This window comes from Cibotium barometz, chromosome 42 (genome assembly GCF_041138505.1).
Source record: "Cibotium barometz isolate CiBa-2024 chromosome 42, ASM4113850v1, whole genome shotgun sequence".
NCBI lineage: Eukaryota > Viridiplantae > Streptophyta > Polypodiopsida > Cyatheales > Cibotiaceae > Cibotium > Cibotium barometz.
Window position 1 is genome coordinate 48,518,638 of NC_141087.1, and position 72,089 is coordinate 48,590,726.

The following is a 72,089-nucleotide window of genomic DNA, read 5'->3' on the forward strand; positions in this document are numbered from 1 at the left end:
CAAGATTAGTGCATCTTGTCAGAAGAAATGCAAGATTATGGTAACAGTTTGATGATTTGATATGATCTAAAATGGTTTGGATAGTTCTTGATCAAGAAAGTCATTAACAATAGCTTATAACTACTAATCTTATGATTAATGACTAATCTTTATAGATTTTGGCAAAATTAAAATGATTTACATCAATCTACAACGGTAACAAGAGATTAAGCTATTGATCAAGCTCTACCAGATTGGTTAACAATCGCAACAACTTGACTAGAGTTCCTTAATCTTTGATTAAGGCTTAACAACACCCAAACAATATTTGTATTTGTACAACCCTGTTAGGAGTTAAACCCAACCCTTCTAGTGCAAGCACCAATGCACAACCGCCGGTGCTTGGGGTTCCATACCTGCATACATAGTCAATAACAATTTGGAGAGGAAAAAGGAAGGAAGGCTTTGTTGTTTTAGGTTATAGCAACCCCAGTTGAAGCTTCCATAGCTCAACACATTGTTTACAATCACTTTTTACCCCTCTCAAGAAGCAATATATACATGCCATTGTTGTGCATTAGGGTCATCAAGAAGTAGTACATGCAAGCTATAAAAGAAAAGAAGAAATCAAAGGAGCATGGAACACCTCTTGGTATGACCCCTCTTTAACAAGTCAACAGGCAAGCAAGGTAGATTAGCTAAGAAAACTACATGGCTAAACACTTCAATCCAATATTTGGAATCTGTTTAAGACTTCCAAAGGACCCCCATCCATTTCTTGGCGTGAGACATGTAATATTTGATGTAGGTTGGGCTAGCTTGTAGATTAAATGGTCTCATTTTACTCATCAAAAGCTGAATCTATAGCTGGACACTCAACATCCACATCTTTCTCTTGTGTTAAAGGCAAATCATCAAAAGCTTCTACAACAAAAAAATCTAGATACAACACTTGGCTCTTAAGCAAGAACCACCTCTCATACATCGTTCAAGATCATCAGCAAGCATCATATAAATAGCTTTCACACACAACAAACATCTAAATGAGAAAACGTTGTGCTTAGAGCAAGGTGGTGGTAAGATCAGAAGCTTCAACAAAAGGAGCCACCACGCTTGTGAGATGTGCACCATCATTGAGCTTAAGAGCTCTAGGATGTTTTGCTAGCCATAGCTCTCCTTTAGAGAGTAGTTGCATCAGCGTGGGAAGAAGAAGAATGCGCAGTGGAGGCCACCATAGAGACATTGTTGGAAGCACGAGTTGTCAATTGTTCCATAGCTTCTGATCTAGAAGTATCACATGCAACCATCAAAACATTGATTTTGCACCACATCAACCAGTATCCCACACCTTTGCAAGAATGGACATCACGTAGGATATCAATTGGGTGTAAGAATGTGAGTCAATGCTAATTCTTCCACAGCTATCTTCACAGTAGAATCACAATAGAGGAGATTATTGTAAAGGATCCTAGTTTCATTTCTGATCTTGATTAGTGCTTAAGCATTTTGGGGATAAGACGCTAGGGGGCAATCTCAAAAGTATCTAAGGAGTTGGAAGAAGCTGCAACAACCAAAAAAATGAACAGAGGAGTTTCATTGAGGCTTTTTGAGAAGCTGTTTCTAGACTGGAGCCGTGGCTATTTGTAACTGGTGAAAGCTGTGTAGCAACCAGAAAATGAACAGAGGAGGAGAGTGAACATGCACTGACACTTTGTTCTTTGCTTTTCTTCTGAAAGCATCACTGAGCTGTGTAAAAGCTCCGAGCAAGCAGCATGCAAAGCATTGGCATCTTTGTGCGTTACAGCTTTTAACCCATTGGAGATACTAATAGACGACATCTTTGAGTGTTGTAGCTCTCTGCCCACTGGAGATAACAATGGCCAAGCACGAAGGTCAACTAAGCACATCACCAAGCATAGCCATCATGGAGGTTGAGGAGCTCTAGGCATTAGAGGTTTGTGCATTAGCCAAGAGAGAAACACCAAGAGGCAACATGGAGAGAAAGAGGAGATACTATTATTTAAAAAAACCTTAGGGTTTCTTTACCTCTTACATTCCCGGTTCATTTGCACTTAGTTTGCCTCCCATTCACATCTATCTCCTTGGGCCATCCCACATTATCTAACCATTGCAGGTTGACTTTATTGCTCAATTCTAGTGTATGATTGGGCTACATTGTGTGTACATAGGGGTGTTCACATACATTTCTCACACATGTGATTTACATTTCATGCACTTTGGTGTATGCGATTGGTTGATTCTAGTGTATGCGATTGGTTGATTCTAGTGTACCATTGGGTTACATTGTGTGTACATAGGGGTGTTCACATACATTGCTCACACATGTGATTTACATTTCGAGCACTTTGGTGTATGTGCCCCACATCCCAGAGGCATCTCATGTTACGGGTAGTTTAGGTGTTTCAGTTGATTGTGTGCAGGTGTTCATGCACGAGACATTCACATGCTTGGAGTTTGTTCGTACATGAGTGCATTCTTGTGGATTGTTTACATGTCTTGTGTGTTTTTAATGAGGTTTGTTTACACACTTTGAGTGTGTTGGGTGAGATTCACATGTGTTGCGTTTTGTGGTGGTTTGGATGATTTTGGCTTTGGTTTGGCATGCCTTTACACATGGCACCCTTGCATTCGGACATGGAGGCATCTTGGAGTTGTCTTATGGCATCCACGACATCCATATAGGTGGACATGGACGCATCCTGTAATTGCTTTAGGATGTGGATGCCGTTGCCATGCATATTCACCCCCACAGGCATGACCTATGTGGAGTTTCGAGATGGTTTGATGATGCATGGTCATGATTTTGGTGATACAAGTTGCTACATGGCAGATGTATGATGATCATGATGCTCTTTCATGAGAGGCATTTCACGAGTAAAATGAGGTGGGAGGTTTGGATCATTTGAGGACACATATTGGGCATGCTTACACATATACCGCTCTCGCAGTGGAGTCATATGGGTTTTGACAGCTTTTACGACTCCTCTACAACATTTATTAGCCATTGTCCCATTGATTTCCATTCTCCTAGACCGATTGATTCACTGTATTATGATGTGGATGATGATGATGATGTATCACACACACACACACACATGATGAAATTGATACACGTGCACATGGTGATACTTATACACATGATATCGGTATATGTGCACATGGTGATACACACGCACATGATTTCGTTACACATGGTGATGATGTTAATACATGCACGTGATGATGATGCATGTGGTATTGATATGTGTGCGCTAGATCATGTGAACGTGATCTCAAAGGTAGGCGTAGCATCGAGAACATCAAGCATCGTAGATAATGATATGCCTAGTATGTCTACCTACTTTGGTAGCATTTGTTCGTATATAGTTCATGTGTTTGGAGTGTGTTTGAGCAGTTATGCATAGTGCATGAGGGTAGTGACGACTTCATTGAGGGGAGACTTCAAATGAGAGGCACGATTATACACATGGATCACATGGATCTTGATAGGTTTTCATTTGGCTTAGGCATTCTCATAGATCTAGTGATTATGGAGGCATACTATACTTGTGATGATACATTAATTTTTATTATAGGCCTTGACTTGGATTATAAGGCATTATTTTGTGATGCTCATGGATGTTTATGCATTGATATGGATATAGTTTATTGGGCATTCACTTTTGGTTCTATCGGAGATCATCTTGAGAGCTATTATGAGACTAATATGAAATACTAAAAGGTAAGACGAGGAAAGATTATTTATATGTAAAAGGTTTGCATATAAATAAGGTTCGGGGGATTTCAAATAGGAAATACCTAAGCAATGGTTAATAGGCATTAAAGTTAAAGTAAATGGTGCACAATGGAAGCCCAAGGGACACAGAAGAGGGCGCCCCTTCTAGGGGTAGTTGAAGAGACATTTGGCTAATGAAAAGACAATGTTAGCCATGAAAGATCAAGGAGATGAAGTTGGAAGGTCATGTACCACTTAGGCTTATATAACCATGAGTTTAGGGTCCATTTGGGATGTGTTTGGGTGGAGAATCAAAGTACTACTCTTACAAATCCTCAAGCTTATAATGCAAGGAGCATTACATTGGTATCAGAGCCAAGTTCTTTCTCTTCCATGTTTTCATTAAGCTACTCATTACTAAGTCTAATCTCTACTCCTTAATCTCTTTTCTATTCATTTCCATAAGCTAATCCCTATATTTCTCAAATCTTCTCCATACAAAATACCACTTGTCTAATAAATTGGGCATAACTCTTGCCTAAGAAATTGGGCATACTTTTGAGTTCTACATGGAGCAAGTGGAGTACAAGACAACCTTGAAGGATCATTGAAGCAAATATCAACAAGGAGGAATCAATGAAGCAAATATCAACAAGGAGGAATCAATGGAATTTTTATTCACATCATTAGGGACAATTCATAACTACCCAACCGATTCTTTGTTTTGTAAGAAATTTTTGATAAGGTCATTGTGTTGCAATTATTATTTTTGCTTTGTAAGAAATTTTCCATTTTGCTTAGTGTTAGAGTAAATAGCTTCTCAAGGTGGGAAGAATGAAAATGGAAAGAAGGGGGAAAACCTAATGTTCTCTTTCCATATGAAGAGGATATTATAAAACCAAATGAAATAGATATACATAATTTTAGAATTTAATGATTATGAGGATATGAAAATGAAGGAGGTGAAAGAAAAAATCTCTAAAATAGAAAACAAACATGAGAAAATGATGGGTCTTCTTAGCTCCTTGATAGGAGGGAAAGAATTAGGGGTAAAAGAAATATCTAAAAGTAACATTGGTGAGGGAAGGGAAAAAAATTTATTAGAAGGATTGAATGAAACCATAATTGAAGAGGGTCCCAAAACAAGAGACCAGGGTATGGTATTCAAAGATTTAAAGGCACACACTTTTAGTGGAGAAGAGAAGGAGATAAATAAAGATGCGGTCCATATGTTTCTACAAAAATGCCAAGATTTTCATCTTTTAAGAAATGCGCATGATCATAATCATCCCATTGAAGCTAGCCTATCCTTATTACAAAAGGCAAAGCTTATAAGTGGTGGATGAGTTTAGCGGAAGCTAGGCAAGTACGCGATTCTTGGGATTCATTCAAGGAATTATTCTTAAAGGAATATCTTCCTGAAAATGAAGAAGATCGAAATTGAAAGAAGTGGAGTAATTATTCTATGAAACAAAAGAATTTAAATCTCACTCAATATATAGCTTGCTATAGAGAAATTGTCTTAAAACTTGAGGGCTTAAATAATTTTCAAAAAGTAAGAGGCTTCATTAGAGGCCCAAAAAGGGAGTACAACAAGGAAGTTTGCTCCAAAGAGCCAAAAAAACTTAGACGAGGCTATAAGATTTGCAAAAAAAAAAAAAAACCATGTGTAACGGTGATCACAAAGAGAAAGATTAAAAAAATTCATATAAAAAATTGGCTCTCAAAAAAGAAAGGGTTTTTTCTTTAAACAGAAGAACCTTAAAAAAAGCAAAAATCCAATCCTAGTAAGTTTCTAAAAAAGCAAGATTTTGAGACAATGATTAAAGAAAAACCTTGTTTCTCTTGTCTTGAGCCGAGACATGTGATAAAAAGCATTATCCTAAGTTCCAAGGACAAGAACTTACTAGGAATGGTAATGATAAACCTAAAGGAAAAGCAGTGAACACTATTCAAGTGTTGACACTTAAGGATTATCCTAAATATAAATCAATCAAGGTTTGTCATTCTAATGAAAAGCACTATTGTATGGTGGAAAAATCTATGTGGGAATCAGCATTTGGACCACATGATTTGGTTCGAGTGTATGGAAATATTAAGGATAAAAAAGTTAGAATCCTCATAGATGATACAGCCACACACAACTTTTAAATTACAACTTGGTGAAGAAACTTAAGTTGCCTCGAGTCCGAAGTTCTCATGAGTATATAGTATCGTTAAAACCAATGGCTATGATGAAAGATGGGTGGGATACTTTGGTAAACCAAGCTGGGATAAAGATTCAAGAGTATGAAGCACTTTTGGATTTTCAAGTGATGCATTTGTCGACTTCAAATATAATTATTGGGAGAGAATGGTTATTTCCATTGGGGAAAACACTTTCGAGAAGCTATTTCCATAATACACTAACATTTGAGCATAAAGGAAATTTTATTACATTGCAAGGAAAGCACAATGTACCATCTTCTCCTTTGATATGTAATACTAAGCTCCAAAAGATAATGAAATAGAACAAATGTTTTTGTGTTATGCAATGTCTCAATTTAAAAACCATTGTGAAAAGTTTGATTCAAGTATTTGTGAAGTAGGCAATTCTTCTTTGAACAATTTATTAGAAGAATTTAAAGATGTTTTTTCGAAAACATTGCCAAAAGGTTTACCTCTAGATAGAGGGATAAATTATCCCATAGAAGTTTTAATAGGATTCAAAGCCAATTAGTAAGCCACCTTATAGAGTAAGTTTAACTAAAAGACAAGAAGTTGAAAACAGTTGGCTGAATATTTAGAACAAGGCTTTATTAGGCCAAGTAAGTCTTCCTCGGCCTCAACAATATTATTGGTGAAGAAAAAAGATGGATCTATGGGCTTGTGCATAGGTTATCGTGGCTACACAACTAAAGAAAAGATTTCCTGAGTTTGTTTTTGAGGATGAAAACTTTTCTTTCAAGGGAAAAAAAATGTTATGAGATTGACAGGAAATACTAAAAGGTAAAACTAGGAAAGATTATTTATATGTAAAAGGTTTGCATATAAATAAGGTTCAGGGGATATCAAATAGGAAATACCCAAGCAATGGTTAATAGGCATTAAAGTTAAAGTAAAATGGGAAGTAAATGGTACACCCAAGGGACACAGAGGGTGCCCCCTTCTAGGGGTTGTTGAAAAGACATTTGGCTAATGAAAAGGCAATGTTACCCAATGAAAGGTCAAGGGGCTGAAGTTGAAAGGTCATGCACCACTTAGGCTCTTATAACCATGAGTTTAGGGTCCATTTGGGACGTGGTCAGGTGGAGAATCAAAGTACTAGTCTTACAAGTCCTCACGCTTATAATGCAAGGAGCATTACAAGAGTCTTGTGCTTATTGAATGTAAGAGACTAATGTAGCTAGGGTTTACATCTTGGTAGCTATGGTGGGTTGAATATGAAAGCCATGGCTAGCTGTGTGTGGTGTAGAGGGAGAGAGAGTAAAATAATGGAAAAAATGAAGACCAATAGATGCACGACTCAATGAAGATTGAATTAATGTTTTCAAAAGCTCCATCAAATACTGCTTTTATAGACTTTTAGCCTTATATTTTGACTAAATCAAATCTAGACCAATTCTCCCTAAGGAAACTTCCTACAAAGTTATACACACTTTTGCACAATATCAAATCCAATTCTAAAAGGTTGTTCACACCCAAAAACACACAAATATGCTACTTCACTCATAAGGAGTGTTCACACGTTATGGCTACAAATTTGCCTTTTGACATTGGAGCCCATAGAATGATAAATAGTAGGAGAACATGTGTTGTCTCCAACTTTGATAAGGCATCACAGCATATTCATCTTCGACCTTGGTGGATATCTAGACCATGATCAGTGATATATCTTGCTGATTTCTATTGGATTCGGCCATCTTTGGTGACCATCTTTCGATGCTGGGTTAGTGTTACTTCGTATTCGATCTAGGTGACCATTGCACAATCGTGACTTGGGGTGATACGACTTACCCTTTTGATCTAGGTGGTGGCACGAGTTCTATGGTTATGATTAGGCATCTCCTTTGTTTTACATTCGATCTGGGAGGATGCATTTTTAGCCTCGTCATCAATGTTGCTCTACATTCCTTTCCATTTGATCCGGGAGGAATCATACACCTTGGTGACGACATTGACATTGGTGTCATGGGTATGATTTTTGGCTTTTGTATATATCCTTTGTATATGTCTCTTTTTTTGCATGACCACCCTTCAATTTTGAGGATAAAATCATTGTAGGAGGGGATGGTTTATAATGAAAAAATTTTATATGCACATGCACATGTATGGGTTTAGGCCTAGGCACACTGACCTTGGGTCCCTTGGACATAGATTTGGGCATGGGCATATTATTAGCTCATGTGAAATGGACATATTATTAGCTAGTGTCAAATGGCCAGGCACTATATAAGGGACCTTTGGTCTAGGCTATTGTACCCTTTAACCTTTTTACACCTTTTGATCATTTTGATCATTTGATCATATTACACATCTATCTTGGAGTTTTCAAGCTTCCATGGAGACCTTCTCCCATGTCTAAGACTCTATATAAACGATGTCTACATGTCTCTAGACTCCATGTAAATGAGTCTTCTTTCCCTCCCTTCATTTCATTGGCCTACTCCATGCTTTAAGTAGCCTCCTTTCTTTCAGTGTCTCAACCTTCTAATAAAATGTCAAGGTTCCAAAATGAAGGTTCTAGTAGCAAAGAAACACATAAGAGTAGGTTTTGGCATGACACTTGACTTGTGAGAGTGGATGACAATTTGGAGCTATGAGAATGCAAAAAAGAAAGTGCCCCCTAAGATATTACATCTTCAAGGGCAACAAGGCCATTTAGAACCACTTGAGCTAGTGCTAAAAAAGGAGCAACATTGTCAATGTAAAAAAAAAGGTATGTATGACCATACAATAGTTTTTGGCATGATTCCAAAAGGATGGCTATGTAATGTAGAAATGCCTCGCGAATGGTTGTTGGAGTATCCCATGTGCTTGCATTTCTTTTTCACATGTCCAAGTGGTACACACATGGATGGAAAAAAGAAATTTGCGAAACTTGTTGAATGTGAATGGATGATGGAGGCATGGCTATGGCTTCTCAACATTGGGCTATCAAAAGTTCCTGATGTGCGCCCCACCTTGAGCTAGGTGCTAGGCCTAGTATAATACCAGGGTTCGGAAAAGATAGGTTTGCTCTATCCTAGAGCTTGCTCAACTTCTAGAAAATCCGTTTCATCTTGAGAAGAGGAGAAGGAAAAATAATGCCTCTAATTTATCTAATTGGATGAAAATACGAAGAAAATCCTTGTTCGAAATTACTTTTTCCTCTTCAATTCATGGAGAAGATTCAAGTCAGGTTCACTCAAAATTTTTTCCCGAACATTGTAGTGTACCATATTGGTACACTAAAATGTGACATATTCACTCAATGTGACATATCATTAATTAGTGCCCCCGCAAGCGGGCACTAATTATTGATATATACTAAGGTTTTGAACCTTAACAACCCTCTCTTTGTCTGGTTCGTCTCGCAAATAGACAAGCTCTCTGTCTCCTATCCTCAAGCTCTCTGTCTCCTATCCTCAAGCAGGCAAACATGAGCTCTCTCTCCCATCCTCTCTCTCTCTCGCTTGCGAATGTGGCTCCCTCATCAGCTCAGCTTTGCGTGGGCTTCTATGCCTCCCTCACGTCTGACCTCAGACACAACTCCCTCATCACGCCTCCCTCCTCTCCCCACACCTCACCGCACCATGGCTTCCATCTTCGGCTCACACCCAAGAAGACAAAAAACAAAGAGACCCTAGAAGACTCGTGAACAAGGAAAAATGACACTGCCTTGAATCCGAAGCAAATCTCTCTCTCTCTCTCTCTCTCTTTTTCACAGTGTGTGTGCGCGCTACTGCAAATTTATTGATAGCATTCCCTGGTGATAGCGTCCAAAATCCTCCACGTGTCCAAAAGAGCAAACCTCCAGTTTATCTTCAAATGCTGTACAAATGATCTAAGGTGGCCTCTCTACAACAAATTAATTAATACGAATGAGAATTGGGCACCCATATTGGTTTGGCTCATTTTAAATTACCCCCATCATTTTAGTTATGTGGAGGTTTGTAAAGGTCAAGTGACAAATTTTGATTTCTACTTTCACAAAGGAAAACTGCATTGGGCAGGGATCAAAATGGGCGCCTCGGCCAAATTTTGTCGGGACAGCTAAAAGTTACGACACAGGTGACAGGTTGGTGTGCTGTTCTGACACACCATACCCCATCTGGGCCAGTTCTTCTTGCTATCGTCGTCCTCGTCGCGCCATTCGTCGTCGTTTCTTCAAGCTCCGGCGATTCTGCGATCGCCCCTACCTTCCGGGCCTTCCCCCTTTTTCTTTTGTCCACCTCTCGTGATAATGGGGATATATCTGCAGGCATGACGGCAGGGATAAATGCGTGTGAGGGAAGAGAGGACCCGCGGCCGGCATGGCGAGGTCGCTGGAGTAGGGAGTGCAACACTGTGCTGTTGTCCAGGCTTCTCTACGCCTTTTCTAGATAAATTTCAGCAGACACCACCACACTTTATACGCACGCACGCAAGCAAGCACACGGGCGCGTACACACACAGAGATGGCTTCAGAAACCGGCTTGGCCTCCCTTCTTCAGGCGGACTATTCCAACCGCAGCAGCGCGTATTCTGCCCTCGCAGACGAGCTCCCACCGTCACCGCACGGGAATTCGAGCGACGTCCAGCTAAGAGACGCCCTCTACAGGCCTGGCCACACCGCCGAGCTCGGCAAATCAGAGGCTTATCCACCTAGAGCTCGGGATGCCGTAGAAGCAGGTATCGATTCCCACTTCCTCCCGACGGATCCCTGTGCAAATCTCTCTCTCTCTCTCTCTCTCTCTCTTTCACAGTGTGTGTGCGCGCTACTGCAAATTTATTGATAGCATTCCCTGGTGACATTTCGTGCCGCCCAGCTTCCAGAAGACGCCACCTGGCCTCTTGGCTTCAACGCATGATTGGGTCCATGAATATCCCCCATGACCCTTCTGAAGAGGACTTGCGCCTCAGCTTGCAAGACGGGACCGTGCTTTGCAGTCTCCTCAACAAAGTCAATCCCGGAATCATACCCTGCCAGGTATTCGTCTGTATCTAACATCCAACCCATTCAAAGGTTACCATCCCTCTATTCATGTGAAGTTTTCAGACCTATGCAGACATCACCGCGTTTTTGATAGCTTTGCTTATATGCTGCATGCAGAAGGAGAATTCTTCCCAGAGCTCATCACCTTCTAGAGACAATGTAAGGAAGTTTCTCTCTGCCGTAGCAGACATGAAGCTGCCCCTGTTTGAAGTCCTGGATTTAGAGCAGGTGCAATTTCCTGTCCCCCTGAGTCTTTTGGTGGAAACACTGGTTTTGTACATGCATATTCATATTTGGATGTGTCCTAGAATGGCGTGATTGTTTTGTGGAATGTTTGCTATGTCTGAAATTGCACATGTTTGTGCATACAAAGTTCCATTCTTTGTTATATATTTTGAAAAGCTAGCAAGTCTTGGAAGCTGGGGGTTCCACTTCTTTGACCTGGGTAAATTTGCATGTATGCACACTGATGTGTGCATACTCAAAGAACATACGTAATGTATATAAATCTGCATTTGAGGACACACACACACACAAAAAAAAAAAAAAAAAACCTTACTAAGTTGCTTTTTGCACTTGTTGTAATAGACTTCTGAGCTCTCATGTTGCTTCCTCAGGGCAGTTATTCATCATCGTCATGTGAAAGGATCATGGATTGCCTTCTTTCCCTGAAATTTTATTATGAGTGGAAGCAAGGCAAAAATCCCAGTGTTTGGAGACACGATGGATCTCTACATTCTCTTGGCAGTGTGAGGACAATGACCCAAAATGTTTTGGCTCCACCTTTGGATGACAGCGTGAAATCTAATGGTCACCCAGGGAGTGGAACCCAGAAAAGCCCTTATCAGCCTCGAAAGAGATGGGTTATCCCAGAATATGACAGTGTTGGTGAGGCAAATATGCCGATTGCAGCTGAATCTACAATGTTCTCGCCGCAGAATGTGAATATTTTATATCACATGAATGCCATACAAAAGTCAAATGGGCAGGATTCACATCTGACTGATGAAAATTATGTTCCTAGTTCTGGCCAACCTGGAACAGGTGAGAGCTGTGTTTTTTGTTTTTTTGTAATCAGTGTTTCAAATGGAGAATGAGGCTATTACTGAATCACCACGAGCAAGTTGTGATTGCGTAAAGGGACACAATGCAAACTTGTCCTGTTCTTTCATCAATTAATCACAAATTGTTTTCAGGTTTAACTTCAACTCATATACATCACATCAGTCAGAAGTTTCGTGAAATTTTGCGGCTGAAAGCAAGGCAGGATTCGACATCTATTGAACACTCGGCAGTACTGAACAGTCTAGATGTAAGAAATTGAATTTTGTTTGCAATCTGTTACTGTACAATGCTCAGATGTCGGTTATATGGTAAAGTTGGTATGTTTGAGACTATAAATGGTTTACTAACAGTGGTGAGGTTTTCAGAATTTTCCATCACAATCACTCTCAGGCCTTGTTACTGCTGTACTTGGGGATAAACAAGAGGAGGTTGCAGGAGTAAGTCCATGTTTTGCTTGTGAAAGTTTTCTTGTAACATAGTGCAGTTTGAACACGCCACGAACTCTTTGTTTGAAGCTTTTATTGAGACAGTGTTGCATGGAAGCAGCTCACCAACACTTTTTTTTTAGTTGTAATGTTCCAACCAACTTAGAGTTTCATGCACTTATTGTGCTCAGCTTGTGGAGTATATGTTGAAAAAGGTGATGGAAGAGTTTGAGCGGCGGCTTGTTACCCAGAATGAGCAAGTCATGAAGGTAATCAAGAGGTCCCTTTTTCACAATCTTTTCAAGAGGAATGTTGTCTTGACGACTTGATGCTTAAATTATGCCTCTATTCCATATAAAACAGCTCAAGAACACATTGAAGGAGCACCTGTTGCGGGAAGACAAGCTTGCCTCGAGGGCAAAAGTGTTGGAGACTTTGGCAGCAGGCACAGGAGAAGAGGTTAAGGTAAAAGGCTTAACCTGGGTGGGAGCAAGTTCTTCTATTTATTATGCGCCTTAACAGAGCCACCCACTGTGCTACTGCTCCATTTGCTGACTAAAAAACATTAGCTCTTTATTTTTTGTTAGTGTGCTCCTGCAAGCGATTTTTATGATCATGGATTTTAAAGGGGAGCCTTTACAACTTCTACTGCTTTTTCTGAATGCGGGCTGACACAAATCCTCTTTTTTTTAATGCAGATTGTTTCAAGCCAACTTCAGAAGATGAAGGTAAGCTTGCCTTGCCATCAGATAATATTCTAGATATTGTATCCTTTGTTTGCTTTGTGTTTGTGAGAATGCTCGCACACATGCATGCTTAGGTAGGCATGCCATGCTTATGTGTATGGGTGTGGTCTTGAATGATTAGGTGAGAATTGTCGAGGCAGGTAGCTAATTGTAGAAGCATGAGATAATGTGTTGTGAAGAAACTTTCCCTAAAGGCATTGAAGGTAGTACACAACATATGAGTTACATGCACAGGTAAGTATGCTGAGTCCTAACTGTGCCACCTATAGTGGATTTTGTCAGGTAGTTAATTGCACAAACATAAAGAAAATAGAAAACATGTCCCTGAAATGCATTAGACAGGGGTAGACAGCAGCCACACAGTTTAGGGTAAGATTCCTGCTCCATCCTATCCCCCCTCTTCTTCGAGGAGGTTACTTCTGAGGAAGAGTAATTTCCTCCTCACTTTATCGACAAACCTGTTCTAAGAAGCCTCCTCTCAAGGATGGACCTTCCCTTAAGAAACCTCCTTTTTTTAAGATTCTATGTTATTTGCTGTGTTATTACGACTGATGATATGCTTTGTTGGTGTACTTGCTTTGCGAGACATCTCATCAAGGATATAAACCCCCGTTGGAAACCCCTTTCCTCCCTCCTCAGGTTTCCAACCTCAATGAAGGTTCTGAAAAGACCCATTCCCACTTTTAAGTTTTTGATTCCGACTTCAAGCCCTCTTTAAATGTAGTTCACCTTGAGGCTTGTATAGGCGTAGTAGCTCTCTCCTTAGGACCAAGATGTTACTTATGATAAGTAGAATTCTGGCTCCTTCTGGTATGATATTATTTGTACATTTCTCTTATGATTTGCCAGCTATAATGGATTGATATACACAGATGCAACTTCTTCACAAACTTTACTAGAGCTTTCTCGTGCAACTGTTTATATTTGACCTCTAGCCCATTATGCTCACAAGCATCTGGGAGATGCGTGTTGCATGAGAAAACACTAGATAAGTTTGTGAAAAAGCTGGTTTTGCATGTGTATATCAAAGCTTTGTAGCAGGCAAGTGAGTAATTACTGAAGCCAGCTTGTTAATCCCTTCTAGCCTGAGCAGCATATTCAACAATCTATGGGGTTACTTTTGCTTTCGGATATAATAAGCACTTCTTGTATCTCTTCTCGTATGTAGTTCGGTGAGGCTTCAGCAAGCTTATGTCAAGCTTATCTTATTGTAGATAGAGAAAAGGCAAGCTGAAGAGGACAAAAGGGGCAAAGAGGTTTTGATGGAAAAATTGTTAAAGGAAAGAGAGGAACGTGAAGCTCTGGTGGAGGATTTAAAGAAAGAGCTAGAACTAGTTAAAAAAGTGGATCAGGAACACTTTGAACAGTTGGAGCTTGAGAAACATGAAGTGGAGCAAACGTTGCTAGGAAAGCTAAATGAGCGTGAAGTTCTATTGGAAGAATCGAAAAGGAAAGTGCAGGAGCTTGAGGCAGTTTCAGCAGTTGAGATGAATGCTCTCAAAAGAAAGGATGAGCAGTATCAGTCTTTTGTTGTTTTGCAGCTACAGTCTTTCCAGGTAGACATGGAGGACCATAGATCGTTTAGAGTGGTAAAGCTGCTCTAGTCTTTCAAACAATTCTGATTTTACCTGTGCTTTCAGAATACAAAAAGCGCATTGCTTGCTATCAAGCGAGATGTTCTCTGTATGCAAGATGCATGGCAAGAAGAATTAGAAAACCTTGGTAAGGGAAACTCAATCTTTTTGATTCAAAGATGTTGTTTAATGCCAGTATCTGACAAACAATTCTGAACGCAAGCTTTCTATCATACATTTGTGATTGTTTTCATCATTTAACTGACCTGCTATATCACATGGACTCAGAGGAACAACTTCATGGATTAGTACATGCAGCCTCAGGTTATCATAAGGTTCTCGCAGAGAATCGGCAGCTGTACAATGAAGTTCAGGATCTGAAAGGTGAGTTGTTTTGTGACAAGAGAGCTAAAGGTCAAGCTAGTGGGAACTGGTTATTTATCTGCAGTGTGACTTAGGAATATCCAGTCATGATAGCATATCATTGTATATTGATTTGTGCCCATGAATCATTATTTCACTTGGCTTGCCAGGGAACATTAGAGTCTATTGTAGGGTTAGGCCTTTCCTGCCGGGACAGGCCACGAAACACAGCACTGTGGAGTTCATAGGAGAGAATGGTGACATGTTGATTTGTAATCCTCTCAAACCCCAAGGGAAGGATGGCCACAAGATGTTCAACTTTAATAAAGTTTTTCGATCTTCTGCCACCCAAGGTAACTCAAGTTCTTAATATTTCAAAAGCTTTTTCGTCAGCAGTCCATGGTTTCCAAGGACATTATATGCCAATGCTACTGTGTTGCCAAGTAATGTAGATTCTGCAGTCCTTTTGTTGCATCTGATGTATGCCTTTGAGGTTGCAGAGGAAGTTTTCTTGGACACTCGGCCTTTAATCAGGTCAGTTTTGGATGGTTTTAACGTCTGCATATTTGCCTATGGTCAAACAGGGTCGGGGAAGACTTACACAATGGTTAGTGTTTTCAACCACATTCCGAGTAACAGAGATTGAGTTGTGAATTGCAAAGCCCTTATCACTTTTTAATGGTTTTCCAGAGTGGACCAAGCAGCCTATCCCGGCAAGATTGGGGTGTGAATTATCGAGCTCTTGATGACCTTTTTCATATATCTCAGAGTAGGAAGGATGTCATCAGCTATGAAGTGGGTGTCCAAATGATTGAAATCTATAATGAGCAAGTGCGCGATCTCCTATTTATAGATAGTTCAAACAGAAGATATCCTTTTTGTAGATAAAATATTCATTTGGGCAAAATTTGTTAGAGAATCAATTGTCACTTAATAATTCCCTAGCCTTTGGCCAATCTTGGTGTTTGCATACTCTTTTCTTAAAGAGCTCATATATCCATGCTAGTTTTGTGTAGTGGAGCTTCATAGCTCTAGTAGGTGTTACAAAATGCTGCTAGTAAGCATAGCATGATGATGCCGTGAGTATATAACATGCACGTTCCTAAAAGGTGAATTTGGGCATGTTCCTAGATTCATCTAGGTATATAATTCAGCTGTATTAGGGGACATGCAGATTTCACATTGTGAAGTTTTCGTCCGAGTTGCGGCCAATTGATATTGTGCTAATTCTTTCTATCTTTAGTAGTGCATTTACCCTATCAACTACTTATTTGCTGTACTAATTCTTTCTATTTGCTACTTCCCTCAATGCTAGGCTTCATTATGGTTGAGTTTGCCCTGCATCATGGGAGGTTTGACAGTACAAAGGGCTTTGTGTGAATATATGCTCTTATGTGTGTGTGTGTGTGTGTGTGTGGAGTGCATATGTGAGAGCATATCTTGCCCTATCAACTACTTATTTGCTGTACTAATTCTTTCTAATTGCTACTTCCCTCAGTGCTAGGCTTCATTATGGCTGAGTTTGCCCTGCATCACTGGAGGTTTGAGAGAAACTCAGTACGAAGGGCTTTGTGTGAATATATGCTCTTATGTGTGTGTGTGTGTGTGTGTGGAGTGCGTGTGTGAGAGCATATCTTGATACATAATTCTACACCCACTATTGGGCACTGATGACTTTAGTGGGGATGTCGTAGTATCTAGTCCATACTATGCATAATGGAGTTGATAGTTATATAGTCTTGTGGGTTGACTACCATGAGTATATAACATGCACGTTCCTAAAAGGTGAATCTGGGCATGTTTATGGATTCATCCAGGTATATAGCATGATGATGCCACTCTAACAACTTGTCTCCCTTAATTGTCATACGCTGGAGATACGAAACAATTCCCAGCTGAATGGTCTTAACGTACCTGATGCTAGTATGCTGCCTGTGAATTCCACCACAGACGTTTTCAAACTTATGAAGATTGGTCAAAAAAACAGAGCCATCGGGGCCACGGCATTGAATGAACACAGCAGCCGCTCGCATAGGTGTGTGTGCAGTCATATTGTTTTTAATATAAAAAACATACACCATGTGACTGAAAGGAAAATGGCTAAGTTCTTATTTTGGAGAGAGGAAAACATGCTTATCTTCCTTTATAGATTAACAATGATGTTACATTGTTGCAGTGTGTTGACAGTGCATGTACGGGGTATGGAACTGGCCTCAGGTTCTGTCTTGCATGGATGTCTCCATCTTGTGGACCTTGCTGGAAGCGAAAGAGTGGATCGATCAGAAGCAACAGGAGATAGGTTGAAAGAGGCTCAGCACATCAACAGGTCTCTTTCTGCTTTAGGAGATGTTGTCTCTGCTCTTGCCCAGAAGAGTGCCCATGTGCCTTATCGGAACAGCAAACTCACTCAGCTGCTTCAAGATTCACTAGGTTCATTTCCTTTGGCTGCAGTCTTTTAGCATTTCAATTGGCTTTTGACTATGGCATTGATGGGCTTGCTTGTCTTACCAACACCTATTTTTCTGCTGTATGTGAATTTGGTTCCTTAGGCGGGCAGGCAAAGACACTTATGTTTGTGCATATAAGCCCAGATGTAGATTCATATGGGGAAACAATAAGCACATTAAAGTTTGCAGAGAGAGTTGCATCGGTTGAGCTCGGTGCTGCACGAAGCAATAAAGAGAGCAGGGAATTGCGTGATCTAAAAGAACAGGTATGTCTTTTTTTTCTCCTTTTCGAGTGCCTTCAAAACAAAATTGTTGGGGAATCTTGATCCATATGATGTAAAACACAGTCAAATAGTTTGATACAGAGGCTACTCCTTTGAGCTGCAAATGCTAGGATTGTGGACATGGTCAATCTGGCTGTGGGGGCAAACTCGTGCCAATAAGATGTTCAAATTGCTGTTGGCTTTTGCAGGTTGCCATGCTAAAAGAGGTGATATCCAAAAAAGATACTGAAATTGATCGACTTCAAACGATGAAAGCAAGCAGTAACGAAAATATGTCGGCCGTTGAGAAGTCAAAGGCGAAGTTAACAAGTGGTCTCCCATTCCCGAAATCTATAGCAGAAGCACAGGAACTAAAAATACGGAGGCAAACAGTTGATATGACAGGGTACAAGGAGGTAAATTTCAGAATCCTTGATAGTTGTGAACACACCCCTAGCACATTTCCACCTATAGGTTTTATAACTAAGCTTCCAAACACTCCTATGTGTGGACAGGATAATGTGTCATCAGTTCAGCGTGTGTGTGTGATTTCTATGGGTCAAAAGATAAGGCTTCAAGTGTACAAAAGCCTGTACTTAGTGAAGGTTCAATACATCAATCAAATCATCATTGAGTCGTGCACACTTCTTTCTTGCCAGCTCGCCATCTCTCTCTCTCTCTCTCTCTCTCTCTCTCTCTCTCTCTTCCAGACAGTGACATACCTCCATTGCATCAGTGAGGTGGATCCCCAAAAGTACCCAAGGCTTGCCCTGGAGTCCTGGAGGCAGCTAGCACCAAATACACAGTTGCCTTCATTGTTATTACATAACTATCCACTAATCCCATTTATTGGTGGTATTAATCACTTTATTATGCCTTGAGACAACATATGAACCTTAGACACTTGACATTAGCTTTGTGTGCAAGATTATGAATGATTATCCCAAGATTTGATAGAGATTTAGTTGGATTAAGTGACCTTAATTTGCCGGTAAATCTCTATTACCAATCTACTAATTCATGCGACTAGTGTGATTAATCACTTCAAAACCAAGTGAAATCTTGCACTTACAATGCCACAAGCTTGCTTAAGCCTTTCAATGCCTTCCTTCCACTTAGAATGATCGTGAATGACACACCAGGTAAGTGACCTTGATGCTGCCTTGATTTAGAACCCTTGTAGCTTGCTTCTAGATGGTGTTAAAGACGACTCTTCTTCTTCACTTGCAGCCCCTCAAAGCTCCATTGGTGAAGCCTTGCACTTTTGCAACTTGAAGATAGCCTCCATTTAGTTGTCGAAGAAGTCCTCCAAGATATACCCAATGATGAGCTCTCTTCCCACCTCTCAATCCCTTGTGTGAATAAGCTTCACAATGTTCCACTCAAACAACTCTCACCATGAGTTTAGTGACTAATTTCTCTCTCATTGACCTGAAAGCCTCAAAAACAAAACAACATGATAATTAAGAGATTTATACACAATTATCTCCCCATTGATTACCGTCCCTCACAAGAGACAATGACAACCCAAGACACTCAAAAACCTCACGCACTATTCCACACAAATAATGAGCAACTAAAACACTATGGCTTTGATACCAATTGTTGGAAATGAGGGCTACACAAGCTAGATATTAATCATTTAGATTAAACATGATTTCTACAATGTAATAGCTTGTACTAGACTCTTGATTGAGCTAGAATGAGTTTGCAAATAGAGAGTCCATAACATAATGCTTAGCCACGCCAATAGCAATAGGGAAAACACCAGTGGAGGCATATAGCTTGTAGTGGGACATATGCTAGAGAAGCTCCTATCCAAGTGACGTGTGGTTTTCAGTGTGCCTTCGCAAACAAAGCAATAGGGGAATCATATTGCACGATCCTCTTCTGCACCCCACAACAATGTATTGTGAGTCTATTGCTATCTGCCGCTGGTAGCCGTTTGAAGGCCTTCCAAGGTCTTTCTACCATCTCTGCCTCCTGCCAACTCTATACGAAGGAACAGTCTGATTCCTATTGTGTTGAAAGGATTTAAACTGAGCAAAGGTATAAAGTCTCTTCACAATCACATCCTGCTATATGTCTTCATTCTTATGCATCAAAAACAGTACGCTAATGTATCAAAGTTCTTTGGAATTTAGTTTCCCTACCTCTGAAGTTTGGTAGGTGTTTTTGTTGGTGAAATCAGTCTTGCCCTAGGAGATCATCTAATGGATGGCCCCTTAAGACACACTGTTTGTATGGTGCGAACTGTGGTTTGAGCTGAACATGTTTCTAAAGAGTTTGGTCTATCTTTCCAAAGGCACCGTAGCACTTATGGTGTACTTCAATCATTTTGACCTTGTGCAGAAGCGGCTGATGGGAAGGCTATTCCGTGATTCTGCACCACAGGATATCGAAACTGTCTCCTTCCCAGTATCATCAACAGATCTGAAAGTATTGCACAGTAGAGGAGGCAAAGAAGCTCCAAAGATGGCCTGGGATGGAGCCTCAAATAACAGGATGAAAGAACTGGATGCTGGCATGGGACAGACTAAACAGAAAGGAGATTACGATGTAGCAGCGGAGTCTGAAGCTTTCTCAAAGCAATGGAGGGATAGGCTACAAAATAGCACGGATTCTTCTCTTTTTGGAACTGCATCTGTAGATGACATATCCTACACTTGGGATTCCTTTCATGCTGAAAAAAAAGATTTGCAACATTCTATACCAGACTCAGTAGTAACTTCTCCACGTTTTAGAAGTGTGATAGAGAAAGATAGGTATTCACAGGCAATGGTGCTGCGGGAATCATTAATGCAGGAGTCTTCAGATACTCTCAGTAGGAGTGTGTCTGAGCCTGTTGAAGCAGACACACCTAGAAAGGGCTTGTTTGTATCCAATAGCATGCAAAGCAAGTTTGAGGTTGAGCATGACAGACTGCAAGAAAAAGAGTTGGAAACAACGAGCGAGCTCTCAGATGGAGACACTTCCCAAGCAGGGTCAGAAGCTTCTTTGTCAAGCATGGTGGAGCAGAAGAATTTTATAAGGAAAGGAGATTCAGGATCAGAGAAGACCCGAAGTCAAAGGTAACATGCTGCTCGTGTTCACACAAATAGTCAGTGCCACAATTTTGCTTATAGATGATCTAAGCTGTATCATTATCGTAGGAAAGTATCTATTTCAGACTTTCCCCGTCCATCAAGGGGTGAATGGAAGTCATTAAACAGTGGGCAAACCCATGCTCCTGCAAGACGGTTCTCAACCACCATTACACCTGCTTTGGGATCAGAACACTCATCTTCAAAAAGGCCACGTTCTTTTTCGGTAAAGCAAACAGCAGATGGAGGGGCACCTTCTTGTAAGTACAAGTTCGAGGATTGATTGAACCTTGTGGTTTAAAAGTTTGTTTGCAATCCAAACGTTTTTAAAAGCTAGGGAGTGAGTGGGATTTCTAGTTTTATTCTTGGTGGGGTGATGTCTTAACTTTCTTTAAACACACTTGATTTAAGCAAGAGAAGATGCATCTGTTGACTATAATGAATAATATATCTTGTCCAGTCACAATCAATGGTGAAATTGGTATTCCGCATGTTCCTTTTATCTCCAGCATGCGGGTGACCAGAGTTGTTCAGGTTAATGTTCCTCGCACCAAGTTTTGTCCTCCACAAAATTCCCAATAGAGTAGTGGTCCTCATAGGGTGGTATTAACTTGCTAGTTGTCATTTGCTTATGGTCAATCATGTGCATGAGCTTTCTCAGGACATTTTTAAGTCTGTGCCAGGCAGGAAGCAGAGAGCATGGAGAAAATCTTACAGAAAGGCCACCAAACACTAGCACCATCGAGACATTAAGTTTTAAATGTTCTTAGATAGTTATGTCATCCACCGGATTGACACAAACTTTGATGGATACCGAAGTTAATGGGGTTGTTTCTCTAAGTCGATTCAGATGAGGCCTAGTCCCAGTTTCTAAGGCAGGAGGTTCAGTAGAAGATCCTTGAAGGCAAGATGATGAAAAGTTTTACCGAAAGGACCTAACATTGCTGACGAATCAACAAGCTAAGCAAGTGGGGTTCACGTGCACCCTGCACTTTGGTACCACATGGACATATCTGTACGGTCAAATGCACAGCTTGAGTCACCTTTTGAGGTTTATTGATGAGTACTAAGCATTTTGTGAGCCCCGGTCCAATGACGATTTGCCATTTGCCGTCAGGTTGGGTTGCAGGTACAGCCCCTCACTGCGGGTGTCAGACTTCCATGCAAGAAGCTCTAGATCTCTAATTCAAGCCTCATGCAAAAAACGTGAGAGAGAAATGCAACTATGCTCCATTGGCATCCATACACAAACATTGTGTGTGCCAAGACCGAGACATAGGAGCATAATGACTAGTATTTGGATCTTGAGTAAGTGAAAGAGAGCTTAAACGAGCTCTTACTGCAATTTTGCTTCTTGCATTTGAGTACAACCTTCGTATGGTTGATGTCCACGCTTCCAGGGATCCATTTTCACTCTAGGTTGAAAGTAGGGTTTTTGTAAATTAGGGTTTTCAGCAAGTATTCGGACTCCAAAATTGGGGCTTTTGGGTGCAAAAGATGCCCAAAGCAGAGGGCTATAGTTGTACTATGGTTGCCTCAAAATTAGGGTTTTTGACACAATTAGGGTCTCTGTAAATTAGGGTTTACAGAAAATTTGGGGACGATATAATACTTAGGAGGCTCCATATTCATGAATTGAAGAGGAATTTTGCAAATTGTTGATCATATGGAGACTATATAAGTAGAAGACAAGGTTCAAAATCTTACACGCATAGATGCAATGTAAGAAAGCACCATGTAACAGTTTCTATTTCATTTAGCTACTAACCCATGGTACGATATTCTGGATATTGGCGTGGATCAATATGCCTAGCCTACATAACCAGCCTACTGGCTCTTGGTGTTGACAACAAATCCTTGGCCATGCCAATCCATCTTATGGAACTTGTCCATAAGCCCAAAGCGCTAAGAATGTCCAAATAGTGACATCCTCCCCTCCTTCTAAACAATTGACTACAATTGAAGTGATTCAAGGTATGCTTGAAGGAGTTGCTGATACTCTTGAAAGTAAGCTTCATCCATCCACTTTGCATCCATGGAAGAATAATTCTTGAATTTCACAAGATAGCATCTTTGTAACTTGTCACCTACAAGTTTACGCTCTTTATGAAAGACAATTTGTTCGAGTTGCAAAACCTCTTTCAGCTCATCCACTTCCGGTGGATCCTCTAGGGTTCCACAGGTGGAGGTCCCACATACTTGTGCAAGAGGCTCACATGGAATGCATTGTGTATCTTCCAATGATCCGGTAAAGCAAGCCGGAAAGCCACATCATTTATCTTTTTGATCACTTTGAAGGGTCCATAATACCTGGTAGAGAGCTTAGGGCATGCTCCCTTCTTACCAGGTCTCTTACTAAGCTTAGGTTTCTCAAATTTCAGTAATACCAAATCAGTTTCTTTGATATCCAATTGTCTTCTATGCTTGTCAGCAGCCTTCTTATGCTTTGCTTGAGAACGTTCAATGGTCGTCCGAACCCGTGCAAAGGCAATATCAAGGTCCCTTACGTACTCATCGGTAGCAAAAATCTCATCCTTCGTGTGGCAATACCACTTTGCCATATGTGATCTCAAAAAGAGCCTTGCCTGTAGAAGCATGTACCATATTATTGTATGGAAATTTCACTAGTGGTAGATACTTTTCCCAAGAAGATTTTTGATCTGCCACATAGCATTTAAGCAAATCCAATACAGCTGAATTTGTGGCTTCACTTTGTCCATCTGTTTGAGGGTAATAAGCTAATGAAAAATTCACCTTGGTGTCCATGTTATCAAATAGAGCTCTCCAAAAGAGGCTCGTTGTTGTGGGATCTCTATCCCCCACAATTGACTTAGGCATACCATGATGCTTAAACACCTTGGACATAAAGAGTTTGACCATATGCCCAGCTTTTATGGTCTTCCTGATAGGTATGAAATGTGCTTGCTTGCTAAACATGTCCACAATGGTCCAAATTGCATCATTACCATATTGTGTACGAGGAAGATCCATAATTAAATCCATTGTAATGCTTTCCGATGTGGCTGGTTAGGAATAGGCAAAGGCTGAAGTAAACTAGGGACCTTTTGCCTATCAAATTTTACCTTTTGACAGGTGATACATGTACGAACAAAAGTTTCTCCCTCTTTCCTCATGTCTGGCCAAAAGAAATATTTTTCAATCATTTGTGTAGTGAGAAATATTCCTCTGTCCTGCATATGGAGGTGCATGACATTTATCCAAAACTTTTGGCCTTAAGTCTTTTACCACACACAGGCAATTATCCTTCATACGATAGCCATCTTTAACCATGTAAGATGGATGTGCATGACTAGCCATCAAATCAGCCCGTATATTCCCAAAATCAAGATCCAAATGTTACATTTCTCACATACTAGACAAGTCCCGATGGAGGCAATCGAAATTGCATGGCTTTCTTGATAATGCATTGGCCACTACATTTTTCTTGCCGGGAGTATGCAAAATCTGAAAATGAAACATTGAGAGAAAATTGGCCATCCTCATTTGCTTTTCGGAGAGTTTAGTTTGCGTAAGAAAGTATCGCAAACTTTGATGGTTGGTTTTGACCACAAATTCAACTCCCAATAAGTGGTGTTTTCACACTGTAAGTGCATGAACAACGGCAAATAATTCCTTCTCATAAATGTCAAGTATAAGCTTGGCATCACGCAATCTCTTGCATTCATATGGAATTGCATGTCTCTCTTGATTTAGGACAGCACCAATACAATTGCCACATGCGTCACATTCAACAATGAATGGCTTATGCAAAACGGGTATGATCAAGACTGGCCTAGTAATAATGGCATTCTTGAGTCCAAAATCATTAATTTCAGCTTTCGTCCATTTGAGCATAGTACGTTTCTTGGTCAATTCATGCAATGAAAAAGCAATCATTTGCAAAATGGAAGATAAAGCTCCTGTATGATGAGCATAAACCAAGAAATTTGCGTATTTCATGTATGGATTTGCCAATCTTTGATGGCTTGCATCTTTGCGGGATCCATTCTCATACCATCTTTTGAGATTATATGTCCCAAATAGTGAATCTCCGAAAGGAAAAATTCACTCTTTTTGCCATTTATTATAAGTTTATGTTGCCTCAATTATGTTGAGATATCGAGCTCATCTAGTGAGGCGGTGGACACTGATGACGGATAGGCCCCACACTTACACCACTGGCATGGTTAGTAAGATCATGGGTGATATGTGGCCAGTGGGATGACAGGCTGTGTGACAGCCATTCTAGAGACTGGCATAGTTATAGCGCCAGCTCATTTAGTTGGGTTCACACTATAGAGAACCCTAGTATGTATTTGGTTGAGTACCTTTTCATATGGTGTGTACTCTTATATTTGTATATGGTGTGTTGAGTGTTGTGTGAAGAAGAAGAAGATTTTCAGCCTCTCACCTTGTGTGTTCTCTTTTAGGGTTTTGTGAGTGTGTGTGTGCTTGCAAGAGTTCAAGCTCTCTTCTCCCCTGTATCTTTTCATGGTATCAGAGCGTGGTTCATGCTAAGGGCTGAGCTGCAAGCAAGAGAAGCACAGGAAGCGGTACGAGGGTAAGAGCTTGGTAAGAGCTTCATCTACTCTTCCCTATTTGTGTTGGCGACTACACCCTTGTCGGGAGCTCTACGGGAGGCACCGGGAAACAATCTCTGATTGAGGAGCTTTCTTTGCGGGAGTAAAGCTATAGGGTAACTATAGCGTCCTATCGGGTAAAAATTTTCGGGCCGAAAACGCGTTTCGGGCGCATTAGGACCTCCGTTTTTCGGAAAGCAGGTCATCTCGAGCACTGCGGGTAAGTCATCGACTCTATGCAGAACTCTGTTTAAGAACTGCAGGAAGACAGATTGGTTGTGCAGACATTGTGTGTGCTGCAAGGAGGTCAAATAGTTGCCATTGGGTGTATGTATGCACATTGAGGTCACTGGTTGTGACATTTGAGTGTAGTATAGTACCGCTGCAGAAAATATAGCAGTTATGCAGGACAAACCAGAGTGCTGTTTCTGGTAAATTTGTGTATCTGGCAAGATGTCAAATGATGGCATAAACCAGATTGTTGCTGAGAAGCTTGACAGGAACAACTTCCATGCTTGGAGGTTCAGGTTGACAAATTTTCTAATGGGAAAGGGTTACTTGGACTACATAGAAGGTGAGCATGAAAAGGCACCGGAGATACCGGAGATCAATCCGACTGCTCTGCAGATGTGAAAGAGTTCAAGGATTGGAACCAAGGAGCCAGAAAAGTTATGTATTGTCTCTCTATCAGTATACAGGACACCATGATTGGACACATACAGGATGCCAAGTCCCCCAAGGAGGCGTGGGACACCTTGGTAAAACTCTATGAAACGAATACCAAGGCACGAAAGATACAGTTGAAGAATGAACTTCATACTGTGGAGAAAAAGAGTATGTATGTGAATGACTATGCATTAAAGATCAAGGGTATTGTGGAATCCCTTGCATCTATTGGCGTTTCAGTAGATGATGATGATAAGGTGGAAGTTTGTCTACGTGGTCTCGGACCACAATATAAGGCGTTCAAGACGTCTATTCAGACTCGGGAAAACATTTCCAATTTCACAGATTTGGTGTCTATGTTGATTATAGAGAAGAGAAGAGCTTGGGTGAAGACCAACAGTCTTCACAAAACAAAAACAGTTCAGAGCAACAGGCCTTCTACACAAGTTCAGGAAGAGGACGAGCTAGAGGAGGCCGTGGACACGGCCAAGGAGGTGGCCGAACAAGTAATTAAAATTATGGCCAGCAGCAGCAACAACAGTCCCAGAATTCACAACAACAACAACAACACGCAGGTGGAAGAGGCCAATTCAGAGGCAGGGGGAGTCAAAGAGGTCGTGGAAATTGGCAAAGGCAGTATAATGATACACGTGGATGCTTTTATTGTGGTAAGCCTGGACATGTGCAGGCAGATTGTTATAAGAAGCAGGCTGACATGTAAAATGGAAAATTGCAGCAAAACAACTATGCATCCTCGAGCAGAAACAATGAGGATAATGAAAGGTTGTTTGTTATGCAGCATGTCGTTAATGCCATGTCTGAAAATGTTGAAGCAGCACATAAAGATGATGTATGGTACGTTGATTTAGGTGCTTCGAACCACATGACAAGTCATGGAGAGTGGTTCAAGGAGATGAAAAACCTTGAAAGACCAGGTTTTGTGGAAACAGGGGATGACACTGCTCATCTAATTGCCCATGTTGAAGATGTGCCATTGTCTATGCAGGATGGCAAAGTGAAGTACCTTGTAGATGTACTTCATGTTCCGAACATAACAAAGAATTTGGCTTCAATTGGCCAGATGATTGAGCAGGGTTTGCAGGTTGGGTTTAATCTTGATGGTTGTTATGTTGAAGACTTTAAAGATAAGTGCAGGTTGGTTACAAAAGGCAACAGAGTGGGCAGAATGTTTACATTGAATGTAAATACGCCTGAAGTGAGTGCTGTGATGTTTGCAAATGGTTCTGGAATTGTTGCAGACACAGACATTTGGCATAAAAGAATTGGATATGTGAATGTGCAGAGAATGAAGTCTATGTAGACTAAAGGAATTGTGACAGGGTTGCCAAAGTTTAAGGTTGAAGGTATGCAGAAAATATGTGAAGCATGCCAATTTGGAAAGCAAACAAAGCATGTATTTTCACGTGACAGAAATGTGAGCAGAAATGCACTAGATGTTGTGCATTCAGATGTATGGGGTCCTACGAAGACCATGTCTATGGGAGGCTGCAGGTATTATGTGACATTTATTGATGACCACACAAGGAAAGTGTGGGTATTCTTCATGAAGGAGAAGGGTGAGGTATATACTCATTTTCAAAATTTCAGAGTTATGGTTGAAAAGCAAACAGGGAAACATGTAAAGTGCCGTCAGATAGAGGGAGAGAGTACTTCTCCAATGAGTTCTCTGAATTTTTGAAGAAGAATGGTATTCAGAGACAGTTTACTTGTAGATACACTCCGCAACAAAATGGAGTTGCTGAGCGGAAAAACAGGCACATTGCTAAGATTGCACGAGCATTGATGGGAGAGAAGAATATGCCGCATAGCTATTGGGCTGAGGCTGTTTCTACAGCAGTTTACATCATGAACAGGACTCCAACTGCAGCCATACATGATGTAACTCCAGAGGAGAGGTTTCTTGGCAAAAAACCTGATTTGTCTCATCTGAAAGCCTTTGGATACATTGCATATGTGCATGTGCCAGATGAGCTGCCAGATGAGCTGAGAACTAAGCTGGATCCAAAAGCTGAAAAATGTGTGTTTATTCGGTATTCCCTTGAGCAAAAGGGATACAGGTGTTATAACCTTGCTACACGTGAGTTGAGGGTAAGCAGGGATGTTGTTTTTGATGAGATGAGCAGCTGGTATGTTGCTGGAAAAGAAGCTGTTGGGACTGATGTGAGTGGAAATGTCGTTGCACAGAATGCAAGTCAGCAATCACAGTCTATGAGTGGATCAAGAGAGTCCTCATCTAGTGGTTCAGTTGATAGACCATGGAGTGGCAGGTTGCGTTATAATACCAGTCATGCAAATGTGATTAGTACATCACATAAAGGCAAAGAGAAAGTGATTGAGCCCCTTAGTATGCCTGACATTTCTGCAGGGCATTCTCATGTTGATGGAGAGGCTAGTGGCTCAAAGATGAGCCTTGATGAGGATCTTGGGATACCAACTATGAGAACACCTGGTGTAAAGAAGGCTATGGAAGCCATGAATGCAAAGCTGCGAAGATCTGGGAGAGTGAAGAATCCTGTGCAGAGGTTTACCTATGATGGTTATGTGGCACATCACTATGCATACATGGTAAAAGTTGTCCAGGTTGTAGAGCCCACATGCTTTGATGAGGTTGTTTTTTTTTTCCCATGAAAAGATCCTTTCATTAGTTATAAAAAGAAAAAAGCCACTGGGCTACAAACTCTCTCTTGCTCATAAGAAGGCAGAGCAGAGATCCAATCAAGGCAGCTAGGGAGACTCTCCCTAGGTGCAGAAAAGTACAAATAATTGAGAGGCTATATCATACAATAGGAGGGGGAAAAATCCAAACAGGTGGTCTTTAGTGCCAGCGAGGGATACCCGCGTGTAGAGTATAGAAAGGGCCGCTGTGCCAAGTGGTGTGGAAGGCCTGGCGTCGCAAGATCGCTCGATCCGAGTCGCCCCGGATGCGGTCATACTGCCCTCGTAGGGTGTGAATCAACTCCTGCTAGATAGCCCGAACAGTCTCTGCTGGCGGCTCCAGTCTCCCCTCAAAGACCTTGAAACAACGGGCTCTCCAGGTGAACCATATGGTGAGGTTGCTGAGGAGCTCCCATCGTAAATCCCTCTCCTGTGTCCAGCCGGCTATTGAGAAATCCGGTGAAGGAACAAGGCGAGGCTGGCCCCCAATGAATCTGATGGCCTGGCTGGCCTGCTCCGTCTCGTATCCCAGAGCTGGCCTTGACGAAGTCAACCAAGCAGCGGCTCCCCACGTATACATTCCCTCTGGAGAGAGGGGGGCCAAAATGCGCAGAATCCTCAGCCAAATCTGTTGCGCATGTGGACAGTCCCATAGGCAATGTCATTGTGTCTCCAATGGGTGGCCGCATCGGACGCAGGTCGGCGGAAGGCCACTGTAGACAAGCCAGGTGCCAACTGCATAGCCCGTGTGGGCAACCAGCCACTGGAAAGCCGAGATCCTGCGTGCCTGTCTGCTAGCCCAGAGCCTGGTCCAAAAATCCTCCAGGAACTCCTGTGAGAGTCCCTGTAGCCACCAATGCTCCGATGCAGCTGGAGAGACCGTTCTCCTCGCAGTCAAAATATGCCTCCCCAACCGAACAGTGTACTGGAAAAAGGTGATCTCTGTGGCCTCGGGGGACGCATAAGGATCATGCCACTCGTACTCGCTAGGGCCCCACTGGAGCCGAGCCAAGGGACGCGTAGCATATGCCCATATGCACCAATCAGAGTCCACATCTACAGGGTCTGGATCAATATGCCACTTCCGAGAAGCGGCGGCCACTACCCGTACCCTCTGAAAGATGCACTCTGCAACCAAAGGCGACTCCGCCTCCACTCTCTGAAGTCTGCCCTCATCTTGTATCTCATAGTAGAGGCATCTACCATCCTTAGTGCAAGCTCTGACAGCAATCAGGATCTCCAACTGTGTAAAGGATCCCATCCACCGTGGGGCCGCTGGCTCAAAAGGCGTGAACCACTCCTCAGTGAGAGCCTCTTGAACGTCATCCCTCATAATCAGCCCCCCTCTGAAGTGACTCAGCCTCTCCGCCTGGATCTCCTCCGGGAGACTGCAAAAGGCCTGCCAATCTCCAAAACTGCGTGCTGGGCCTGCCGCCAATGGTCCCCAGGCTAGACGAGGCTGAGAACCCAGCATGACCCTGCCCTGTGCTGCGTACCGCGGGGCTCCAGATGAGCGGCTGTCTGGCCCGCTCCTCCTCACAAGTGGGAGGTCTCTGAGAAAGCCCCGGTCTTAGCAACTCCCAAGCTCGCAGGATACTCAAGGCAAATCTGTCCTCCCATCCTCTACTGAGGCCTGTCCTCCTCATCTCTGTGAAGATCCACCGTATCTCTGGTGCCCAAGTGCCCCCTGTTGGGGGAGCTCTAGCCTGCAACCGTTGAAAAAGAAGCTCCTTCCAAGGCTTAGCGCCTGGAAGCAGCCCCCGAACAATAAGCTTCCCCAACAAGGCTCTACTCTGATCAGCTGGATCTATAATGCCTAAGCCCCCCCTGGACCAGCGGAAGAGTAATAACTGCCCAAGCAACCTTAGCCTGGGCCAGCTGACCATCCCGCCCAGACCAAAGAAAGTTCCTGATGAGCCTGTGTACCTTGCTGATGCAAGAGCTCGAGAAAATCCAACAAGTCGTGATATACCACATAGTTGCTAAAAGCACCTGATTTGTCACCACCACCCTCCCAGCCAAGGAAAGCCGAGCTGTACTCCAATATAAAAGCTTCTTCTGAATGCTCAGAAGAAGCGGGGCGATCTGCTGCTCAGGTGACAAATCAAGTCCAATCTGGCATCCCAGATACGGCACTGCTGTGCCTGGAGGAATCCATCTAAAACCCGGGTCTGGGCTCCATGCCGGAGCGGGGGCGCTACTGATCCAAAAAGCCACTGTCTTGCGCCAATTGATCAATGCTCCCAAAGCCACACCAAAAACCTGTAGAGATTGCTCTGCCCTCTGTAGATTGGCCTCCTGGCCATGCAAAAACAATCCCGTGTTATCAGCAAACTCAGAATCAAGCAAGTCCTCACCCCAGACTGGAAGCTGGAGTCCTCTCAAACCAACCTCCTCTGCTGTCAGATACATGCTCATAGCCTGTGCAAAGAAAAGCAAAAGGAACGGAGCGAGAGGGCATCCCTGACGGATTGATCTGGTCAGCTCAAAACTCGGCCTCCGTCCTCCTGCCATCAACACTTGGCTAACGAGTTGTGGAATATAGAGCCGCCACCCCTCGAATCCAGTCTGGCTCAAAACCCAAACCCAGTCGACTCTATCGTATGCCTTCTCAAAATCGAGAAGCATAACGACCAAGTCCTCGCCGAGAAATCTAGCTGGGGCCGTCGCCTCCCAGAACGTGAAAATGTTGTCAAGGATACTACGCTCCTTGACAAATCCTCTGTGGGTAGCATGAATCAAATCCCCAAGGAAGGGCTGGATCCTCAAGCTCAAGGCCTTGGCTAGGACCTTGTAGATAGTATTGAGGATCGTAATAGGCCTTCACTGCCGAATATCATCTGACACTCCCTCTCCCTTGGGGATAAGAAAGATCAAGCCCTCTGAAAAACTCTGTGGCATCACCCCAGTGTCCAAAACATGCTGAAAACCCCTGCGGAGGCCTGGCCCCAAAAGGTTCCAATAGCGCATAAAAAAGGCAGGCGTCAATCCATCCTCCCCAGGGCAACTATGACGCGGGAGGGCCCTCAAAGCCTCACCAAGCTCATCCTCTGAAAGGGGCTCACCCAAAGCTGTGCGCATATGATCTGTGACCCTCCTCTGCACATGGGCCCACACAGTCTGTCTGCAAGCATCACGTGCCTCCGTGGTTGGCTCCGCTGAAAGCAGGTCTCTGTAGAACTCAGTGGCAATAGCTCTAATCTCCTCGGGCTCAGTGGCTAACGATCCATCTTGCGTCCTGAGCTGGCGTACTCCTGCTCGAGCATGGCGGGGTCCGGTGATCTCAAAAAACCCCCCAATCACTCTATCACCAAGCTGAGTCCACTGAGAGGCCTGGCGATGATAGTAAAACTTGTGTCTCTGCTCCTCTGCCTCTCTAACCTCCTGGCGTGCCTGGCTCAGCTGGGATGCCACCCACTCACACGTAGGCTGCTGCTCCTGAATGCGCTGGAGCGAAGCAAGGCTACGTCTCAAGTGACGCTCCCGCTCTCTCGTGTGTCTTCCAGCCGTGTCAAGGCTGTAGCGTGCAAAAAAGAGCTGAGCTCGATGAGCCCCTGGGCACACTGGCCTGCTGCATCTAGGTCAGAGTTCTGGCTATCCTGCAATATCCTCTCAATGTCCTCAAAAAGACTGGGGTCTGTAAGTATCCTCACTGGGGTCTGTAAGTATTCTTTCTGGGATCCTCAACTGCAAGCTGGTCTCTCGTGTCCTCTCAAGAGAGTCAAAATAACTGGCACATGGTCTGAGAAAGAGGTGCCAGCGAGAATGCCAACAGAGCCACCACCCTCCCCGAACCTGTCGCCCACATAGAAGCTATCAATCCGTGATAAATTAGTCCCTCCCTGCCAGCGATCCGACCGAGAAAAACTAAGACTGTCCTGAGAACGGGAGAAAGCCTCATGCTGCCATGCATTAGTGATCCACAGTGTCATACAAAATCGCTCCCAAGCTTCAAGCTCCGTACCGTGCACTGTAACATAACTGCCTCCCACCCTATCGGCCGGGTCCTCAAGCATGTTGAAGTCTCCCCCAACACACCATCTGTAACAAGGGTCCAAAACTCTGCTCTGGCACTAGCATGATTGGGTGCATAGACATTGAGCACACCAATGTGCTCATCGTGCATTCTCAGAATAACATACTACGCTCTACCAGGCATAGTGACCCCGCGATCCACAATGGCCTGCCGCCATGCATCCGCAATGACCATACATACTCCTCCCTGCCCACCCAAGGGGCCAAAACTTGCTGACCAAAAAGTGTTCCATCTACCAGGCATCACCGAACCATATCTCCGAATCCTGCTCTCACTCAAATGGTGCTCCTGCATCATCAGAATATCAATACTGCCCCCAACCAGGCATCTCTGAAGCTCCTGCCTCAAGCAACCACGATAACGTACATAGTGTGCACCGCCAAGGCCTTGTACATTCCATGAGATGATCCTCATGGATGACCTACTGAGGTGGAGGCTGTCTCAGCCATACGGCAGGCCTTCGCAAGCGGCTTGGATGGAGAGTAATCCCCATCCGAGCGACTACAAATCTGCCCACCCGGTGTGCTACAAGAGTCTCGGACCAGGCGCCGGTGGTTGTGTCCCATAGCGATTGCCTCCCGCTCGGAGAAAGAATCCTCATGTATGCATACATAGCCACGGTCTTGCGCTAGGTCTGCCACTATGCGAACCACCAAGTGTCGATTCCCGGAGGCATCCGCACTCCCGGTATCAAAGAAATGTGCCAACTCCCAGAGTCGGCCTACCATGTCTGTAATCTCCAAGTCGCTCACATGGTGAGAAAACTCAACTGCCTGTGTCTGCAAAATACTAAGAGCACGATCCAGAGTCCACTCCCGGTCCTCGCGAGTGCCGCAAAGAGGGAAGGAGAAGGCCACCGCTGAATCAAGTGCCTCCTCCCCTCGGGCTGGAAGTATCACCACATGAACTCTGATAGGTGCTGGCTCATGGGGGCCCTCCGCTCCAAATAGGCGTGTAAAGAAGTAGTCGAAAGCCTCCGAGCGCTGTCTAGTGTCGAGACTACTCAGCCGACTGCGGATAGAGGATATCCGTGAAGCACAATCGGCATGGTAGGTCTCCTCTGCGGTACACGAGCAAGGTCGGTGCTCAGTGCCCGTCGGACTGCAGGTGAGCGCCAAGGCACTGCCAGTGCCTCCTGGGGAGCTGAGACGAGCGGAGGGGGAGGAGGGGGGGAGAAGGGGGCGGAGAAGGAGACACTGAAAATGCGGGAGCGAGAACGGGAGGAGGCGAGGGCGGAAGCGAGGCGGGAGGGGGGGACGGGGGAGGGGGGGGTGGAGGTGAAGGGGGGGTGCTGGCATCTCCTGATCCTCAGTCTGCGCTGGGGTCTCCTCCTGGAGGGGAGCAAAGCTGTTCCTCACTGAAACCCAATGATGTTGAGGCTGTGTCTGCTGCTACGTCGGTCTCTAGGCCCTGTCCATGCTGCCAATCAGAGGTCTCTGTGGGCTGAGCAGGTGTCTCGGAGGCTGCTTGCCGAGCCGCATCTGTGGACGGGCCATCGGAGGTCTGCTGCTGCGGTGAAGGTCGGGGTCTCCTGCGAGGGCAGGCCTTGGCCAGGTGGCCGACCTGCCTGCATATAAAACACTAGTTCGGGAGCCTCGAAAACTCCACTCTGTGATCGATCCATCCCCCCCCTATCCTAGGTAACTGAATGACCTTCGGAAGGGAGATGTCAGGAACCAAAACTCTGACCGAAGGAAGGCCAGCTGCTCTAGCCACCACTGAAGCTGCTGTGGGGCCAGTCTCAAGCACCGAGCCCACCAATGATCCTGTCTTGGAAAGGAGCGGAAGATACTCGCGGCGAAGTCCAGGAAAGCAAACTGTGACATGGATGGAATAGGCGCTCTCCTTGCTAGGCCGCTGCTGGGTCGAAACCATGCTGCCAATGTCTGAAGAAGGCCCGAGCGTCCCTGATGTCAAGGGGACTCATGGCTAAGACCTGGGCCACGCTCTGGGTTGTCTCGAACTCAATCTGGTAGTGTCCGCGGCCCAGTAACTGAACGTCCAGGATCTTGTCCATATCTGCAAGAAGGCGGGCCTGGAGAAGATCCTGGATCTCCCCTCTGCTCGGGCGGGTGCCAACTATACGGCAGATGGTGGAATGTACCTGGAGGCATTCCACCTCTGTGGCGAGGCTCACTTCCTCTTCTGGCGAAAGAGAAAGCCTGATGGGGGTATCCTCAGGGGCGGGCGAGGGGGCTGTGGAAGAGTCCCTCTGAGGTGAGGCGGGAGGGGCCTCCATCAGAGTTTGAAGCTGAGTCGAGGGCGAAGCGGAGACGGAGGGTCCTGCAAGAACCAAGCTGCACGAAAACGGGGGGAAGCGCGGAGCGGGGAGGGAAAGACCGAAAGCGAGGGGGGAGGGGCGGATGACAGAGGAGAGAAAAAAGGGGGGGGGGAAGGCCAGGGGAAGCGGGGAGGGAGCGGGAGCGGGCAGCGGGAAGGGCGTGATAGGGGGTGGGAAGAGCGCAAGAAGAGGGGGGGGGGGGGGGGGGGGGGGGGGGGGCGAAAAGGGGGAGAAGGGCGCGAAAGGGGGGCGGGGGTAGGCGGGCAGGCGGGTGCGAAAGGGGGGCGGGGGGCGCGAAAGGAAGAGGGGGCAGGCGGGCGGGCAAGGGCGGGACGCGGAGGGGGAGGCGCGAGCAGGCGGGGACGAAGGAGAGGGCGAAGGTGAGGGCGCGGGCGAAGGCAGGCAGGCGGGGGGTGAAGGCGAGGGACAAAGGCGACGGCGAAGGCGAGGGCAAAGCGGGCAGCAGGCTCGAGCAAGGGGGGGCGAGAGCTTCAGCAAGCGTTGTAGATCTGCGGTTCAGCCTTCGCTTTAATGAGGCTGTTGGAAATGTGTGTTGGGAGAAAGCTATGGATGAGGAGATGGATGCACTATATGGAAATGAGACTTGGGATTTAGTGCAATTGCCTGAAGGCAAGAAAGCCATTGGATGTAAGTGGTGTACAAAGTAAAACATAACAGTGATGGAAGCGTAAGGAGGTACAAGGCTAGATTGGTAGCCAAAGGATATGCGCAGACATATGGCATTGATTATGAGGAAACTTTCAGCCCAGTTCCCAAGATGGCAACAGCGAGAGTTTTGATATCAGTGGCTGCGTCAAAGCAATGGTCTTTACATTAGATGGATGCAAAGAATGCATTCTTGCATGGGGATTTGCAGGAAGAGGTGTATATGTTGTAGCCACCTGGTTATGAGGATCTGAGTCACCCCGAGCATGTTTGCAGGTTGAAGATGGCCTTGTATGGCTTAAAACAAGCACCAAGAGCATGGTCTGACAAGATTTCTGAATATCTTGTCACTATTGGCTTTCATGTAGCCAATGCAGATTTCTCGCTGTATGTTAGATGACCTGGTCATTACGGGGGACCATGATGCAGAGATCTTTGATGTAAACATCTTGCTTAGACAGAAGTTTGAGATGAAAGATCTGGGGGAGCTCAGATATTTCTTGGGCATTGAGGTGATTAGGTCACCACATGGTATTGGATTACTGCAGAGACAGTATGGCTTGGACATGTTGTCCAAGTATGGTATGACAGGCTGTAAGCCTATCTCAGTGCCATTGGATCAGAATGGCAAGTTGAGTGCAGATTTAGGAGAGATTTTGGAGGATCCTACTCTATATAGGTGCATAGTAGCAAGCTTTATCTACATTACGATCATCAGGCCAGATTTGAGCTATGCTGTTGGGTTGGTGAGTGAGTTTATGCAGGTTCCTCGGAAGCCGCATTTGGATGCATTGAGACGCATACTGAGGTATGTGAGGTCTACTTTGCATTGTGGACCACTTGGACACAAGACAAACCTCATCCCATATGCATATTCCGGGCAATTTGGGCACAATACTAGACACAGAAAAGCTGAATAGGCAAGCTCTAGTGTTTTGACACATGCAGGAAGGGCTGGACAGCAGCATGGGCAGCCCATAGAGCAGGGTACAGGTCAGGTACAGTATGGTCAACAGCCAGGCAGAAGGGGCGAGCAGCTTGCATGTGATTAGGTGACTTGTATGGGGCCTATATGTTACAAATTATGTAATGTCTTGTCACATGCGTAACCAAGCGTGCTTTGATCAACACTGAACATTAATTAAAATGTTGATTAAGGTAATTAACGCTGATCACTCTATGCTGCAAAAACATAAAAAGAACAGAGAGTTGACACTAATCTACTGTATATGCAAACATGAATATTTACAATGATTAACGTAGATCTGGACACAAATCCCGACGCCAATCATGCAGCATGCTAGCATTAATGCCACATGCACGAACAAAAGGTTACTGATGTCTCAATACTCGTGTTTGGATGGGATCTATGCATTGGGGCTGCTGCGCCAAGCACTTCCACTGCTGCACATGACTTTGACTCGGCAAATCCGGCACTAAATACCCTTATTTGACCCTCAGCCGCCTATTCATATGCATCTGTTGGTCTGGTCAGCTGTTTTAGGGTTGGGTGTGTCTAGTTGGCCAGCACACAATCCCATGGTGCTGCTAACTGGCCAATTGCCGACTGTACTAAACTGCCAATTGGCTCCACACTCGGGGGGAGGGGGTGGGGAGAGTGAGTGGGATGTAGCCTGGGGTTGTCAAGATAGCTTGTGTGCCATTTGAATGGTGCCTATTCGGCCTCTAATCTTGCCCTTAAGCCTGCTGACCATGTCCACGTGGCACTTATATAGGTGATGCAGGTGACGCACATGACAGCTTTTGATGTAACCAAGATTATGCTTTTACTATGATGGCATTTTTAGATCCCTTATATAAACCATGAGGATTCCAAAGCAACCAATGATTTTCTCGCAAACTTCTCCTTTCGTTAGTCGAATTCCTTCCAGCTGAGTTTGGACCAATAGCAAGAGAATGGCAATGGTGTTTCTCTCTGTGTTTTAAGTGTCTGCTTACCGAGTCTGTATGAGTGGATACTTTGTGATAATTCTCCAAGAATGCCCCCAGTTCATGGCAATTGAAACAATGTGTTATCCTCCTTGTACCTCTGGAGTCAAATGCCCTTCGTGTCTCTTCGTGGTATGCTCCTCTGTATTCACCCTTTGATTTCGCTAATTATTGGGCTTCTGCGAGGACTACCGATCCTTCTTACCCATCCTGTTGAGGACCTGACCAAAGCTAAATGTTTTGGCAGTTACAGGGCCTTAATCTGCGAAAGGACTTATGTGCATTTGCATCTTCTTTGACATCTGGATTTGGTGGTGAGATACTGAACTTTCTTGGTGAAATTCACGATTGGCATTTCATACTTCTGCCCAAAAGCTTCTTTGAGCTCCCTTGAGGTTCTGTGAAGGGATGAAATTCTGATACATCACTTGAATTAAGACTTTTCAAGTAACGGTGCGGCCCGCGGGTCAACTTGAACTGTCATCACCAGGTGAGTGCTCAGCTCATGAGATGGATGCTTGTAGCACCTTGGCCTTGTCTGCTGTCTTGACCACCTTGTTTAATGATGAAAAATGGTCAATCCTACTGAAGATGACTTAGCTGAGAAATTTTTGAAAGAGACTTTACTTAGTGCATATAGGAGTGTAACCTTAGTCAAATAATTAATGGTTTTGGCAAAGAGTGAAACCTTAGTCAAAAAGTTCATTGTTTTTAGTTGTACATAAATAATGCCCATGAAAGGTGTGGAGCATTTCTAAGAAAGCATGGTGGCAACATACAATAAAGGACCCCTACTTCAATAGGGGGGGGAGTTGTATTTATTTGTGTATTCCTAAAACCTAAAAGAACTTGACACCGAGACTGGGACTGATTTAAAGGTTTTTGCTAGACTCTCCTACGTGGTTAGCTTGTTCCTTTGTTTTTGGTCGCCTGCTCTCCTAGGTGGTGGGGTTGTTCTTTTGTTCTTGGTCGCCTCCTAGGCCAGTGCATCCTACACCATTATGCATTCCCACTCATATTCTGCTAGCTTCCTCAATAGGGCTCATAACATGTGCTGGTTCCAAGTAAGGAGGTGGGGATGTCTCAGATATTTTGGCGTGGGTGGCTTAAGCATAATCATAGAGTCTTTGTGGATTCAAATCATGTATTCAACAGACTTCTGCTTGTGCTTTTGTTTTGTTGGTCCCATTTTTAATGATTCAGAGTTGTCTTTTTCTCAGTCTCATCTGATGGCACGAGTGTTCAAGGTGGACTTAAAGCTTCAACGAGGTGGCTCTGAGAAAGACCTTGGTTTGGTGAACATACCTCGTCTCTTCAGCTTATATGATGCTTGTTAAAGTGGGGCATTGATATATAATACGAGTGCTCTAGCAGAGCTCTCAATCACGGTTTCAACTTCTGCAGCATTAAGTACCCTTATTAATTGTATCTGCATGAAATTGCTGAAATCTTGATAAAGTTGTTTTTCATCACTACCCTTTTATCTTTTCCTCAACATTTTTTTTTTCCAAATCTTACTATTGGCATTGTAACTTTCAACCGTATATCACTTTTAAGGGTTAGCGTTGGTTTGCTTTCTGGTAGAAATCATGCCAGCAACCTGGCTTGAAACCGTGAGTATTCCTCTTCATGTTCAATTACTAATGCACATGGAATGCCAAATCTTTTACTTTTGGCATTGCAATTTTCATCCCTATTGTATTGCTTTCCGGCAGAAACCATGCTGGCAATCATTTTCAACCCTAATGTTTTGCTTTCTGGCAGAAACCACAACTGCGAGTGTTGGTTGCAAACTAGCCCACAGAGCACGCGTAACAATTACTAGCGCTCTCAACAGCTGATAACAATTACTAGCTCTCAACAGCATCAGCTGTCTTCAGTTTCCAAGAGTAACTCTTCATGTACAATTAATTCATAATGCCTCTTGGATTGTCTTTCCTGTCATCTTTAACATCTCTTAGACGACTTAGCTTATTAACCTTTTGGTTTATTTATGCTCCATACCGCTTCTTAGCCCCTTGATTCTTGAAGTGTGGTGACCTTCCAATTGTATGTATGTATTTCTAGTCTTTAGTTGGTGTTGGCTCATTATCATCCACTCACAAAGATTCGGGATCCTCCGCTGTGGGAATGAAGTGTACTTATAACTTCTTAGGATACTTGATGATTCTATCACACAAATCTCACCAAGGCATCTTGTCATTGTAAATTTCCATGTTCAAACAAGTCCAAGTCGCTCTTTTCCGAAAATCCTTCTAGATAGACTCTTGTCCCTACTTTGACCTGCCTCTAATCAATATACTTCTCCAATAAAGGAATGAAGTAAGATCTAGAATGGCCTAGCAACACAACCACCTCTAAGGATATTATATTTTTATAGATTTTTTACCCTTTTACAAACATCATAGGTCTACTTGACCTTTTGAAAGGTATCTAAGGTTGTCTTGATCTACCAAAGTCTTCTTCACTTATTGTCGTACACTCTTAGGACTTCTTCATCTTTTTTTGTTCCGATCACATGGACAATCTCTGGATATAACTCTTGAGCTCTAGGAACATGGCTTCTACATTTCTGAGACACCTTGTCTCTATTGTATATTTACGATTTTGAGCTGGGGGCGTCCCACAGGACCACCACATGAAACCTAAAAGCAAGATAGTAGACGATATCCAGAATGAGTGCTCATGGAACACTGTCCAAGAGTACTCTTTCCATACCATAATCTCTTGTCTCCCATCGAGTAGATGACATGATTTGCCCAGGCACATGATGCCCAATAAGGAAAATTCCCAAAGGGAACTTGCCATCGAATGCTTCACATCTTGCTCTACCTCAGGTCTTAAGGGAGCTTATAGAACTTATAGGAACTAATTCAACGATTAATTTAAACACTTACGTGCTTGTTCCTACATTGCTGAGAGGAAGTGTCCAATCGTATTACTGGTGCCCCGTAGGTGGTTGATACACAATCTTCGCACCTGCGAAAGGGTGCATGTTGGTTTCCCATTAAGGGGTTACAAAATAATAGTAGATAAATGTCGTAACCTTTAACGTTCCAAGGTTGACATGTTATATATTCCAACATGCCCCTTTAATGCTAGTACCTTATAACACTTAATTTCTAAGCTTTAGTCCTAAACTAGAACATGAAAGTAAATGCGTTTGTCAATTGGTCGGCTTGGTGACCCACATTTGCTAAGTTGAAGTATAGCACAGCTGTAGCTTCTTTTCTTCAATTAAATCCCTAATAAAATGATACTTAAAATTCACATGCTTAGTTATCTCATTCACTTAAGGATTAATTGCTAATTTTATGCAATCACAATATAACATAATAATTGGTTGTGAAAGGATTCTTAGTTGTTGGAGTAGCGTTTGAATCCACAAGCCTTCTTTTACTGCCAATGCTGCACCTACATACTCTGCTTCGGTTGAAGATAAAGCAACACTAGTTTGTTTCTCTAACTGCCAAGATATGGCTCCTCTTTTTGCAAACATAAAAACATACTCAGTAGTAGATTTTTGTGAATCAACATCTCCCCCCAATCCTAGTACCAACCACCCTTCAAAGGATGGCATGGGTGTAAGCCGTTTGTCAACATGAGATTGAGGATGAAGGGATTGATTGTGAGAATAAGTTAAAAGAATAGTATATTTTAAATATCTCAACAGTCTTTTTAAGGCTTGCCAATGGGCGGGACCTGGGTTTTGCATAAACCTAGAGAGAAAACCATCATCATAACATATATCTATGTGGGCAAATATCTAACACTTCCAAGAATTTGCGCATACGATACTAATTTCATAGAATTAATGTCGGCTAAGCTTGTCGAAGGATCATCCTTAGATAGTTTAAGGTTAGTGGACATAGGTGTAGCAATAACTCGATCATATCAAATTTAGTTAAAATCTTAGTAATATATTTGCTTTGAGACATAGAGATTGTCTTGGCTTGACGATCACGTATGAATTGAATCCCTAAGTAATACTCTAAGGGCCCTACATCAGTAATAGGGAATTGTGCATTGATCTCAGATTTGAGGTGATTAATGGTGGGCAAGCTATTAGACGATAGCATCTACATAGGAGGTAAGGGTAAAATAAAATGACTAGTGCATGTTCTAAGATAAATATTAGGCTCAATTTCAACCTTTAAAAATTACGACTTAACAAAATCTGGGAGTTTTCATGGGGTTTATAGATCCTCTTCTAAGGTGCCATGGAGAAAAGCGGTTTGAATATCTAAGCGGTGTAGCTCTAAATCAAGGGCACAGTTGCTAGAGCAATTAGAAAATGAAGACAGGTCACACGCAATATATATATATATATATATATATAGGTGTAATCCAAAACAGGGACACCACGAGCTGAGCCTTAAAGCAAGCGAGCAATGGATCCGTCACTAAAATATATATATATATACATATATATATACATACATATGTATATACATATATATATACATATGTATGTATGTATGTATACATACATATGTATATATATATGTATATACATATGTATGTATATATACATATATATGTATGTATATATATATATATGTATGTATATACATATATACATATATATGTATGTATATATATATATATGTATGTATATATATATATATGTATGTATATACATATGTACATATATATATATATACATATATATATATGTATGTATGTATATATATATATATATATGTATATACATATGTATATACATATGTATGATGCAAGACCCACTTACACAGTTTGACGGGTTTGCGTTCAGGCGGAGCATCCATGTATGGTTCTCGCATAGAGAACAAAAATCATTGTAGCACGGCTACGTCCGACCGCCCAGAGAGTGCCTCCTCCGGTCATCTCTGGGCAACACTTGGGAAAGATGTAGTAGAAGGTCGATTGCAGCAAGAAGGTTGATTGGTCCTCTTAACCCACTTGGAGAATTCATCAGCCGCCTGCCTTAGTAGTAGTAGTAGTAGTAGGGGTGTGCATCAGAAGCATTAACTAATATACATATACATATATAAGCAAATGCTTGCTATTCACCCAAAATCATTCATCATCAGCAAAGTTCTCAAGTAGTTTTTAGTTAGCAAATCATCAATCAGTCTCCTACCTCTCTAGGCAAAATCCTTGAAGTTCTCTTTAGCATTCAGTAAGCATATATAGGTAGTCCTATAGCTATCCTAGACTTGCCCAAGTGGCCCAAAAGTCTTCTAGTGCCCTTGAATTGGTGGATACTCAATCGATATTCGATCGACCTTGTCCTTGCGTTGGGCAATCATCTCGCTTGTTCTCAAGTATTGTACAACAGTTCTCCAAAGAAGTAATATAAGCAAATACTCCTAGGAGCTTGCACATGGGGCCTTTAGTGGGGGTAATTGGGACTCGCTACTGTGTTGTCTACTTTCTCTTCCTTATTCTCTCTCTCTCTCTCTCTCTCTCTCTCTCTCTCTCTCTCTCTCTCTCTCTCAAACGGAGGCTAAAGATCTCACCAAAGTAAAGGCTTAAAGAAGGCTTTTTATGCGTTACCACAATCAACAGTGAGTCATGAAAAACGACGAGTCATGAGTTGTCGTTTGCAACAAGGTGTCTTGATTTTTCACTAATCTTAAATATTGATCAATTTTACACTCTTTTAGTGACATTGAAGAGAATTTTTTTTAGAAAATTTATAAAATAAAAATAATTTTAATTTTTTTTTAAAAAAATATGCATATTGCTAATTTAAAGGTGATTTTTTTAACTTTTCATGTCAAATAACAAAATGAAAAAAATAAGGTCAATACAAGATCTAAAATTCTTTAAAACTACTAATAATTAACGTATGTCTATGTAATGTATAATACATTCTTTACTTAGAATTACAAAAATATACTTTTTCTTCTCTAAAAATTTAACTAACTTCATCCCAATCATTACACCTCATCTAATCATTAAATTAGAGCATATATTTGATGTCAAGATAAGTAAATATATGGAATCCATGGCCATAGAAGAGGCTTCTTAAAAGAAACGATTTCTCTAGATTCAAATAGAAAACCAATGACCAAACGATCAAATTTTAGATGGTAGTGAGTGCTATAATTTATCACTTTACTATATTTTGATCTAACAGTTCAATTTTACTATATTTTGATCTAACAGTTTAATTTAGAGTTATTGTCTTTGTAAAAACACAGTTTTTAGTTTATAACAATTAGATTTTTGTTGCCATATATATAGGCAGTGATGTGTGTGAACACACTTAGGACCGCCGGGGCACTTTTTCCCTCTTTAGGAGGTTTTTTCCCTCGGCTTGTATATACGCCCATCACTCTAGGGCTAACTAATCTTTTGTATATTGACACAATCTAATACACTTTGTGTTGTGTGCATTCTTGCTTCTTCTTCTCCAAGCTTTGTGTGCTTTTCCTGCAACCCTAATTCCAACAATTGGTATCAGAGCAGGTATCGGCTCCCAGGGCTACACCGCCAGCACCCTTCGACTCACGTTCTCCGATTGAGGTGAGTTTTCACGAGCGCTTGCAGAATTTGCATCTGAGGTCGTTTCGGGCTCCGTTTTTGCATTTCAAGTTCTGCACAGGTGTTTTTGTCATTTTCTGTAGAAATTTTGACAGTGCAGTTTTCTGCAAAACAGGCATACGTGTTCTATTGTGGACCGTGCTACATAGCACGAGTTGTTCTCTGTTCAGTATTTGCTTCATTTTACAGGTAGCTTTTGCATCAATTTCAGTCAGTGGCCATGGCTGGTAACAGCAATGATGTATTTCGTATGCTCTGAAGACAAACTGGATGGAGACAGCAACTACCCACTTTGGGCATACATGATGCAGCATGTTTTGGTTGCAAAAGGAGTGTGGAACATTGTGCAGGGTATGGATGTACGTCCAAGTTCTTTGGATGTAGGATCTGTTGAGGATGTTGCAGGTTCTAGCAGCTCTACTGTTGCTGCTGTTTTACCCACTGCTGAACAAGCTCGTTGGGATGGTAAAGATGCGCAGGCTCATGCCTTAATTACACTTTCTGTCAAACGTAACATCACCCCACATATTCGTTCAGCTAAAACAGCAAAACAGGCTTGGGATATTCTAGCTGGTTTGTATGCAGGTCGTAACGAGGTAAAAATCGCTTACCTGCGTAAAGAGCTAGAATTGAAGATTATGCAAGAAGATGATGACATGAATGTTTTTCTTGCTGAGATTAAAGATCTCAAAGAACAGTTGATTTCTGCAGGTGAGATTATTCCTGAGATCATTCTCTTGGGCAGACTGTTCTTAATGCTTTAATTGAGACATATCAGACTTTTGCTTCCACGTGGAGACTTCTTAATGAGGACAGACCTGATGCTGTCAAGTATGATACTTTAGTCAACAAGCTCTTGCAAGAAGCTCAGTCCAGGCAAAACAGGGCCATGCAGCGTGCAGTTGATCAAGCATTTATTGCTGCCCAGCAGCAGAGAAGAAGTGGTAAGGCAGCCCCTTCCACTGTTTCTTCTCCTATTAGTAGGCCTGCAACTTCTTCTCCTTCCACAGGTAGCAACAATAAGTCTGAGAAGGCTCTTGATAAAGGCAAGAAAAAGACCAGGTGCAACTATTCTAAGGCAAATGATCATGTCATTAAGAATTGCCCTAAGCTAAAGGCTAAAGAGGCAAAGAAGAAAGAGTCAAATGCAGCCACAATAGCGGATGCTTCTACAAATGCAGATTCTGCAAATGTTGTGCAGGATACAGAATGGGCGTTTAGCGTGTATTGCTAGTATGACCCATCTGTACATGATGCATGTTTGGCAGTTTCTGTTGAATCTCATGTTTGGTATTTTGACAGTGGTGCTACAAAGCACATTACCTCGCATCGTGATATGTTCACTTCTCTTGAGGCTGTCCCTAATGGGAATACTGTCACATGTGCCAATAATGCTTCTTACCCAGTGAAGGGCATTGGTAAAATTATGCTTACTGCTGTAAATGACAGCGCTTTCACACTTTCAGATGCTTTGTATGTGCCAGGGGGATAAAGAAGAATCTATTGTCTGTCTCTGCACTTACTAGACTTGGACTTGTAGTCAAATTTGTGGATGACAGATGTACTGTTCATGATTTGACTTCTGGTGATATGATTATTGTATCTGGCACCTTGTTTCGTGGGCTGTATAGGCTCAATTCTTATGAGACAAGTGTGTGGAAGATTCAGCAAATGCAGTTTCTGATGAAAAGGCAGTTTCAGATGCAAAACTATGGCATGCTCGTTTTGGTCATTTGAACTTTGCTAGTTTGCTGCGTTTGCAGAAATTTGATATGGTTGCTTCATTGCCCCCTCTTGAGGCACCATTAAAACATGTTTGTGAAGGCTGTATTTTGGGCAAAATGCAGCGTTCTGCGTTTCCAAAGGATGGTTCTGTGCGGGCCAATCGCAAATTGCAACTTGTACATAGTGATGTATGTGGGCCTGTGCAAACTCCGTCATTTGGTAAACACTTGTACTTCGTGACTTTCATTGATGATTACTCAAGGCATGCATGGGTATATCCACTGAAGGCAAAGTTCGAAGTGTTTTTGTGCTTCAAACAGTTTTTGCTTATGGTTGAAAATGTATCCAATTGTAATGTGGGCACCCTCCGTTCTAATCGAGGGGGGGAGTACATGTCTAAAGAGTTTGATGCATTTCTGGCTAGTCGTGGGATAAAACACCAATGTACAGTGCCGTATACCCCTCAGCAAAATGGTGTTGCTGAGACGAAAAACAGGTCACTTATGGAGATGGCATGATGTATGGTCAAGAGCCAAGCTTTGCCACATGCGTTTTGGCTTGAGGCTGTCATGTGTGCTGCATATGTACTCAACAAGTGTCCCACTAAGGCCTTGCAGTCTATTACTCCATACGAAGCTTGGCATGGCAGGAAGCCTTCTATTGGTCACTTGCGTGTCTTTGGTTGCTTGGCCTATGCTTTAGTGCCTGTGCAACAACGCAGAAAATTGGATGATAAGGCTGTCAAATGCATTTTTGTTGGCTATAGTGCAGAGAGCAAGGGTTACAGATTGTATCATCCGCAGTCAAAGCGTATCTTGATTAGTCGAGATGTTGTTTTTGTGGAAGATGCTGTGCAGCCTTTGTTATCATGTACCAAAGAGACAGGTGTAAGCTCACGAGATGTATTTGATACATTGTTGCCTCTGTTTACAAGTGGGAATTCAAATGTAAGTCCTAATGAGGCAAATATTCAGCCTATGCAGATTTCAAACGACATCATAGATCAGCCTATTTCTGATGCAGATTTACAGGATGTAATTCATGAGGATAGGGCTGAAAATGAGCAGGCTAGAGGTATGTCTAAATGGCTGGTGCAAACCTTGCGTGATAGTAAAATTGATGCACCTATGCCTAGTCGTACTCGTTCAGGTTCTCAGCATGCCTCTTATGCATCAGATTGTTATGCTTTGGCTGTGTCTAGTATGTGTGAAGAGGAAGAACCTCCTTCATTTGATGAGGCACAAAAATCAGAAAATTGGTTGGCTGCAATACAAAGTGAATATGATGCTATAATGAAGAATGGTACATGGTCTTTGTGTGATTTGCCTATTGGTAAAAAGGCCATTGGATGTAAGTGGGTTTTTAAGTTGAAACGAAAGCCAGATGGCAGTGTTGATCGCTATAAGGCTAGGCTTGTTGCAAAGGGTTATGCTCAAGAAAAGGGCATTGATTTTGATGAGACCTTTGCTCCCACTTGTCGTATGACTACCATTCGTAGCATTTGTGCATTGGCAGCTCATAATGGTTGGAATGTACATCAGCTGGACATAAAGACTGCGTTCTTGAATGGAGATTTGCATGAGGAGGTGTATGTATCGCAGCCTCGTGGTTTTGTTCAAAGAGGGCAGGCTCCACGAGCTTGGTATGAAAAGATACATGCATATTTGACTGCACATGGGTTTCAGAATAGTCCAACAGAAAGCACTTTGTATGTTAAACGTGTGGATGGTGTACATCTAATCATTGCTCTCTATGTCGATGACATGCTGCTCACAGGACCAAATGAGAGTCATATTACTGATTTTAAGGCTGATTTGAATGCCTCTTTTGAGATGTCAGATTTGGGGCATTTGCATCATTATTTGGGGATACAATTTAAGCAGTGTGATGGAGGTATTGCTTTGTGTCAAACAAAGTATATTGAGACATTGTTGCAGAGATTTGGCCTTGAAGACTGCAAGCCTATTGCTACTCCAATGGTGACAGGTTTGAAGTTGAGTCTTCATGATGCTGGAGATCACTTTGATGTCACACTCTATCAGACAGCTGTTGGTTGCCTCATTTATGTATGCATTACGAGGCCGGACATTCAGTTTGCAGTCTCACAGGTGAGCAGGTTTATGCATAGCCCAGGGTCTCAGCATTGGAAGGCAGTTAAACGCATCTTTCGCTACTTGAGTGGCACCATAATCTTGGGTTGTTTTATCCCAAGGGGGGATCGTTGCCGCCAGATTTACATGCTTTTTCGGACTCAGATTGGGCTGGTTGCTATGACACAAGAGTGTCTACAAGTGGTTTTTGTTTCATGCTCGGTAGCTCATGCATATCTTGGTTGAGCAAGAAGCAACCTACTGTGGCCACTTCTAGTTGTGAAGCTGAGTACAAGGCAACTTTCACAGCTACGGTTGAGTGTGTGTGGCTCAGACGGCTTATGGCTGACTTGGGTGTTGGACAGGAGTCTGCCACCTCTATCTTCACTGATAGTCAGAGCGCATTGGCAGTTGCGAGAAACCCAGTTTTTCATGCTCGCACAAAGCACATTGAGGTGCATTATCACTATGTCAGGGAGAGACTCTCAGCAGGAGAGATCAGCTTGGCCTATGTGCCAACACAGGACAACCTCGCCGATCTTTTCACAAAGGCGCTTCCTCGTGAGAAGTTCGAAGCTTTCCGCAAAGCTTTGGGCTTGCTCCCCTTTGTGGATTGATCTACTTCGGGCATGGCACTCCCCTATACATGAGTGCCAGCTCTCGTTCACACCATCACTCCTAGGGGGGATTTGTTGCCATATATATAGGCAGTGATGTGTGTGAACACACTTAGGACCGCCGGGGCACTTTTTTTCTCTTTAGGAGGTTTTTTCCCCCGGCTTGTATATACGCCCATCACTCTAGGGCTAACTAATCTTTTGTACATTGACACAATCTAATACACTTTGTGTTGTGTGCATTCTTGCTTCTTCTTCTCCAAGCTTTGTGTGCTTTTCCTGCAACCCTAATTCCAACAATTTTGAGCCATGAAAATGACAACAGCTGTCGTTTTGAAAAATTGATGAAAATTTGGATTCTAGAATCCGCTTTGATAAAATGGATTCTAGAATCCAAAATTTTGGACACATTGACGTTTCTATTGTGAGAGTGAAATTTTCGTATTTTGGTCCATATGAATGAAAATTTCACTTTTATAGGACGAAAAATTTAGTCCGTCGATCCAAAAAAATTTCATCGAAAAAATCTATCTCGATGGAAAAAATTCCTTAAAAAATTTTCGTCAACAAAAAAAAACCTGTAATCAAAAAAATTTCCGTTGACGAAAATTTGGATACTAAATTGGAATCCAAATTGACGGATTAAAATTTCTGTGATTAAAAAAAAATCGTCAGCGCAAAAATTTCAATCCGTCGATGTAATTTTTCCGACGATGAAAATTTTTGAAGGAATTTTTTAAACATGGTTTTTTCTGACGACGAAATTTTTTGACAGAATTTTTTTCAACAAAATTTTTTGACGGACTAAAATTTTCATTTAATAAAAGTGAAATTTTCGTTCATTATGGACCAAAATTTTCTTTTTTTTGAACGAAAATTTAGATGTCACGATAGAAACGTTAGTCTCAATGGAAATTTGAATTCCAGAATCCACTTTGTCAATAAAGTGGATTCTGGAATCCAAATTTCTTTTAATTTTTTAAAACGACAACTGTTGTCATTTTCATGCCTCAAAATCTAATTGTTATAAACTGAAAACTGTGTTTTTACAAAGACTATAACTCTAAATCGAACTATTAGATCAAAATAACGTAAAATGATAAATTATAGTACTCACTACCATCTAAAATTTGATCGTTTGGATCGTTGGTTTTCTATCTAAATCTATAGACATCTTTGCTTTCAATAAACCTCCTCTATGGGTATTAATATCAAAATATGCTTAAATTCAACCATTGGATCAACTTTGTATACAAAGAAAATTTATTTTCTTACACAATGCACTAACCCTATATGTAAGAGTTTCATCAAATTATATTGGATCTAAAAGTAACATCAATTTTATCACCTATCAGTTTATTGATAATACGCTACGTACAACATGCAATGTAGAAATGTGTATTGGTACAAAACTTATCCTTGCTCAAGGAAAAGTATGATTTAGAGATGCTTAAATAAAGTAAAAAAGGAAAGAAAAATAAAATTTATCGACGTCTGGACATGCTTAATTTGCATGATATAAAAATTGTTGTGTATGAATTTGAGTTAAAAAACTTCTTGACACTTGCATCAGAAAATAATTGATATTTTTAAGCAAAAGATCCAATGACTCTTCTAGTTGATTGGAAGAGTTTCTTCTCTTTTGTAATTCTTTTTTCAATTAGACATTTTTTGGGTTTAGAGCAAAATGTAAGTAATGTTTTATGCATTCTTTTTTCACAAAAGTAGTGTTTTTTTAAAATGTTTGACATGAAAGTGTGTCTTTTGTCTCCATAAATTTGAAAAAAGGTATATTTTTTATTTTTGTTTTTTTTTTCCAAAAATGGAGTTGAGTTATCGTTTGCATGATTTTGTTGTCATTTTTCATGACTCGCTGTTAATCAACCTCAGTGCATGTAACATTGGTATTAAAGCATCATGTTGGTGACCCACCTTAGCTACCTAAAGAAGTGAGAGAATCCAATGGTGGATAGTAAAATTGCGGTCCGAAAAAACCACCTAGGCCTCCACGATAGTTGGGAGAGACATCGCATCAAGAAAAAAGCCAAAGCAGGAAATTATGGAGACACAAAGCCTCCAAAAAGCGACATACCGAAAGAAAGTACGCTTTTGCCAAGCACAGAAGAGCTCCTAAGAATAATGATGAAGAAAATAAATTCATTGAAGATGTAGCTTGCCGCCCCGCAAAAAAAGAGGAGCCCAAAGAAGGCCTCTCAGATCTAGCAAAAATGTTCTTCGATCTGGAGAAACAAAGAACAAAAGGCGACAAATGATGTGATGAAGCAAGAAGAAAAGTTGAAGAAGAAAAAATAAAGAAGAACATAGATGTGCGGATAAACAAAGGGATAAGTAAGCCACACACAAGTATGAGGAAGACTAGCGCCGTTGAGAAGCAGTCGGCCCGAGAGTTCTAACAAAGACTCAACTAGGAGGCTATGAAAATCTAGCATCAGTAGATGATGGCACAGATTCTGGCATCCCTCCCCAAGATGGCTCCAAACCTTTGTCCTCCATGGCCTCTACCACCATTGTCATACAAACTTCTCCAAACTTTAGTAAGTATGATGGTCAGTGTGATCATGCTACTTTTACATGGTTCATTCATCAATTTGAAGCACATTTTTTCTTTAGCTAAAGTTATAGATCTATAAGACAAAGTCTATGTAGCAGCATGTTACTTGGTGGTAGCATTGGTTTCAACTTCACATAGACCCATTAATAGGCCAATTTCAATCTTATTAGGCTACTTTTGTGGCTAACCTCAAGGCATGTTTTCTTCCTCCATAGTATATGACCAATCTTGAACTCACTCAGAATGGTTCCCTTGATTTGACTTATTACAACAAGGTCATTACCATGGACCAACAATTGGGTATATCAGAAGAAGATAAGCTAAAACAATTCATTAAAGATTTAGACACAAACATTAGGTACCCAGTTAGGAAGAAGACAAGCCAAAACAATTCATTAGAGATTTAGACACAAACAATTCATTAGAGATTTAGACACAAACATTAGGTACTCAGTCTCACAGGAATTTTGAGTCTCATACTTATGCGCGGGCATTGACCCTTGCTCAGAATGAGGAATTGATGCTAAGCCCAAGCAAGTACAGTTTAGTCCTAAGCCCCAACAGTAACAACAGTCATCTACCCAGGGTAAGGGGGCTCAGAATAGCAAAGACCAAAAGGACTAAAAGAAAAAATTCTCAGGGTTAATCAGGCAATAAGAAAGATTCCATGCCCAAGAAGACTCCTGAGGAAAAAGCTAAGAGGACATCATTGGAGGTTACCTCTAGTCGGATAAACATATATGGTAAAAGAAGGCAGAAAGCCATTGTATAGCCCATAAAAATAATCATAAACAAATGTTAATGAGGTGCTAATGAAGAGAGTATTTCCATAAACATAATCATAAACAAATGCTAATGAAGTGCTAATGAAGAGAGTATTTCCACAAAGGACCAAGACTTTTTAACTCCTTTTTAACCACGTTTATACTAGTGCACATATGGTCCAGAGCATGCAATTTTAAAGTTAGTCTTCTTGGGTCCTAGTCTTGATTATTAATATATCTAGCCTACTTCTACACACTTTCCAAGACTTTTTAACTCCTTTTTAACCACGTTTATACTAGTGCACATATGGTCCAGAGCATGCAATTTTAAAGTTAGTCTTCTTGGGTCCTAGTCTTGATTATTAATATAGCAGAACTAAGTCCCCCTTTTTGAATCTTGCTCCTTATGCCATTCTTTTCTCTTGTTTTAAATGATTTGTTGGGACCATACACCTTGGACTTGGAATTCATTCAACTTGGTCAACTAGTCTAGTCTATTCCTTAGAACTGCTACCCCTTGGTGGTGGTCTACTAAAACATGTAAACCAGGTAGAAATTCCAAGAGCATAATAGCTTCTAATCCATATAGCAAACTGAAAAGTGCGTGCCTTGTGTGGCTACCTTGTAAATTGTCTTATATGCTTATAGTGTAGTTATTATAAATTCCTATCCCAATTATGATGCTCTTCTTGCACTATTTTATTGAGAGTTCAAGTTTTAAGGTTTTGTTAGTACTCTCGGTCTTGAGAGGCTCACCTAAAAATATGTAAGTATAGCACGTGAGTTCAAATGAAGAAGTTTTTTAATTTAAAAATTTAAGGTAAATTTACAGAAATACATTTACAAAAGGGCTTTTTTAATGATTTTGAAAAAAAATCCATAAGTCCATAAAGAAAAAGGTGTCATTCTACTTATTAAAAAATCATAGGCAAGGAGTGTTTAAAATATCCCTTGAACGCACGTGATACATAGGGTTTCTTAGTAGTGCACCCTCCAAGCTCTCGGTTACATCTTGGATAGTAAGGAGTTGATTTCCTATGCATGAATTCCCTTACCAATTCTTGTTTTCCTCATTACAATGGGTTCCTTGATCATTTACAATTTTAATAATACACCCAAACCTTTTTATCACCATTCATAGACAAACCATGCCATACTTCACTGAGTTTTTTGGCAATGCTTTTGCTTCATCCCATTTGGTGAAATAAATAATAGCCACCATAATATACTTGTTCCTTCTCAGTGTCATCTTTTTGAAGGATCTCATAAAATCTAGTTCCCACTTTATGAGAACGGTTGTAGGGTTAGAATTGGATTCAGTGCCATCATGTCACTTGGCATAGGTCTTCTTGATCTTTGAAATGTATGTCACACTCACATGTAGCATTTTTCTTGCTATGATATCTACACTCAAATGTCCTCCCATAGTGTCTCTCTTAGGACCACTCTTCTTTCTTCTTGTGGCACCACACATCTTCTTTAGCACCATGTTTGCTCTGAGATGATATAGTCCTCTTCTTAAGGATTGCATTATTCTATGATATGCCATTGTCACTCAAAAAGGATCTTCCTTCATCTTCTTCAATTTCAACTTTCTCTGATTTTGCCCTCATTCATAATGTTGACACACTTGCACCTACATCAATGAATACTAACTCAATTTTGGTTTCTTTGCATTTTACCACCACTATAGGGACTAGATTGTCATGGATTAGTGGGATATGTAGGATAGCAGAGAACACCTTGATCCTCGGGTAGGTCCCTCTTGAGCTCCACCACCTTATCCTTGTGGGCCATGTGGGCCAGCAAAGAACACCGTAGGATCCTCCTCGGGTAGGTCCTCTTGATCTCCTCCACCTTATCCTTGTCCGTTCTTCTTGGTACTTGCTAGCTTCACTAGTTAATGCCCCTTGCTCTCACCAATTTAGTCTTAACAACTCGGGCCAGTAGAAGAGGACACCTCAGGATCCTCGGGTATCCTCGTGGGCTATGCGGGCCAATAGAGGACACCTTAGGATTCCTTGTTGGGTAGGTCCCTCTTTAGCTCCACCACCTTATCCTTTTCTGTATAGCACTTGCCAACTCCACCACCTTATCCTTGTCTGTATATCACTTGCCAGCTTCACCAGTTAATGCTCCTTGCTCTCACCAATCAATCCAAATAACTTGGAGCCATTCCAAATAGTTGTCCAATGGTTACTAACAACTTAAGATCCTTAAATTGCTCCCATAACTCCCCTATTTTGTTAGCCCCTTTTGGCTTAGCCTTGCTCTTACCTTTGTCTACATAATCTTTTCTTGGACTCCCTCCTTCAAATGAGATGTTGCTTGATTTTTTTTCTATTCTCATTGTTTTGAGCCTCTTGTGCCATTCTTTTGCTAGCACCCTCGGGCTCCTTAGATCTCTCAAAGTTGACCTTTCTATAGTTTTCCTACTTTCTTTAGGTTCTTTGGATTTTCTCGTCTCAGGCTTTTGTTTTACTTTTCTTGGCTTGGGTTGTTTACCTTACCTTTCACTTTCTATGTCTGTTGTTTCTCCTGTTGCTCGCTAGTTTCTCCTACAATTTGATTTGGATAATGTTGGAGTGTTAGTATGTGATGCAAAAAAGAGGAATATCAACACCCCCATTAGAGATTTGAACCCTCAATGGTTGAGATTAATACTTTAATTAAGGATTATTACTCTCTATTTGTAGGCAATTTTTTGTTTTGAAAACAAAGAGTAGATTGATGATTTGAGTGGGCTAGAGAGAACAAATCACACTATGTGTCTTAGATGAGCATAGAGAAATGATAGCTAGCTAAAGATTCTTATAGATTTAATTACATTTAAAAATGTAATTTATATAAGTTCTCAAGCTCATTTGTTTTACAGCTTACGTAGAAATTTAAAAACTACTACCTTGTGCGCTTGATTCGCTTTCGATTTAATGTGAGCTGATATAGATGTTCTCGTTGCTCTTGTGGGCTTGTGGGTTGCCCAAATCTTTAACACTAGTTTGGTAGCTTAGCAGGACATAAATATGTCTTATCAAGGGTTTGCTAAAAAATTAATATCTTATGAATGGGAGAGGTATTTTAGCATTTCTCTTCATGAATGTGGCAAACCTTAGAAAAATATTAAAATGATAAAAATAATGTTAAATATAATCAATAAATCACCATAAGTAGAGGTATATATCCAACACTATAATCTAAACAGGTTACAAAATTACAAAGTATATTCCTACATGCAAGAAAAAATAATATCAACGCATTATAAATTTCTCCTAAACCTTACATGATATTTAAGAGATGAGAGATAGATTTTTCATGATAAAAAACTATTGCATTAATAATTAATTCAATTAAATTTCTTTCTTAGAATCTCTTTTTAGTTGTTGAGTCTTTGACACTAAATTTCTTTCTTAGAATCTCTTTTTAGTTGAGTCTTTGACACCCAAAATACAAGGATAGTGTGAGCTTATATGGTAATTTACTTTAGTTATACTAATAAATAAATGTCTCCACTAAAGTAATCAACCAAGAATACACATCTAGACATTTCAATATAGTTAGAAAATAAGGTGATGGTCTTAACTTTCAAAACTGCATTGATAACAAAACAACATATATGAATCTTTGCTTATATTTTGATCATCTAGTGAGAAACTTATGAAAATAGTTTATTATTATATTCAATGACTAGATATTCCACTTAAAGTCTTATGAGATGCTTAAAAATGTGTGAAGTAGTCTCTTATTCTATAGTTATGAATATGGTTTAAAATTTATAAACTTTCATCTTAAAAAAAGCACGTAAAAGGATAGTTGTACATGTGAATGGTTCTCACAAAATGCACTAGCAAAGCATAACATTGTATAGAACGTGTGCAAGATTTGATCTTAGTCTATGATTGTTTGATTAGTTATAAAAATCCTCAAGTTATAATTTTTGAGACAGCTAAATACCTTAGAATTTTCATTAAGACCTAAATTTTGTGAGTTTTAATTGATTTTTGAGCCTAAGACGGATTGTATTACACCATATATATGTTTATGAAGCAATGTAGATCTAAAAAATTTGGAAAGCAATGAGAAATTGGCTAATTAAATCCTTTGATCCAAATATAGTCTAAACATCTTTATATTATGACTATAATTTGGCCTATGAATTCTTAAGAAACTGAAAACCCTAGAGGTAACCAATGTGATCCCAAAGAATCCCAATTTTCCTTCACTATGTACTTAATGATATGAAAAAAGAAAACCTTTGATTTTCACTATCCATGTAATATTCTAAATAATTCCATAAAGTTGGTCAGTAATGAGAACATAAATATGTCCACATACACTTTTCTATCCTATTACCAAACTAGTGTTAATAAAAACTCTCCAATCACTTGATTTGATTTGAGTGAATGAAGCCAAGGAGCTTGGATCCCCCGTAAGAAGTAAAGAGTCAGCTACCTTTTTATTCACCCTTTAGCAAAGTGATTAAGGCTTAGTGACATTCACTAGGTTGGGCATCCTAGAGTGCATAGATAACTAAGTGATGGTGGTAGCCTTTGATATAATTTGAAATTAGTAATTAAGGAATTGTTAACGCTCAACATTTTGGCATAATAGATCTAAGTAGAGGACAAGTAATTAGTTCTAATGATAAGATAATGACAATGCTAAAGAGTTGGTCCGACACATTCAATTTCCATTAGATGGGGCCCTTTAAATAGGTAAAGGTAAATCATCATTAGCCCATGGCTTAGCTTAATCCTCACCCAAAATGCCCTAATAATCTCTCTTGATTCTAGGTTGATTTAAGCTAACACATTCAATACTAATTGAAGACTATTGTGCATATCACATGCCACACTTGTATGAACACCTTCTCCAATTCAGGTAGAGAGGTTGTGGTCGAGGCCAAGGTGGTGGGCCGACAAGGAAATTAGAATTCTGGACAACAACAGTCTAATGATTCACAAAGCAATCATACACACGTGGAAAAGGCTAGTCGAGAGAGGCAGGGGGAGCCAAAGAGGCTGAAAGGGGTGAGATGACACTAGAAGTATAAAGATGTGCCAGGCTCTTTGGACTGTAATAGGGAGCCCAGACTAGTCCCCAAAGGGAAGTAAGTTTAAAGCTTTGCGAAAAGCTTCAAACTTATCTCATGGGAGAGTCTTCGTGAACAAATTTTCCAAGTTATCCTATGTTGGAACATAAGCCAAGCTAAATTTCCCTGTAGATAATCTCTCCCTGACATAATGAATAGTGCACCTCAATGTGCTTTGTGCGAGCATGAAAAACTAGATTTCTTGTAACTACCATAGCACTCTAACTGTCAACAAAGATAGAAGTGTTGAAGACTCACCAATACCCAAATCAACAATAAGTCACCTAAGCTAAACACACTCAACTGTAGCTGTAAACGTTGCCCTATACTCAGCTTCACAATTAGAAGGGGCCACAGTGGGTTGCTTCTTTGCTGATGAGCCATGATATACATGAACCACCAAGGCAAAAGCAAAAACCACTCATGGACATCCAACCTAGTTTGAGTATGTAAATGCATGTAGCTATGATTTACCCCCTTGGGATAAAATAACCCAAAGTGTTTGGTACTCTTCCCAAATCTACAACTTGGACGGGTGCCCGTAATGGTTTGACGGAATACTTATGGCGATTCCCGCTTCAAGAGCGTGTGGTAGTAAGTTAGGATGAAGTCCTAAGTGATGTACTTCATGGATATATTATGAGAGTAGTCATTGTAAGTTAGGATGAAGTCCTAAGTGATGTACTTCATGGATATATTATGAGAGTAGTCATTGTAATATCATTAGGCCTCTTATGAGCCTAAAGTGCCTAGCCGGCCACCACAGTTTAAGTGAGTGTGAACACTTATGGCCATGTATATAAGTGAATTTCTCTCATAATAAAATATAATCTCCCATTGTGCAATAGAGTCTTGCTCTTTCTAATCCTCTTGCTAATCTCTCTCTCTCTCTCTCTTTCTCTCTCTCTCTCTCTCTCTCTCTCTCTAATGCATACTAGTGTGAGTGTGTGTGAGTGATGTGAGGTGAGAGGAGGGATGAGTACACGTAGTGCAACATGACGGTGTGACAATGCTTTGCGGGAGGCACGATGGAATTGCTTCTCAAGGAGTTGTAGAGCTTGGAGACCTCAAGGGTTACGAGCTAGGCCATTGGAAAGATTCTTGATAGTTGCGGTTCACCAGGTAATCTCTTGTTGGATGTGTTTCAAGGAGGGTTAGCATGAGCCATTAACACCTTTAGGTAACGGAACACCCGTTTGATAGACTTCCAATACTTTGTGCCTAGGTTATGCATAAATTTGCTCAATATTGAGACCACATACTAAATGTCAAGCCTAGTGTTACACAAAAAGGTAAGGTATCTCCAACAGCTTCTTGATACAAGCTAGCATCAATAGGGTTAGCTGCATCTTTAAGACTTAGTCATAAACTTGGCACTATAGGAGTAGCCACAGGTTTATAGTCTTCAAGATTGAACCTCTTCAATAATGCATCTATGTATTTCCTCTACAACATAATAATGCCATCATGACGTTGCCCAAAACTGAATACCTAAATAATAGTACAACGATCCAAGATTTGACATCTCAAAAGACTTCTCTCTAAATCAGCTTATAAAAGTTAAAATATGATCATCAATAGGGCTTGTGAGCAGCATGTCATCAATGTATAACATGATGACCAATAAAACATCCTTAGTCCCCTTAATATAGAGAGTACTATTGTTGCAAAAACCCTGTGCAACCAAGTATGCGTGTATTTTTTTGTACCATGCTTTGGGAGCCTGCTTAAGACCATATAAAGCTTTCTTTAATCTTCATACACTTGATTCTAGACTTTTCTGAATAAAACCATGAGGTTGAGATACATAGACCTCCTTATACAAATATCCATTTAAGAAAGTAATTTTGATATCCAACTGACATACATTCCAACCTTTATGTGCTGCAAATGCAATGATAGTCCACATGGTCATCATACGAAGTGTGGGTGCAAAGGTTTCACCATAGTCAATGTCTTATACATAACCCTTTGCAACAAGTTGAGCTTTGTATCGCTCAACACTTCCATCCGCTCAACACTGCCATCCACTCTATGTTTGAGCTTGTAAACCCATTTTGTACCAATGGTCTGTTGAAAATACAAGTGAATAGGGTGTGTGCGGGAACAAGCCCTTGGTTAGAGGCCGTAAAAAAGGATGAGTAAATGTGAAAGAACCTGTGAAAAGGTGAGAAGAATCTACTGGGAGAGAATAAAGGGTAGCATGAGAAGATTTAGGAAGTGTGGAGATATTTTGGGAAGTGTGGAGATATTCTGGGAAAAGTGAAGAGGTGGAGAGAATCAGGGAAAAGAGGTGGAGTGAATCATGGAGAAATCAATGGGATTTGATGCTTGATGTAAACTCTATAAATTGAGGTATTGATGTAAACTCTATAAATTTAGGCATTGCCCTAATGAGAATTGGCTGGTTTTTGAGTATCCATGCCTACATTAATCTATTTGTTAATTACCCACTAATTACATCTTAATTATTTACTAATCACTTTATTAATGATGTTGATTCTAGTGTTTGATCCACCATAGCTCATCACAAATGCCCTAATTTCAATATGGTATCAGAGCCATGCCTAGAATCCATCATTTTGTGAGCTCATTATCTTGCTAATTATCTTGCTAATTAGGATTAGTAGAAAATTATAAATTTTCCTCTTTTTTCAACTCACCTCTGTACCCCCAGCCAGTGGAAGAGCTCCCTCTCCTTTCACACATAAAATTAGGCCAAATCCTTCTAGCACATGATAGCCAACTCTATGCTCTTCAAGCTCATCCAAACAAAAGCGCAAACCGCCAAGGAACGAGGGAGAAATTATGAATTTACCAGGTGCCATTTTTCTGAAGGGATTTTGAGATTTTTGCTTGCTCAGTTCAAATGCCTCTAATTCCTCTTAGCCCAAGGTGTTTTCAAGAATGCTCTACAAGCTGGTGAAGTTAGAATTCAATTTCATCAAGTCTATAGTGAGATCCAAGCTCTTCATCAAATCTGTAGGTGACTTTGGTAAAACAGAGATTAAGCTTTCAATATTTGGTCAAATCTTGTGTTTTTTGGCTTAATCCTCTACTACACTCATTGCTATTGATGGCTTTAAAAGCATTTGAGCTCATTTGAAGTCTAAGGCACCAGATCTGGACTCCCCGCATACTCTGTTTTTTGCACACAAAATAGTGGATTAATTTACTAATCAGTGAATAATCAGTGCTAATCACTGTATTTTGGTGCAATTGAGGGTTCAAATTAACCATTAGGTATTTGATACAGATCCCTATAACTTCAGATTGCAATTCGGAGTTGGTTTGATACTCCAACCATTCCGTACAAATTGGTTACCCTTGATTTAATGTAATTTCTGGAAAAATTATGCTGATAAATTTGTGAATGATAATCATCATTTTGCATTTAACCCTTGGTTAATGCCTGTAAATATCACTCAAAATCAAGATTATTCACAGCCAGAGTTGCATTTGGGAATGTGCATGAGAATGAATGCTATACGCATTATGTATTGGGCACATTACATCAGTGTAAAAATGGGAACAGACACTGCTCTTGTCCAGAATAAGGCAAGAGGTAAGCCTCCTGCATAAATTTGGGTTTGCATTGCATAATGATACAAGATAAACATCAAAAACCCAAAGGAACTGTCAGCGAATCATTTGAACATGTTGCTCACATGGAGCAAAAAGACCTGACGGACAAGCTCATGGCCCCAGCCATGAAAGAAGAAGAATATCTCTTTCCAAGAGAAAGATCCACACCAAGAAGATCTAAAGGAAGCATTGAAGGAAGACATGGACACGAGAAGAGAAGCTACCACAAGAAGAGAAGCTGCCACAAGAAGACTGAAAGAAGAGACGGATGCGTGGAGAGAAGCTGCCATGACAAGAAGACTGAAGACAAGAGAAGATGTGAGGCTCCAAAGAGTGAGGAGCCATGTGAAAATCTCTGAGAGAAAGAGAGAAAGAGAGAGAGAGACCCCACAACCCAGTGTAACCTGCCCCAACAAAGTAAAACCACCTCTGAGCCACCGATGATGTAGGCCACGTGGTAGATAGATGTATGTGTGAGCACTTTAGTCAAGGTCGCGGGCACTTATAGTAGCCTTGGACTCATAGAGAGAGAGAGTGTCAAGGACTATGGAGTTTAGGGACTTGAGGCACTGGTCGCGGACTGTCAAGTAAGAGAGAAACTTGATACAGGGTCCAGGTGTGCTAAGATAACTTGAGGGGAGTTGTGCTAGGCACTAGTCGCAGACTATCAAGTAAGGGGAGGCAAACTTGGTATAGGGTCTAGGTGTACTAGGAGTATTCACTTGAGGGGAGGTGTTGAAAATACAAGTGAATAGGGTGTGTGCGGGAACAAGCCCTTGGTTAGAGGCTGTAAAAGAGGATGATTAAATGTGAAAGAACCTGTGAAAAGGTGAGAAGAATCTACTGGGAGAGAATAAAGGGTAGCATGAAAAGATTTAGGAAGTGTGGAGATATTCTGGGAAAAGTGAAGAGGTGGAGAGAATCAAGGAAAAGAGGTGGAGTGAATCATGGAGAAATCAATAGGATTTGATGCTTGATGTAAACTCTATAAATTGAGGCATTGCCCTAATGAGAATTGGTTGGTTCTTGAGTATCCATGCCTACATTAATCTATTTGTTAATTATCCACTAATTATATCTTAATTATTTGCTAATCACTTTTGAGTATCCATGCCTACATTAATCTATTTGTTAATAACTCACTAATTACGTCTTAATTATTTGCTAATCACTTTGTTAATGATGTTGATTCTAGTGTTTGATCCACCATAGCTCATCACAATGCCCTAATTTCAACATGGTCTTCTTGCCAAAAGGCAAGTCTACCAAATCCCATATATCAATTTTAGTATTGAATCATACTTAGATTGCATAGCACTCATCCAATTTTCAAATTCCTTTGCTTCATCAAAGGAGGCAGGTTCCTCTTCATCATGTAAACTGGTAATAAGAACATAATATGTTTCAAAACAAGAGACGCATAATGAGAGCCTACACGAGTTCTACATGAAAGTAAGGGATGAATTTCATCTTTCATAAGTACAACATCTCTACTCATAAGAATTCGCTTGGTAGTAAGATGATAGAGACAATAATCCTTACTTTCCGAGCTGTATCCCACAAAAATACATTTAACAATCTTATCGTCAAGCTTATTGTGAATTAGCTGAGCACAAGTGCGTAAGCAAGACAACCAAAAATGCATAAGTGAGCCACAAAGGGCTTTCTGCCATTCCAAGCTTTAAAAGGTGTAATTGTATGCAAAGCCTTTGTACGATACCTGTTCAAAACATACATTGCACACATGACTGCTTCTAGACAAAAACCATGAGGTAACTCCTGACTTTTGACCATACATCGTGCCATCTCTATGCGAGACCTATTTTTGCGTTTAGCTACGCCATTTTGTTGAGGTGTATAGGGCACAATACATTGTTTTTTTTCCCATGATCAGCCATGTATGCATAAAACTCCTTAGACATATACTCCCCTCCTCGACCAGTACACAGGGTACTAATTTTACATGTAGAAGCATTTTGAACCATAGTAACAAAGTGCCTAAAGTACATAAAAACCTCTGATTTATGTTTCAATGGATATACTTGGGTATGTCTGGAATAATAATCAATGAATGTGATAAAATAGAGGTAGCCCCCAATAGATGGTATCCTCATAGAACCATATACATCATTGTGCATTTATAAACTGTAATTTTTGGATAGTTTTAATTGAACCATCTTTGGGAAATGATGCCCAATGGATTTTTCCAAGAATATAGCCCTCACACAAACATGTTTGATAGGGGCTTCAAGATGCAATAGCTCATACACCATGCCATGTTTATGTAAACACATCAAACTGCCAAAGTTCAAGGACCAAAGCGTGCATGCCACAACTTAGCATCACCCATGGATTTCTCCAACTCGTCAAACTTCAAGGCATTTAGATTGCCTTTCATCCATGAGTCTGATGGTATAAGTAAAACGTTGATCCGAGTCTGGTAATGCATTCAAGACAATAGTAGGCCCCAATGAACTCTCAAGACATACTTCATCAACACTGGCCAACTGCTCTTTAAAATCCTTGATTTTCGTAAGGAAATTGTATATGGCTACCAATACATGCCGCATCATATAGGACCATAATGGGTAGTTGGTCCCGTTAAGCTTATTCTTATGCGGGCAGATAACATCTAAAATACATCACTGTCTGCTATTTCTAATAATACCTAAGTAATCATGCAACATGTAAGTGCTAAGTGCTACTTTGATGCGACCAAGGTGGCTGCTGACAATGGGAACCTACAAGGTGTATGAAATAAATGCAAAGTAAAGTGAGTAGAAAATTTACTTGTAAGATGTAGAGATCGATGTCACTGAACTGTAGCTTGTAGACAAGATCCGAATGAAGAACAATGCAAATTTGTTCTCCGAAGATACTTGCAGAAAATTGAAAATTGCACGAATGACCCCCAAAATGTGTCCGAAATTAAAATCCACCGTCAAATTGTAGTATAAAGTACTACACACTTCCTCTTTCTTCTTCCAAAAGGGCTTCTTGATTCGATTCAAGAAGATAGGAAACTCAGGGTAAAGGGTAGGCAGCATAGCATAGGGGCAAGGAGAGTATGCTATGATACTAAATGTCGAAAATAGGGTTGCAGGAATGCGCGCACACACACACACACATACACATAAATAGATTGGAGAATCTCAATGGAGCACACAATGAGATGATAGTAGGTAGATAATGAATGTGTGCTATACAAAGATGCTAACTATACCCTAAGATGGGTGTATACTAGCACAGGGGAAAAAACCTTGTAACGAGGAAAAAAGTGTCCCGATTGATCCTAGTGTGTTCACACACATCACTACCAAATATGGCTATAGTGGGTACATATATGAATGCATAGTGGTGGGCCCGTTGTATGTGGGTGTCTCGTGGCGTAGGTGTAAATGGGTGTGCACTGCTAGTATGCAGGCAAGGCAACCACCCCACGAAGAATCACGAGGGGCTCTTATGTGATCTTGCTCATGATATTCCAAAGGTTTGTGCACTAAGGAACCTACCTAATTATTTTACACTTAGCAACACGTTGCACTGAGAAGGGATGGGGCCTTTAGCACCTACCATTAGTATGCCCACCATCATGTAAATGCCAAAAATGCTAGTTCTCTGCTCCCTTTAGTTTTGTGTAGGTGGCTACATGTGTGTTATATGCACATTATGTGTGCATATACTAGGAGGCTAACCCACATTAGGCTTGTGAGCATGGGAGCATGGGAACAAGCTCTAGTGGAGCATGGGTTAGGACTAACCTTAAGGGTTAAGGTTAGGGTCAGGCATCCAAGGGCAGGGGCACAATCAAGGGAGGCTAAGGTTATGTTATCTTGAGGCTAGGTTATGATATGATGTTCTCTTGTATAGAGGATTATATCTACTCACCTACCATTTCACACTATAGCTACATGCTACTGGATTGGAGTTATACCTCTTGATGGTATGTGACATCAAGGTAAAGGTATGATGTACTTCATTATAATTCATGTGTGCATCCCTTGGGCTCGGGGGTGGTTAGGTGGATGAGTTTATGCCTGATTTATGCATGTTTATGCATAACAATTATCTAGAGAGATCTTAGGGTTTTAACAATGTGGCTACCTTGAGTTTTTAATAATATTAAAGGTATAAAAGGTAAGTTAACCTTATTAAGGGTGGGGTGGGTTGTGGGTGTGTGGGGTGTGTTAGGTTAGATTAGAAGGGGTAGGTAGGTTTGTAGGGGGTAAAAGTGTAGTATGTAGATGTCCATATATTTGGGGGAGAGAAGCGTGCATGTGTTAGATAGGGGTATGTGAGGTTTAAGACAAGGGCGAGTGTGCATGTGTTCTGAGGGTTGGTTGGATTTACATAGTGATTAGGAGCATGCAGTTCTATGTGATAGGTGGGGGGTTTAAGATAAGGGCAAGTGTGCATGTGTTGTGAGGGTTAGGTGGGTTTGCATAGTGGTTAGAAGCCCATAGTTGTGTGTGACAGGTGTGCATAGGTAGGTTTACATGTGTAGGTAGAAGTGGCGTGTCTACAGGGGATAGGTGGGTTTGCATGTGTAGGTAGAAGTGGTGAGTCTAGGGGTAGGTGGGTTTGCATGTGTTAGTAGAAGGGTAGGTTTCCATAGGTGGGAATCAAGGCAATTTAGGTAGACGGTTTATATAGGGAAATGGGGTGGGTTTGGGGGTAGGGTTTAGGGGCCGAGTTTAGATAGGGGTGTGTAGGCATAGAGGGGATTATGGTGTAGGAGATGGGGCAATGCGGTGTAGGATTTGGTGGGCCGAGCATGTGGAATATGGGATCGATGTACATGTCTTATATTTTCCATAGGATTGAGCTTCATGTATATCTTTTTATAGACTCACTTATGCTCACAATGTGGCACTTGTGCATAGGGATGACCCTACACTTTACTATTTATAAAGAGCATGGGTGAGGAAGATCGTACTTCCCCTCTAGCCTAAGTTGTGGAGTCCACATTGTGTTCTTTTTCTTTGTGTAGGATTAAGTCTTATGCTCCCCTATCTCATCTTAGAGGTTGAACTATCTCCTTTTAAGGCGAGTGAGGTCTTAGAGGCTGAGCTATCTCCTTTTAAGGTTTGCTTATGGTTGAGGGAGGTCTTCTTCTTGCTCCCCTCTCTCATCTTAGAGGTTGTGATATCTCCTTTTGCTTAGGCTTGAGTGAGGTCTTCTTCTTGCTTAAGAGAGAACTAGGTGTGTTTTTTAAGGCATGGCTTACTTGCTCTTTATCACTCCCCATGTGTGAGAGGCTTGTAAATTGATAATTTGTGTGGGGGTTTTTCTTATTAACCTCATGTTCATAGTCAAAGAGTGTGTCTTTATGAGTCTTTGTGTGAGAGAGTACCACGTGTCACTTTGGGAGTTATCCCATAAGCATATGGTACTTGAGTGTGTGTGTTAACTCTATAAGAGTGATGTACTTAATTGTGTGTCACATCAATCAAATTAAGCTATCTTGGTCTACATGTAAGTTCTTGTTCATTGCTTTCATTTCCATTTCATTATGTTTGCCATCTTTCTTTTCTGCACCTAGAGTTAGCTTGCTCTCCTGTTCCAACATGGTATCAAAGCCATGCTTCTCCATGGGAAACCCTTGGGGGTGAGGCTGATCCACAAATGGAAGTTGGTCTTCCTCCTTTGGTTGTCCATCTCCGCTCCCTTCCTCCTTGCTCTTCCAAGGGATTGAGACGAGGGAGGCCAAGAAAGAGAAGCCCCTCTCTCTCTCTTTCTCCAATTCAGGGCAACATCTCTGGGCATCCTTCCAATTCGCATCTTTGGGCATCCTTCCAGCTACGGATTAGTAGGGCGAAGCTAGCTAGGAGGTCATCTTGGAATTTTGCATCTGCTGCTCGTGGAGAGCCGACATCTGTGAGACAAAGTTTCTTCAAATTTGAGTTGTAGACTTAACATTCTGATTCAAGCTACTAGTTACTGCTAGTGGGTGATGCCAAGATGAAGCTCTTGACAAGTTTTTGTGGGCAATGCACTCATATATGAGCTGAACCTGTCAAAATTTAGCTCGAAAGTACTCGCTTTCTGTCTAATGATCTGCGGAAGCATTTTGCCCTCTCTTCCTAATGGATCTTGTCCACGAATTCCTCTTCTATGTTCAGGTTGAATTTGATCCTCTAGAAGTTGCTACTTTTTCTACCACAGATTTGGGCATCTCTTACTTTATGTGGGTTGACTAGTCAACAACATTTGGGACTTTGACTTTTGAAAATTAATTTTCAGTTTGTTGACTGATTTTTTATTCTGTTTTCAGTCATTGGAAAACTCTTTGTTGACTATATTTCAGTTTGATATATATTCAAGTTATTGCATGCAAGCAGAGATTCATCATTGAACTTGAATTGTCTTTGCATTTGAGTGCTAATTGTAAAGAGTAAACACTGCCCTACTCTCGGGTAAGACCCTCTCATGGGTACAGTCTCATGCCTTGAAGTCACCATTGCTAAAGTAAGAATGTTGCCCAACCTGATCAAGAAGGTCGAGACCCAGATCTGATTTTCCACTCCTCCTCACCAATTTCACAGCCACCCGGAGCCATGACATCACTCCATTCTACATCTGTTATGGTCAAAAAGTTTAAGGGGGAAGGCTTTCCCACCTGGAAAACCAAGATGTAGCTGCTCCTTTATGAAAGAAGGAGTATGGTACATGATTGATGACAATGAAGCAGATGCTACTGAGACGATCTTCTGCAACCCAAAGTGTGGAAGCAATGCAATGCCCAAGCCATTGCTATCATTAGGCTTTTCTTGGTAGATTCCTTAATTCATCATGTGGATTTCAAATTAATACCCAAGGAGATTTGGAAGAGTCTGGAGGTGTTAAAACCCTAAGATCTCTCTAGATAATTGTTATGCATAAATCAGGCATAAACTCAACCACCCAACCACCCCCGAGCCCAAGGGTTGCACACATGAATCATAAATGAAATACATCATACCGCTACCTTGATATCCCATACCATCAAGAGGTATAACTCCAATCCAATAGCATGTAGCTATAGTGTGAAATGGTAGATGAGAAGATATGGACCTCTACACAAGAGACCATAGCATAAGTCTCCAAGCCCCCAAGCCCTCCTTGAGTGTGCCCCATGCCCCTATTATATAGGAGGGCCCTCAAGTGACTCTTGACTTTCCATTCCCCATGTGTGACCCTTGGATGCCTGACCCTAACCTTAATCCTTAAGGTTAGTCCTAACCCATGCTCCACTAGAGCTTGTTCCCATGCTCCCATGCTCACAAGCCTAATGTGGATTAGCCTCCTAGTATATGCACACATAATGTGCATATAACAGGAGGCCCTATTTGGTAACAAAATTACAAACTCCAAAGTTTTTCTGAAGCTACAATTTTATAAGTTGAAAATGGAGGACAATGATGACTTTCGTGATCATTTAGCAAAACTGCAATCTCTTGTGCAACAATTGTTAAGCTTAAAATGCCCTCCAGATGATGAGGATAAAATGGTAGTTCTTATGAAGAGTATGGAAGGGATCTCTCGTTTTGAGAACACCCTTGAAGTACTTAGGTTGGCTACCACCACATTTGATGATATGGTGGCTCTTCTTCTTGAAAAAGATCGCCGAAACAAGGATTTAACTTTTTTCGTAGGCAGTGAAGAAGCTCTCATCTCCCATAGCAGAGGAAAGATAACAAGAACATCATATGCAGATACTGTAAAGCGGAAAGGTCATATTGAAGCCAATTCAAGAAGAAGCCAATTGGCTTCAAGAACATCATATGCAGATACTGTAAGCGGAAAGGTCATATTGAAGCCAATTGCTTCAAGAAGAAGGAGAAAGAACAAGAACAACACCATGCTAATCTTGTTGCTGATAAACCACCAAACGAGCTTCCCGAAGATCATGCACTTTTTGCCCATGTCACCCTCGATGAGGATGACAAAGATTATTGTTGTTGATTTCTTCTATGTGTGTATGGGTGCTCTGCCCTTGCATTATACATAAAATGGATGAAATAAATAGTGTGATGTATGATGGTCAATAAGGGTCCTCTGCCCTGGGTTGTCCCCCAAAAATGTGTATTGGTTTTTCTTTGATATGATGTATTGACACCCAGTTCAGAGTAAGAGGGGGGTGACGAGTGATGGTTCTCACTGTTGGTCGCAAGCTAACTGAGTAGTCATTTGCAGTATTGGAGTGGAGGGGGGATCGGTTTACTCCTTATGTATTGGGTCTCACACTCTTTGCTCTGAGGGGGGATGCTAGAGAAATCATAGTCAAAGAGTGTGTTCTAGTGTGTACTAGGAATTAGTTTATGAGTCTTTGTGTGTGAGAGAGTGGCACGTGTCACTTTGGGAGTTATCCCATAAGCATAAGGTACTTGAGTGTGTGTGTTCACTCTATAAGAGTGGTGTAATTTCTTGTGTGTCACATCAATCATATCAAGCTATCTTGGTCTACATGTAAGTTCTTGTTCATTGCTTTCATTTCCTTTCATTTCCTTTCATTTCCATTTCATTATGTTTGCCATCTTTCCTTTTTGCACCTAGAGTTAGCTTGCTCTCCTGTTCCAACACCTCCCATGGGTATTTCATTGACTTGTGAATGCCTGGACTAGAGAGCACCTCATCGGTGGCTTAAAAATGGTTTCATTTCTGTGATTAGTTTGCAAGGAGACACCTTCATCAAAAGTGGAATCGTCATTGACATAGCACCTTGGCTACACCAACATTGGAAAGTTTATTTAAGGCCAAATTTCATAAGTTATGGTATCTTTTGCATTTCCACGGTGGTTACTTTTATGTCATCTTGCAAGGATGCAAGGAAGCAAAAAAGAAGCTATTTTTCGAGAAACACCATGGCCAAAGCAACATCATAGTCGTGGGAAGAAAAAAAGAAGATTGATGCAGCTCAGTGTGTTAGTTGGTTATCCTCCTAGCTACCACGTGTATAAAATAGATCCCATAATCAAGGTATATGGCTCCCAAGGTATAAATGGTAAAAAACCATAGGGTTCCCTCTATCCCTCCCCCTTTATGGGTGGATGACAAGATCTGGGAAGGAGGGGACCCTGGCCTACTATGGTTGCTCTCATGATGCTTGTGCTTTTCGTGCATGATCTCTAACATGGTATTAGAGCCACGCCTCTGCAATGCTTTCCTTGGTGTCATCTAACTTCTCACACCTTGTATGGACAAGCCTTGAAGGGAAGCTTCCCATGGAGTCTAATGTTGGGTTGAGATCACACGGTGAGTTTAAGAGCGGCCAGGTGAGTCTGTCGGGGTGAGCTCCAGGAGTCAGGGACACGTGTTCGCCTTTGTAATTGTTTGCATGGGAGGCGGCTTTGATCCCTGCACTAAGTGCTATTATATCAGAGCCACACCTCTATATTGCTCACCTTGGTGTTGCTTGGTTCTTCATGCCTTGTGTAGAGAAGCCTTGATGGGAAGCTTCCCGTGGCGTCTGCTACTACTGCATTGAAATAGGTGAGCCTCTTGGGGTGAGATCTAAGTGTTAGGGTTTGATGTTGGCCTTAGTCATCATCTATGTGGAGGTAGCTTTGAACGAAGGGGAGAGTTGGCAAGCCATCTTCCTAAAGTATATGGATCCTAAGCCTTACTATAAAGGGTCAAAAACCCTTGGGGTCCTTTCTATCTCAACCTTTATTGGGTGGATGACATGATTGGGGACCCCGGCCCATGACTGCGCTCATAATGCCTGTGCTCCACGCTTGATTTTTCTAACATGGTATTAGAGCCACACCTCTACAATGCTTGCCCTAGAGTTGTTTAGTTCTTTAGGCCTTGTGTGGACAAGTCTTCAAGGGAAGCTTCCCATCGAGTCTAATGCTGGGTTGAGGTCGCATGCTTAGGCTGAGAGCGCCTAGGTGAGCCTCTTGAGGTGAGCTCCAGTTATTAGGGTCCCATGTTGGCCTCTGTCGTTTAGGATGAAGGTGGCTTTGATTCCTACACTCCGTGCTTGATCTCTTTAGAGCCACACCTCTACATCGCTCACCTTGGTGTTGACACCTTGGACAAGCCTTGAAGGGAAGCTTCCCATGGCGCCTACTACTGGGTTGAGACAATTGAGCCTGTCAAGGTGAGATCCAGGTGTTGGTCACGTGTTGGCTATTGTGGAGGTGACTTTGAACGAAGGGGGGGTGTTCGCAGGTCGTTATATAGTTCCAACTTCCCAAGCCTTACTATAAAGGACTATAAAGGGCCAAAAACCCTAGGGTCCCATCTATACCCCATTGACAGGCTCGGGGACCCCAGCCAGCCTTGTCTCTAAATCTCACGGTGTCTTTAAGAGGCAGTCAAGTGGGATCGATGGTGGAGGTGGGTGTGAAGATCTTAGCTAGTTAGAATAAAAGCAAAAAAAAGTAAACTCGGGCAGGCATTGCACAAGTGGGATCGATGGTGGAGGTTAGCAGGAAGATCTCAGTCGTCGGATCAAAATCCCCCAAAAAAGTAAACTAGGGTAAGCGTTGCACAAGTGGGATTGACAGTGGAGGTGGGTGGGAAATTCTCAGCCGTCGATCCCATCGTGGGAAAAGTAAACATGGCTGTGGTGGCTGTGTGGGTGAGGCACTGCATTCGGATAGCAGGCCGTTTACCAGCAAAAGTTGATTGAGGGGGATTGTCGCTGTTCCCATGCCACCTTCAGCACTGTATGTCCCACCTTTAGGGCTGTGGCAAAAAAAAGTAAACTAGGGCTATGGCTGTGGATGGCGAGGCGCTGCTTGAGGGGGATTCCACAAGTACCCACCCTTTATTCTTCATCTTCTTTGCGGGGCCTTCTTGACATAGGTGCTTCTTGTTTAGATTTCTTGTCCTTGGTGATTTTACAAATAAATTTCTTGTTTTTAGGGTTAAGGTTCACTTAATGATGTGTGTAAAAGGTTTTGAATGTGTGTGTGTGTGTGTGTGAGAGAGAGAGAGAGAGAGAGAGAGAGAGAGAGAGAGAGAGAGAGAGAGAGAGAGAGAGAGAGATGTTTGCATCTTTGCTTTTCTTCCTTGGAAACTTGGGGCTATTCGTTTAGGGTATTATGATGAAACTACTTCATCTATGGTTTATATTACCTACACATGCAATTTGCTTTTTGTCTAAGTTAGGGTGTTGATTCTTCATGTTATTGCTTATTGCATGCATGCTTTATTGCCATGCTGGGTTTCACTTATTGCCATGCTTAATGCCTTGTTTCCATGCAAGTATTTTAGTAATATGTGATCATGCATGCATGACACACTTAAAAGCTTTAGCCTAGTTTACTACACAGACCTAGTTTATCCCTGGTTTACTACACAGACCTAGTTTGAAAATCAGCCTTAGTTTATCTATGGTGCTTATTGCATGCATGCTTTATAGCCATGTTGGGGTTCACTTATTGCCATGCTTAATGCCTTATTTCCATGCAAGTATTTTAGTAATATGTGATC

General features: G+C 41.7%; 1 protein-coding gene across 5 annotated transcripts; it reads left to right on the forward strand.

Moving 5' to 3' along the window:
• Positions 1-9,942: 9,942 nt before the first annotated feature.
• On the forward strand, positions 9,943-39,386 carry LOC147614567 (kinesin-like protein KIN-14C). Of its 5 annotated transcripts, XR_015263149.1 has the most exons (23): positions 9,943-10,567; positions 10,705-10,865; positions 10,989-11,099; positions 11,489-11,915; positions 12,068-12,183; positions 12,302-12,373; positions 12,553-12,630; positions 12,725-12,826; positions 13,060-13,089; positions 14,322-14,663; positions 14,748-14,829; positions 14,970-15,065; positions 15,215-15,397; positions 15,545-15,651; positions 15,735-15,913; positions 16,915-17,079; positions 17,221-17,474; positions 17,594-17,757; positions 17,964-18,170; positions 20,107-20,825; positions 20,907-21,097; positions 37,940-38,182; positions 38,913-39,304. XR_015263149.1 is itself a non-coding variant. In XM_086781119.1 (22 exons), exons 1-22 carry the CDS (start codon positions 10,354-10,356, stop codon positions 38,969-38,971), a joined length of 4,059 nt encoding a protein of 1,352 aa, XP_086637245.1. In that variant the 5' UTR covers positions 9,943-10,353; the 3' UTR covers positions 38,972-39,386. The 5 variants fall into 5 exon arrangements, 3 of the variants coding, with proteins under 3 accessions (XP_086637245.1, XP_086637246.1, XP_086637247.1); XR_015263150.1 differs by lacking the exon at positions 37,940-38,182 and having other exon boundaries at positions 20,912-21,097; positions 38,913-39,386; XM_086781119.1 differs by lacking the exon at positions 37,940-38,182 and having other exon boundaries at positions 38,913-39,386.
• Positions 39,387-72,089: the final 32,703 nt, after the last annotated feature.

Bases quoted from the DNA above. Each gene is read 5' to 3' on its own strand.
- LOC147614567 (XM_086781119.1), top strand. From the start codon at position 10,354: ATGGCTTCAGAAACCGGCTTGGCCTCCCTTCTTCAGGCGGACTATTCC. The intron at 15,914-16,914 runs ATATCCTTTTTG...TAATTGTCATAC, and splicing joins ATAGATAGTTCAAACAGAAG to GCTGGAGATACGAAACAATT. The intron at 20,826-20,906 runs GTAACATGCTGC...TCATTATCGTAG, and splicing joins GAGAAGACCCGAAGTCAAAG to GAAAGTATCTATTTCAGACT.